This window comes from Callorhinus ursinus, unplaced genomic scaffold, assembly GCF_003265705.2.
Source record: "Callorhinus ursinus isolate GAN/ISIS: 27379988/994484 unplaced genomic scaffold, GSC_fseal_2.0 scaffold45, whole genome shotgun sequence".
Taxonomy (NCBI): domain Eukaryota; kingdom Metazoa; phylum Chordata; class Mammalia; order Carnivora; family Otariidae; genus Callorhinus; species Callorhinus ursinus.
Window position 1 is genome coordinate 6,950,500 of NW_027397107.1, and position 70,222 is coordinate 7,020,721.

The following is a 70,222-nucleotide window of genomic DNA, read 5'->3' on the forward strand; positions in this document are numbered from 1 at the left end:
CCATCTTGAGACAGAGCCCAGTTCTTTATGATGGTACCTAAAATGATGTCCTTTTCCTATATTCAGACTTTGGAGACTAGGGAGGCTAGATGTCCCCAGGATCACAATTCTGCTCCCACAAAAGATAGAAAGGAGCCTCCAGGTCAAGGTATACACATGTGTTTTCCTCCTGCCTTCTCAAAATCCCATGATGAAGGCAGTGATGTACAGAAGGACCCATGGCCCAAATGTATACAGACCCATAATGATGAGGGAAACAGGAAGGGGGTCAACCGTGCATTAAATGATTAGCAAATTTCTAGAGGGGAGAAAGTAATGGATAATACTAAGCAGAAGTAGCTGAAGAGCCTCAGTGCTGCAGAGGACAAGGCTGTCACTTCCCCAGGAAAGCTCCAAATTCAGAGTCGGCTAAAAAGAGTAGCCAGCTGCTTGGCATCTGTTCTGGGAGGAGGTGGGAGAGCTTGTGTGGGGACAGGCCCCTGGGGCTCCTGCCATGTTTGACGGTGCTCTGGAGCAGTGGTCCTCGAACTCCACTATCCTCCAGAATCTTCGGAAAGTTCTGGAATACCCCATGCCCAGGCTGTGCCCCTGGCCAATTAAATCAGAATACCTGGGGATGGGCCGCAGGACTCAGCAGCTGTAAAGCTCCCTAGCAGCATTCATTGGGCACCCATGGCTGAGACCTGCATAAAGGGCTGGTTTTGCTGAGCCGAGCTTTGGCAAAGTGTGGTGTCTCTGGGCTGGAGAATGAAGGAAACCTAATTGGTCCTCGCTGAGCTGCTCTGGCCATGGATGGCCTATTCTGAGGGCAAAAGGGGGATTATAAGCAGCTTGAAAACTCAGCATTTCTTGCAACCTACCATTTTATGTTGTTATTGGTGTTATATTTTGAATACTTTCAGTATAAATATCTGTACTGATGTTGCCAATCATTAAAATAAAACGTGGTCATTACAAATGAAACAAAACAAAACAAAACAAAACGGAGAAATGTATGAAGTAGAAAGTGGATCTCTCCGTGACCCTTCCCAGGAATAGCCGTTGTCAACAGATCAACGTTTAAACTTGCTGACTTTTTTTTACCCGTGGGAACTCTTCTCCCCGTCAAGTGGGTCCACACTCCACACACTGCTTTCTCCGTGAACCGGAGTCATGACTGTGCTCTCCGGTCCACACTGGCTCATATTCTACCTCCATTTGTTGAAGCAGAGTCCCCTCTTGGTAGATGGCTACATCGTTCCCAACTCGCGCTGGAGCATTTTTAGTTTGTGAAAAAGTAAATTATAGAAATAACTCATGAAAAAAAACGGGAACAAAAGAAATAGCCGTCTCTCTCATCCAAGCCCAACCATCTTGCGGTAGTTACTTCGCAGCATTGCTCTTCCCATATGGTTTTGTTAAAACGGTTGAGACTTGGCATGTACACAGTTTGGGTCCTATTCTGACACTTACTTCACCATAAACTTATACAATGTTATAAGTCAGTTGTCCTTCCTGTCGGCTTTGGAAGCTGCAGAGGCTTATCCCTAGTTCTAATGCTTTAGTCGCCTCCTTCAAAACCTGCCTCTCAGAGTGCAATACGTGTTCTAGGAGGTGTCTCTCACTGTGTGCTTGCTCACTGCTCTCCCCTTCTGTGGCTTCCTCTGCCGACCGCTGTGCACCAGACCTAGTGAGAAGTTACTTCTTCTTGAAGACCTTCCCTAATGAAGGAGCACCTGGGCTAGCTGTCAGCCGCTGTGTGTGTGTCCACACGGCCCTGTGCTTCTGTCACCAGCATGTTCCACACCCATTCTGTTTTACAGTGGGAGTTACTCACCACTGGATCCTCTGTGGACGACAGGGAGGACCACAGCGGTTGGGGGGAGGGGGAGGGAAAAAAGGTAATGCCTCGTCCCCCTCCCACAGATGGCCCTTTGGTGGTCCGTGGCTTGGAGGTAGACAGGAGGTCCATTGTAGCTCAGCCACCCCTGTCACTGTCACTCCTGCCCTCAGCACAGGTCCCCGCTCCACAGTGCTTGGGCGGCCAGACCTCCGGAGTTGGGTGGTGGTTGGGAGGCGGCTGGGCCACCCCCACTCTTCCAGCCATCCCAGCTGCCCCCATGACAGGGGTCAGGAAGGACTGTTTGTTCAGTCTTCATAACAGAGGGGCGATTACGGGCGCTGGAGGGGAGGACCGGCTGTTCCATCTCCCCAGCCAGGCCTGTCCCCTCACCTGATAGCCTCCCTAGGTTTTATCAAATCTCTGTGGCTCACAATTACCTGTAATTGCATTGCCTTCATGGGAAGAAGAGTGCTTTTCCCTGCAGCTAAGATTTTTCATGTTCTCTGGACTTGGCCTCCTTGGCCCACAGCCTCTTCTCTTCATTTCCAGCAAGCAACATGAGCAATCCTTTCCCCTGGAGCTCTGCCTGCACCCTTACCCAAGCCACTCACACCTCAGCTGTTCTCCCTTGTCCTGGCCCTGAGAGAGGAGGGTGGAACAGGATGGCCCTCCGGCACTTCCTGGACCCCCAGTTTAAGGGACACCCTCCATGGGGTCCCGCTCTATGGTTGAAACAGCTTCTGCCCCAGGAGAGAAGGTGCTATGGTTTCCTGCTTCTCTTTTCCCCCCAGACACCTTCTTCTGACCCCAGATCTCAGTCACCTCTAGAAGGAGGAGACTTCAGGTTTGGCTTAACCCATTCATTCATTCATTCATTCACTATTTTAACAAATCCTTCTTAGGCCTCTAATAAGTACTAGGCACTAGACGACGAAAAACTACTTATTTAATGCAGGTTTATGAGGTGTGGCCATAGACATAATTTTAAGACATGGTAACTGCCTTTGAGAAGTTTCAAATCTGCCTGGGCATAGAAGTGATCGTTGATTGCATACCTAATCAGATCCAGCATTGTTTGAGGTAATACTGTTATTCGTGTTTTAAAGAGGAGGTAAGCAAACCTCAGAGCCATTAGCCCACTGTGCTGTCCCTGCCTATTTTACCCTTTGTGACTCAGTAATGCCAGACTGCACTTTGTTCTCTGTGGACACTCCGCTGCTTTGCATTTCATACCTCGGCCCGTGTGGTCCCTACTGCCTGGAACAGCATCCCCACCTTCCCTTTGGCATCTTCTGTAGCGTTTGTTCTCAGAGTGCTGAGCTGGGTGCCCATCCACCCACCTTGCCCAGACCTCTAATCAAGTGCTCACCACATCATGTAGAAATTAGCTGTTCCTGAGTGTCTTTCCAACTAGATGGCAGGCTTCTCTGAGGCAGGAATCATGACTTATTCACCTTTGTCCTGCCGCACCCAGCACAGAGCCCCGCGCAGAGCCAGCATTCTAAAAAAAATTGGCCTAAAATAACAGACAGGTGAAGTCACTTGTCCAAAGGTGCACTGAGGGCATAGGGCAAAAATGAGATTGGAACTGTGTTTGCTGCTACCATAAAGCACCTTCGTGTGAATTAGGTCAAAGCTCCATCTCTGAGTGGATTGACTGCAAAAAGAGCAAGTCTTCTGTGTGGACCAGTGAGAAAAAGACACTCCTTCCCTGGCTGATGCGGCGCTGAGCCAGGGTTCCAGTTTGGCGAGCCAGCAAGGACCAGATTTCAGCCGCATGCTTGCTGCCTGGGCATCCCAGCTCAGACGCAGCAAGGGATGGCCTGTTTAAACCCAGGTCAGTCCTCATTCTGAAGCCCATACTCTTTTCCTCTGCCATGTGAACAGGACCAACTCTCCCTAAACATTTCCAAGTCAAAAGAAAACGCTCGTGCGTGTGCGCGTGCATGCGCATGCGTGGGCACGCATTTTTTACCAAGAGCAAACCTCATTCTGTTGCCTAAGCATAGGTACCTGAGGCAGTGGGAAGTTGTGCAAGAAAGGCTGCAGGATCCTGACGAAGAAAAACCACTGCGGGGGCAGGAAGCGTTTAGCCCAGAGCACGGAGGGAAGGTACGTCTTCAAACAGTTGATAAGAATTTGGATTCGGAATCTGAAGGCTGAGGAACCACAAGCAGAAACTGAGCATTTCCTGCAACTAACAACACAGGACTTATTATAAGGAAATGAGCCTTGCAGAATGAGAATAGAGTGGGGGGGACCTAAATGAGGGTTAAGTGAAACTGAGCCTCAGTTTCTGCATCTGTAAAATGGGGATAACAATACCAAACTCACGGGGGATTAAATGACATAATGTAGGTGAAATGATTGGCACGGGGTCTGGTGTACAGTAAATATGTACTAAATGGTGATTGTGATGATTTTCACGAAAGGATTGATGATGATAATGGTGATGATGGTGATGATGGTGATGGTGTTGGTGATGATGGGGATGATGATGTTGGTGCTGGGGATGATGGGGATGATGGGGCGGCGGTGGTGTATTACTTAGGGTAAGAAATGTCTGCCACTGAATATAGAGGTGAAAAGAGCTCAGCCAGCCTCTTCTAGAATGGGAGAAAGAACAAGAGCCTCTCATCCTGCTTTTGTTCCCATAACCTCTTCTCGTGGTTAATGCACATACCGGGCAGAGTTGCTAAAAGCCTTGGCAGAAGAGCCACAGGAGGACGGAGTGAGAGAAGAGAAAGCTCTCAGGGCCTCCAGGCCCCTCTCCCTATCACTCCACCAGCCTACTCACTTGGGGACCCGGTGTGCCCTGGGACTCCTGAGAAGGACAGAGGAGCACGGGCTGAGGTGGGGGCTCAGGACTCAATGTTTTTCCGGGCTGGGAGCACAGTGGGAGGGGGTGGTGGGCACTTAGAAGTTGGAACATCTGGGAGAGGCAGGCTGAAGAGCGGTGGAATCACATGTGTCCTCTGAGGCACGGCCCTGCATCTACAGAAGACTGGTATCAGCATTCAGCAAATCTTTATTGCGTGCCTCTGTGCCTGGCACTGTGTTAGGCCCCGGGGATCAGTAGCTGCAAAACGGAAGTAGCTGCTTTAAATGTTGACCAATTCAAGATACTATTACTTTCTGAGTAAAAGCATTCATAGTTACTTAGGCCAAATACTTTAGAACATGCTTGTCTCTTCTATTTCTCTGTCTCACACTGCTTATGCAAGCCATTGGCAATATACCTTTAATGTATATTTCAAATCTGACCAATTCTTACCACCTTCACCTTTATCACTCAAATCCAGGTGACCATCAGCTCTTGCCTGGACTGTTGCAGTAGCCTCCTGGATGGACTCTCAAGAGTTCCCTCTCCCTGTGACAGCCAGAGTGAACCTTCTAAAACATAACTCTGCTTATGCTATTCCTCTGCTCAGAGCCTTCCTGTGGCTCCTTATTTGATTCTCAATTGAAGGCAAGGTTCTTGCAAAGACCTCCTAGGCAGTCATAGTCTTGCATCTGGTCACCTCTGTAACACCCGACTCTGAGAGCAATGAAATGAAATCCACTTCCTGGAAAAGGCCAGGAGGAAAGACAACCTCAGGCCTCCTCCACTACTAGCAGATTTTCCAGCAAGCACAGCGTGACATAGTGTGACAGGCTCCCCATGATGGACTCTGCATTAAATTGACAAATAGCAAGAACAATAGTGGGAAGTCAGAGGATTTTAAAGACATTCTTGTAAGTAGAAGTTAAATAGAAGTTAAACATTATGGGGGTGCCTGGGTGGCTCAGTCGGTTAAGCCTCCAACTCTTGATCTCATCTCAGGTCTTGATCTCAGGGTCATGAGATTGAGCCCCTGCATCAGCCTCTGCCCAGGGTGTGGAGCCTGCTTAAGATTCTCTCTCTCTCCTTCTGCCCCTCCCTCCTCTCTCTAAAACAAACAAAATCTGCTAAACTATTTTCCACAATGACTGTACCATGTCCACCAGCAATGTAGGAGAATCCCAATTCTCTACATCTTCACTAATATTTATTATTTTCCTTTTTCCCCAAGATTTTATTTATTTATTTTGATAGAGAGAGACAGTGAGAGAGGGAACACAAGCAGGGGGAGTGGGAGAGGGAGAAGCGGGCTTCCAGCTGGGCAGAGAGCCTGACGTGGGGCTCGATCCCAGGACCCTGGGGTCAGGACCTGAGCCGAAGGCAGACGCCTAATGACTGAGCCACTCAGGCGCCCCTATTATTTTCCTTTTTAAAAATCATAGCTGTCCTAGTGGTTGTGAAATGGTATCTCACAATGCTTTTGAATTTGTTTCCCTATTGACTAATGATGCTGAGCACCTTTTCCTGTGTTTATTGACCATTTGTATATATAATCCTTTGCCTATTTTTCAGTTGGTTTGTCTTTCTGTTGTTGAGTTACAAGAGTTAAAAAAAAATTCTTGATACTAGACCCTTATCAGATATACGAATTGCAAATATTTTGTCCCATTCTGTGGGTTGTCTTTTCATTTTCTTGTGTCTTTCGAAGCACAAACATTATTTATTTATTTATTTGAGAGAGAGCCCAAGAGAGAGCACAGTGGGGAGGAGCAGAGGGAGAGGGAGAAGCAGACTCCCTGCTGAGTGGGGAACCCAACTCAGAGCTCGATCCCAGGACCCTGAGATCATGACCTGAGCCAAAGGCAGACGCTTAACTGACTGAGCCACCCAGGCGCCCTAACATTTTTAAATTTTAATGAAATTCAATTTAATCTATTTTTTCCTTTGGTTGCTTGTGCTTCTGGTGTCATATCTAAGAAACTGTTGCCTAATCCAAGATCATAAAGAATTATGCTTATGTTTCTTTCTAAGAGTTTCATAGGTTGGCCTTTACATTTAGGTCTTTGGTCTAGTTTTTTAGAGGGCGGAGGGGCAGAGGGAGAGAGAGAGAGAGAACCTTAAGCAGGCTCCACAGCCATTGCGGAGCCTGAGGTAGGTCTCAGTAGCACACCCCTGAGATTATGACCTGAGCCAAGATTAAGAGTTGGACACTTTTTTTTTTAAGATTTTATTTATTTATTTGACAGAGAGAGACACAGCGAGAGAGGGAACACAAGCAGGGGGAGCGGGAGAGGGAGAAGCAGGCTTCCCGCTGAGCAGGGAGCCCGATGCGGGGCTCCATCCCAGGACCCTGGGATCATGACCTGAGCTGAAGGCAGATGTCTAACGACTTGAGCCACCCAGGGGCCCCAAGAGTTGGACACTTAGCCAAATGGGCCACTCAGGTGCCCCCAGTCTATTTCGAATTGATTTTGTATATGGTGTGAGACTGGGGTACAGTTTCTTTTCAGTTAGTCTTCTGGTACCAGTAAAACTCCCGATTTTAATTACCAGGCTCAGCACAGAGGTAGCAGGCCCCAAACATTTCCACTGGGGTAGCATTTGATAGTTTAAATAACATTCTCTTATGTGATCTCTCCAGTAATCAAGTCAGATAATTACCCAATTTTAGATATAAGAAAACAGACTTGCAGAGGGTGAGTGAGTTGCCTGACATCATGTAGGAACCCAAATGGCAGAGTCAGTGGGAGAGAACCCTGGAAAAGGGAAAAGGAAGTCCTGGGTCACGGTCTCAGTTCTGCCGCTTGTGTTCGTGTGAACTTGTACTAGGCATGTGCCTCTCGGGGTCTCAATTTCATCATGGGTGGGCAAGGGAGTTGATCTTGGGTAACTGCGATAAAACTTTACTGAGCATCTAGGACATTCCAGGCTGTGCCAGGCACTTCAAATATAACACCTCTAATTTTTTCAATAACCTCACTAGGCAGGTAAATCTTCATTTCCCAGAAGAAAAAATGAAGACCTCTGCAGTCAGTACCTGAGAGCACTCAGCCTGCAAATGTCAAGACTGGGCCAAGAACCCAGCCTGTTTCCTCTTAGCCACGTATGCTTCCCAAGTCTCTGTCCTCATCAGTAAATGCTAATTAGTATTCCTTCCTCCTAGGATCGCTGTGAACAATGTGGGCGGAGCCACTCGTTCATGGACTGAATCCTTATTGAGCACCTGCAAGACGCCAAACCCTATTGTAGGCGAGGACTGAAGATAAGACAAAATCCCTGCCCTCACGAAGTTAACGTTCTAGCAGGGAGAAGGGAAACAGAACAAAAAAAGACATTTGTGTGTGTGTGCGCGCGCGCACACACACACACACCCACACACCCACCGGGTAATATCAGATAGTGATGAGTGCTAACAAAAAATAGCGTGAGGGACGCCTGGGTGGCTCAGTCGGTTAAGCGTCTGCCTGCTTTGGCTGGGGTCCGGATCCCAGGATCCCAGGGGCCTGGGATCGAGTACCCCATTGGGCGCCCTGCTCAGCGGGGAGCCTGCTTCTCCCTCTACCTGCTTCTCCCCCTGCTTGTGCTCTGTCTCGCTCTCTTTGACAAGTAGATAGGTAAAATTAAAACAAAACCCACAAAAAATAGCATGAAGTGGCCGTGGAATGAGAGCAATCGGAAGCAGTCACGTGCGCTGAGAACTGAATGATCCGGAGGAGGTCGACGGTGGGAAATTTGGGGGCAGGCTGTCCAAGTAAAGGTTATGGGACTAGGTTAACGCAAGAAGCTTTTCTGTACTTCCACGACGTGCCAGCAACTGTATTGGGCAGAATGTTCGGAGGGGGATACAGTCCTGGTGGTCCAAGCACTCACTGCGCAGGAGCGGACATCACAGAGCGGATCGTTCCTCCGCCGATGAAGGGGCGTATCTAATCAAGAGGTGAAACATTAATTTTTATCCATGTTTTTGCAAATGTGTCCAGCAGGCTCCGAAACATTTCCTTAAGAGATCACTGACATGCCCAGGTTAGGGCTTTCGGTTTTTCCCTTCGCAGCTCCTGGGCCCCTGTTGCTTCGATCCCCCCTCCGGGCACCAGGGAGCGCTGTAATACTCTCAGGGTCCGCTGACGCCTCCGCGCTCTCTTCCCCTTTTCTTCTCGCTGCGCCGCACTTCTGGTGGCAAGCGGAAGCGGGGACTTGCAGCCGCGGGCGCCGGGGCCGGAGGCATGGCGGGGGCGGGGCCGGGGGAGGCTCGCGCCGAGCAGGCCGGGGGGTCTCTCTCCCCGGCCCTTTGAACCAGGACCGTACAGGTGAGGACTTCTCCTTTCTTGGCCCAGCCTCCAAGCTCGTCAGGCTTTCCCCGAGGCCTCCCCGGGTTCCCGCCTGCTCCCCGCAAGACGCCGAGGCCCCGCGGCCCCCGCCCTCCCTGAGCGTTCCCTTCCCATTGAGGCCCCGCCCCGGGCTTCTCTTTCCGGGGGCGCCCCCCTGGGGGTGTATGCCGGTCCCTTGGTATCCCCTTACCGCTTTGGAAGCCCTCACAACGAATTGAGGGGTGTGTGCACCAAACGTCGTGGGGAAGCGGAGACGCAGCAAGGGGGAAAGGACTTGCTTAGTACCACACGACGAGCTAGTGGCCCCATTCAGCCAGGCTTTCTTCTATCATTCATAAATAACGTATCGAACGCATACGAGGGGCCAGCCCCATTGCTAGGCTCTGAGAAAACTGAGGTGACCGAAGTGGGCATGGTTGCTTCCTGTCTAGGGAGTACGGTGTAGTGGGGGAGTCCATCATTAAACACAGCCGTGCAAGTAAAAGTAGGTATGCACACTGTGGCAGTTACTATGAAGAAGACAAACAGAAAGTAGTGGGGAGGCCTGCTTTGGAGAGAATGATCAGGGAAGACTTCCTGGAGGAGATGACACTTAGGCTGCAACTTGAGAAATTATGCAATGGCCTGGGGAAAGACGTCCTAGGCAGAGGGAACAGCCCGTGTGGATACCTGAGTTGGCAAAGAACTTGGAGTGAGGCAGGTCCAGCGTACAGGAAATGAGGTTTAAGATGTTTCCAGTTGGGTGATGGGGCGGACAGACTATGTGTACTGGTCAGGAGCTCACCATCTAGTGCCACAGGTAGCAGTAAAATGCAGAGACAAAGTTGCAAGCATGATACGTGTTGTGAAGGCAAGGTATGGCTCTTAGGTTGGTATTTTAGCTAAGGGGGAGGTGAAAGAAGACTACTCTGAGGAGGAGATAATTAGGTTGATGTCTGAAATTGGAGTTGGCAGAGGAAGAAGAAGAGCTTTTTTAGATTTCAGTTAACAGCAAGTGCCAAGCTTCTGAGGCAGGAGGTAGGATCCCTGTTGAAGAAATGGTTAGAGTTAATGGGAAAAGATGGGGTGGGAGAGGCAGAGCTGAGACCTTTGAGTCCCTGATTGGCATGTTACGGATTTTGATTCTGATCATAAAGAGCAGTGGGAAGATAGTGTCCTGTTCTAATCAGTAGGGGAAAGGACGTGGTCACGAAAGCATTTTGAAAAGATCATTGGCTGTTGGAAGGAGTGGGTTTAGGTAGGAAATTGGTGCATCTTCATCGCAGACATGAAATTATAAAAGTTTGGATAGGGATGCTGGCAGGTTGTGATAGAGATAAGTGAAAGTTTAGAGGGCTATTTAGTAGGAGAGAAAACCTCCAGAGTTTGATGACTGATCAGGGGGCGGAGGGAAAGAGGTATCAAGGAAGACTGTCAGGTTTCTGGTTCCTGATAGCGGGAGAGTAGCTGGGCTACTCACTGGACTAGGGGAGCTGGGAGAGGGCCAGCTTTTGGGAAAATACCAAGTTATTCTGACTTTTTTTTTCATAATAATTCTCACTGTGACTAGAAGGCTCGCCCTTTCTTTCTTTCTCTTTCTTTTCTTTTCTTTCTTTTCTCTTTTCTTTTCTTTCTTTCTTTCTCTCTTTCTCTCTCTCCCTCCCCCCCTTTCTTTCTTTCTTTCTTTCTTTCTTTCTCTTTCACGAAAGATTTTATTTATTTATTAGAGAGAGTGAGTGAACAAGAGATCTCAGGACCCCAGGATCATGCCCTGAGCCAAAGGCAACCGCTTGACCGACTGAGCCACCCAGGCGCACCAAAGGGACTTTCATTTAATACTTTTTTTTTTTTTTAAGATTTTGTTTATTTATTTGACAGCTAGAGAGCACAAGCAGGGGGAACAGCAGAGGGAGAAGGAGAAGCAGGCTCCCCGCCAAGCAGGGAGCCCGATGTGGGGCTCGATCCCAGGACCCCAGGATCATGACCTGAGCCGAAGGCAGACACCCAACCATCTGAGCCACCCAGGCGCCCCCATTTCATACTTTTTCTGTAGTGTTTGAGTTTTTATGAGCATGTATTATTTTTATAATCAGAACAATAAGAGAACAAGTTGAAAAAGTCTCAAATAACTCCACCATGTCTCTAAAAATCACAATTGTGTGATGTAAAAGTGTGTGTGTGTGTGTGTAGGGAGAGGGAGAGAGAGTGCACACACTGAAGGAAGTGTTAGGAAATTCAGTGAGGATTTTCTGTACAATTTGGACCCGAAGCTAACAGGTCTTCAGCTCCGTTTACCCTACACCCTCACACCTTTCACCCCAGTTACTGGTGTCTTTCCCTTAAGACGACAAATCAGAGAATTTAAGATGGGACTATACAAAGTGTACGTCAATTTTCTTAGAATTAAGCATCTATTTTGCTTAGTATGATCAGTGGCTCTTTCTAAGTTGAACCACTGTAGTATACTTGATCCCACTCAGCAGTTTGTCTGCTAGATGGTATCTCATGCCTAGTCCTTCCGTTCCTGGGCCTTATCTGCCTTTGTCTTACCATTCTGGTCACCCTCTCTGACTCTAGCCCCCGTCTTAGGTTGGCAGGGTTGCCCTGGGCAGGGATTGAGTGAAGCAGTTTTTTATGTTATTTGGTATTTTGATTTTGGTATTTTGAAATGCTTAAACCTTAATAGTGTGTTTTTTTAGGCTGTATCAGAATAGCCACAGCAACAATGTTACCGTTACAAGGAGTAGCTGTGTGAAATTCAGTATATTTGTTGTTCAGATATGGAGGATATTGCTCACTTTATCAAGCCAAGGTCCTCTGAGAAAACTTAGGAGAGAGATTGCTTTTAAACTCCCGTGCCGGGAAGAGTTGTGCTTCTTCCAAGCGTCTATTTTCTATCTTATTGGCTGTGCAGATTCTGTAACTGACTGTTTTTTCCTTTTTGCTTTGTCTGCTGAGAAAAATCAGGGCCAAATTAGAAGCTTGGCAGGTCTGCACGTCCACATGGTATGCATTTCTCTGTACATCTGGCTTCATCTTAGACTGTCCTACCTTAGTGTTCTCTTCACGATGATTGTTTTCTAATTAAAAAAAATTTTGAGTAAGTACAAATAATACTTTAAAAGTATATGTAATCTTTAAAGAATGACAGTACAGTGAATGCTGATTTAAGAAAAAATGCAACCTCAGAGCTGCCAGTGTATCCCAGTCCCCGTCCCATTTCTTACTTCTCACAGGTAACCACTGTTCTGAATTTTATGTTTATAAATTCCTTTGCTTTCTGTAATTGTATACCATATATATTGATAGCCTTAAACTAGAAACTGTTTGAAGCTTATATAAGGAGAATCACACAAAAATATTCTGCTGCTTGCTTTCTTCAGTCGTTGTTGTGTTCTGAGATTCATTTAGGTTGTCATATATAATTGTAGTGCATTGATTCATTGCTTCATAAGATTCTACTGCATGAGTATGCCTGGAAGAATTGATCTAGTCTTCTGTTCATGGGCATTTGGAGTGTGGTCAGTTTTTGCTGTTGCTAACAATTCTGCAGATATTCATGTTATTCATGTGCAGACATTTCTGTAGATCAGGGTTTCTCATCCTTAGCACAATTGACATCTTGGTCTAAACGTGGAAGGCTGTTCTGTTTACTGTAGGATGTTTGGCAACACTCCTGGCTTCTATTTGCTGGACACTCATAACATCCCTCCTTCCCAAGTTAGGACAACCAAACATTGTCTCCAGATGTTACACAATTGCCCCAGTTAGGAACCAGTGCTCAAGATCAGCTGTTGACAAATTTTTTCTGCAAGGGCCAAGACAGTAATTATTTCAGGTTTGTGGGCCACGTGGTCTTTGGTCTCAACTAATCATCTGTGCCTTTGTAGGACAAAAGCAGCCATAGGTAACGTGTAAATGAATGGGAATGGCTGTGTTCCAGTAAAAAGTTATTTACAAAAAACAAGCAGACAGACAAGATTTGGCCTGAGGGCAGGCAGTAAGCTCTCTCTTGCTGTAGTCTAGATCAGTAGGAAATATATTTTATATCCTCACCCAGTGCATATAATTCATATATACAATTGAAACAAGTTTCATGAAATAGTATTTACCCTTCCTATGTGTGATACAATGTGGTATTTTCTATTTTATTCCACTTTTTAAAATGTCAGCTATATCCACTAAATTGATTTCAAGGCCTCATTAATGAGTTGTAACTAGCAGTTTGATAAATTTAGTTTGGTCAGTCATAGAGGTATGCACATCTTTAACTTGACTAGATAGCATCTATACTTACATAGAGCATTTCAGATCCCTTTTAAGAGGAAACAGTATAAACAAATACCACATTGTGTGTTATGTTTTTATTTCTAAAATATAGATTGGATCAGTTACTCCCTTGCTTAAAATGTGTAATAGCTGGTGTGGCGTGGAGGGGCCTGTGAAGTGTTTTCCAGCCTGGCTCCAGTCTACTTTTCTGGGTTTCCCTTTTATCACTCACTCTGTGCATCCTGGGCTCTAACCATTTGGGATTACTCTGTTTCCCAAATGTGTCATGCCACACTCCTTCCAAGTGTATTTTTTAGGCTTCCTTCTTTCTGAAATGTTCCTCTTTTACTTTGCCTAGTGAATTCTTGATCCTGCAAGGCCCGTGTTGGAATGTTGCTCCATTCATTCATTTAATATGTTTATGAGCACTTACTGTGCCTCAGGTACTGCTGTAGGTGATGGGATTCACCTAGAATTGGGCAGGGTCCCTGGGGTCGGTGTGTGGTGACAGATACTACAGAGGTAAACAAGATAATTTGAAAATGTGATGAGGGCTGAAGAAAATAAAATAGGGTAGAATGAGAGTTGTTATGGATGGGAAGGTAGGGAAAAATCTGAGGAGTTGCTTTTTTAGCTGAGATTTGACTCTTGACCCAGAGCAGCAATTCAAAAACGTTCTGCTTCCTTTTGGTCTCCACAGTTTCTCAAGAAATCCACAGACATTTGAATTGTTCCCCTCCAGGTAATATATCATCTACCTGGTTGCTTATAAGATTTCTACTTTGTGTTTTAGTTTTTAAGTTTGACTGTAATGTGTCTGGGCATGGATTTCTTTGGGTTTATCACATTTGGGTTCTCTGAACTTCCTGAATCTTGGGTTTTCATCTGTGAGGGTTTGTTTCTGGATTGTCTATTCTATTCCATTGTTGTATTTGTTTTTATGCCAGTACCACACTTTTTTTTTTAAATTACTTTCGCTTTGTAATATGTTTTGAAATCAGGAAGTCTGAGTCTTCCAACTTTGTTTTTTTACGAAATTGTTTTAGCTGTTTGGGGTTCCTTGAGATTACTTGTGCGTTTCAGGATGAATTTTTCTATTCTTTCAAAAAACAAAATTTTTAGAAAAATTTAGATTGGGGTTTTGTTAGGGATTGCATTGAGTTTATAGATTGCTTTGAGTAGTATGGACATTTTTTTTTTAAGATTTTATTTATTTGAGAGAGATCACAGAGGGAGAGGGAGAAGCAGACTCACTGCTGACTGATCAGAGAGCACGATGCGGGGCTTGACCCCAGGACCCTGAGATCATGACCTGAGCCAAAGGCAGCCACTTAACTGATTGAGCCACCCAGGCATCCTGGGTAGTATGGACATCCTAACAGCCAGTAAATACATTTCTTTAATGAACGTGCACTAAATGTTACTCTTACACTGAAGAAATTTGATGTAATTCTACATTTATTCTGTTGAATATTCCCAACAGCTAAGAGTGCTTTGAAGGTGTTCCTAGTGAATTAGGTCCTTCCCGCAAACCTGTTTTTAGAATCAGAAATGTCAGGACCATTTTCTGACTATAATCTAGGAAGGAGAAGTGCTGATCACTGTCACCCTGCGAGTTCTTAGGTCCAGGGTATAAGGAGGAAAATCTCTTTGACTTGTGTATATTTATGTTTTGGTCAATTTTGTTTTGCTTTCTTGACTTCTTCACTTTTCCACGCAGAGATGTGATAATGGATCATCATGTTTCCACCATCAAACCTCGAAGAATCCAGAACCAAAATGTCATTCACCGCTTGGAACAGCGACGAATCAGCTCAGGCAAGGCAGGTACCCACTGGCATCAGGTCCGAGTATTCCACCAGAATGTCTTCCCCAACTTCACAGTTGTCAATGTTGAAAAGCCTCCTTGTTTCTTGCGTAAATTCTCGCCTGATGGGCGCTACTTTATTGCTTTCTCTTCAGACCAGACCTCTCTTGAAATCTATGAGTACCAGGGCTGCCAGGCAGCTGAGGACTTACTGCAGGGCTATGAGGGGGAGATCCTGTCCAATGGCAATGACCAGCGGTCAGTCAACATCCGCGGCCGGCTCTTTGAACGCTTTTTTGTCTTGCTGCATATTACCAACGTAGCCGCCAACGGGGAGCACCTGAACCGGGAGTGTAGCCTCTTCACCGACGACTGCCGATGTGTCATCGTGGGCTCAGCTGCCTACCTCCCGGATGAGCCGCACCCTCCTTTTTACGAGGTGTATCGGAACAGTGAATCTGTGACCCCCAACCCACGGTCCCCTCTGGAGGACTATTCCCTTCACATCATTGACCTTCACACTGGCCGCTTATGTGATACCCGCACTTTCAAGTGTGATAAGGTGGTCCTGTCGCACAACCAAGGGCTGTACTTGTACAAAAACATCCTGGCCATCTTGTCAGTGCAGCAGCAGACGATCCACGTCTTCCAGGTGACCCCTGAAGGCACTTTCATTGATGTGAGGACCATCGGCCGCTTCTGCTACGAGGATGACCTCCTCACCGTGTCAGCCGTTTGCCCGGAGGTGCAACGGGACAGTCAGACAGGCATGGCCAACCCTTTCAGAGACCCCTTTATCAACTCCCTGAAACACCGGCTGCTCGTGTACTTGTGGCGCCGGGCAGAGCAGGATGGTAGTGCGATGGCCAAGAGGCGCTTCTTTCAGTATTTTGACCAGCTGCGGCAGCTGCGCATGTGGAAAATGCAGCTTCTGGACGAAAACCATCTGTTTATCAAGTACACCAGTGAGGACGTGGTAACCCTGCGGGTCACAGATCCATCACAGGTATGAAGTGCTCTCCTCCCATCCCCTTGGTAAAATGGGAAGGTTTCTCTCTTTGTCTATAGCCAGCCTCTCAGGAATTCGCGTTTTCCACGCTCTTGAATTTTTGTTATCTTGGGCCTCAAACTTAAAATAGCTCCATTTTTCTCTGGCCACATGTCTTTATTTGGACAAATGGAAGCTAAAACTCAAGTCATTGATATGTGGGTGGTCAGCTCGGTGATTATTACCCTAATTCTTCTGCAGAGCATTTTCAGTTCCCTTAAGAAAGAAGCCCAAGTGCTGCAGGGTCAAAGTTTGGACTACCCAGTGGATAATCCTGCCTTGACTTTGTGAGACTGTGCTTGTTGGTCTGACTGCTTTAGATCTAGGAGTGAGAATGAGCGCACCATACTGAAAAATTTTTCTAAAAATTTGGCCTTTTCTGCTTAAGTGGTTAATGTCAGTATCCTTCTTCATAAAATCCTTAGGAGGTAAATAAAGGGAAGTTAATCTGGCAGTTAAGTTTTATGATTTTACCCTGACCTTGCCCATGTGCTGGACCATAGGCTGTAGAGCAGTGAAAAGATTAAAAGGAAGCCAAAACTTCTGCTCCCCCAAGTGAATCATCAGGACTGTAGGTCCTAGGGTATTTCAGTTTGGATGAAAGGTCTTGGAGGGGAGAGAGCTGTTTCTCAAATGGGAATCAGGTGGTGGTAAGGGCACAGAAACCTCCCAAGACTCTTGGGTTGAAACACCATGTTGTAATTCAGGCTATTTTGGGACATTTCTCTTTGAGAAGCTCTCCACTTTAGTGTTGGTCGAGAAAGAGACCTACCTTTCTGTACCTTTGCTCCCTATTCTCCTGTTTACAGAATGTCTCCTTAGATAACAAGTTTGGGGATTCAGAGTAGAGAACAAACCAGTCAGCCACAAAGAAGGCTGAGTCTCGTATCTCCCACTGACTTGCAGTTGGTTCTGTCATAGGAGGCTGTGCAGGACACTATTTCCTAAGACCTTACCAGCCATCCATGGTAAAATGCTTTCCAGTATTTTTCTTTTGAATCATAGCTTGTATATTCTAAAAAAAGGTGGGTGGTGGGGAGTAATATGGTTGGAGATTAGTTTTCTGGATTCTTTTCTTCCCTATTAATGATGAAGTTGCCCATTGAACCATCACAAATGAACGTCTGGTCCATCTTTTGTGTCATGGGAGATTGGTAGTGACACCCTTGACTTCTGTCCCCTTCTGTATTTCGCATCTGCCCTGGAGGGAAGGCTAGTAAGGTTTGTGTAATTTTATATTCACATATGTGTGATGGGTCCTGGTGGAGCCCTGATAGGGTCAAAGTGTCCAGGTCTATAGAAAGGACATGAGTCAATCTTTTTTTTTTTTTTTTTAAGATTTTATTTATTTATTTGACAGAGACACAGTGAGAGAAGGAACACAAGCAGGGAGAGTGGGAGAGGGAGAAGCAGGCTTCCCGCTGAGCAAGGAGCCCGATGTGGGGCTTGATCCCAGGACCCTGGGATCACGACCTGAGCCGAAGGCAGACGCTTAATGACTGAGCCACCCAGGCGCCCCATGAGTCAATCTTTTATTTAGGTTTGAGCTATAATTACCTTTGTCATTTGGAGGGAATAAGTTGTCTCTGATAGCTGCATTTGAGATTATCCTTCTTCCCTTTGCTAAAACATGACCCACTTATTTCTGGTAGCTGTAATAAATTTTGGCTAGACTCAGTACTAGTGCTCAAGTGTTTTGCTTACAGAGCTTGTAACTTTAAACCCAATTTGCCCTAGTTGTCCTCCTACCCCCTTCCCCAGTTTAATTTGATAGGTTCCAATAAGGTTAATGAGAAAAAGTGCATCTACACACAAAGTCCTGCTAATATTATGGGTATTATTCTCAGATTACTCTCCAGCCTCTTTAATTTACAGCCATATTTAATTTCCAGGTGACCGCAAAAGTCATGTAATAAAAGCTCTGGAAGGACTAATGACTGGTAAAACAGGTGGGCCCTGTGGCTCCAGGAATTGATGATGAAGACTTAAACTCCGTCGTAGGAGGGGGAGTACTAATCTTAACGTTCTGAAAACTTCACGTTCTGAAAACTTCTAGAGTCCTGTTGAAAGCTTGTAGATTGATTCACATTGCCACATTCATTGGGACAAAAACCAGGGGTTCCTGGAGCTTCCTTGTTAGGCAGAGCAGAGCACTGGTGGTTTAGAGGGCTAGTCACCCAGGGGCCCATTCAGAGAAGGTAGTAACTCTGCCACCTATGGCATTTGAATGCTTTTCAGGTTCCCCCTCTGATCTTAATTGCTACAAGTCTCAAATGTATCTTCCAAATGCTCCTGGCTGAAAGAACATTTATGAAGAAAGAAAGGAAAATGCTTCCCTGATTTTTCATTTGTTCAGCAGCAGTTCCCTGCTTGGTTACAACTTGCCTGGGCAGTTTTAGGACACAGTGTACTTCAGGTGTCTCTCTGCATGTTAGAAATCTTAAGAGGGAAAATAAATGTCCCTAAATTGAACTTTCAACTGTACATATACAAGGGAAAATAATTTGCCAACAGGCAGCCACAGGCGACCAATCACTTTCTCAGCAGGGGAAAATTAAATCTGGCATTTTAAAAAAGTGCTTTTTATCTCAGGCTGGGTTGGGAAGCAAGTAGGGAATAAATACTAGGAAGGAAAAATGTTGAATTTGCAGAGTCAGAAATGAAAGATTGGAACCCTTTCTACACATATACGCAGGCCCGCTCAGTAATTCCAGCAGCACAGATATGGTGGTAAATCCAGCAGTACTGGCCATGACTGATGGCCCTTGAATGATAAAGTGCACTGAGGCCTCCTCCTCTCCTAGAACCACCTGGAGCCATGTTTTTATGCTAGTGTGGGAGCAGAAGTGTTTGCTTGTATCATTTATTTGAATTCTTAACCAAGTGGTAAGTTTCCAAGGCATGGCAGTATACCTAGCTGTCTCATAGCTCTCTCTGTTCTTCTGCAGGCATCTTTCTTTGTGGTATACAATATGGTGACAACAGAGGTGATTGCCGTGTTTGAGAATACGTCAGATGAGCTTCTAGAACTCTTTGAGAACTTCTGTGACCTCTTCCGTAACGCTACCCTACACAGTGAAGTCCAGTTTCCCTGCTCAGCTTCCAGCAACAATTTTGCAAGGCAGATCCAGCGCCGGTAAGCTCTTCCACCGGGCTTAACAGGCTTAATTTTTCTTTAGACAATCCATGTCCTCCAAAAAACCCTCCTGTATTCTCTCTGCCCACCTCGCTTTGGTTTGGTCTGCCTGTTGTAACCCCTTGGGTCATCCTGAACCTCTTTCTGTCTCTCAGCACCGGTGGAATTACTTGTGCATTATCTATGATTCATCCTAGAGGAAGGAGAGCTGTATGAGAGCTGCAGAAAGATAGAGACCGTGTCTTTATTATTTATTGCTGTATTTTCATGATGTCCTATCAAGCATTTAAGTATTTTTTGAGTGAATGACTAAGGAAATAATTTTAGAACTTTTGGTTAAACATGATGTGTTGAACATATGTGTTTGTTTCTGCTCCACCCCTAAGCCCCACCAAAATGACAATAAAGGAGTAAGAGGTGTAAATATAACAAGAGCAAAGAGAATGGGAGAGGAGAGACATTGGAGACAGAGATGATTGGCGACAGGAGAGAGATCTGAATAGTGTTTGGAGCTGAGAAGCTAACCGATCATCGGTAACCAACTTGGCACACTTCAGAGAACAAAAACTTAAGACTGCAGAGCTTAGCCATCAAGAAACAAGTTGCCTTGCTCCGGAGAACTCTGGAAAGAGTTGGGGAATTGGAGGCCCTAGGTACCTCTGAAGATACCTAAGATGTAATCTTAAATAGGAGGATTGGGTGAAGGTCTGGAAAGGACCAATCAGGCCCTCTAGCCCCCTTCTCTAAGCCTACTCTGCTGAGTGACTGTCTCTTCCTCACTTCCGCAGAAGGCTGGAGGTTTAGTCTCTGGAGACACTGAACCATGTAGGCTCTGGTTTCACGTTCATGAGGAACAGCTGAGGTAGGGGTGAGATTTGTCATGCTAAAAACAAGAATTAAGTGAAAACCAACAAACTGAAGGTAAAATTCCTGTCACCTTTATCAGAATAGGCAGCCAGGCTCATGCTCCTCCTGGAGGAGGTTAGAGATTTTTCCTTAGGGAAATGGACCAACCCAAAGAAGAGACCTTCAGATGTTCATACTTGGAGTCCCTCCACAAACACCTGGGTCATTCTAAATTAATACCCCCCATCAGCCAGGTCTTCCTATGAACCAGAGTTTCAGATATAATTATCTGAGTATATTATTGTGAAATGAATGGTTACTTTGGGCCATTGGCCCAAGCTGAATCCTACTCTAGTCAGTCAGTGCCTTATTGGATGCCACAAACTAAATCGCTTCCCCAGCTCTAGCCAGTTAGGGAAAATATCTGCTTTAGATTTCAAGATAGGTCAGACCAGAGTGAACAGATAACTCAGAATGAGCATCACTGCCACTGGAAAAAATGAACTGCAGATACATTAATGCAGTGGCATCATCTTTATATAAAAGGGTAGTACTCAGAAATAGATGGATATTGGTTTTCAGACAGGTTACTTGCCTTTTCCTTTTTCTCTGGTTCACACAAATTTTCTGCCTTATATGCGTTTCTGTTCGGTATAGAGGATTTTTGGAGGCAGAACATGGATCAGAATTTGCTTTTTTCGGGCGCCTGGGTGGCTCAGTCGTTAAGCGTCTGCCTTCAGCTCAGGTCATGATCCCAGAGTCCTGGGATCGAGTCCCACATCGGGCTCCCCGCTCAGTGGGAAGCCTGCTTCTCCCTCTCCCACTCCCCCTGCTTGTGTTCCCTCTCTCACTGTGTCTCTATCTGTCAAATAAATAAATAAAATCTTTAAAAAAAAAAAAAAAAGAATTTGCTTTTTTCATTTTGGAATGAATTTTCTTCTTTTATTTTTATTATTTTTTTTAAAGATTTATTTATTTATTTTGAGAGTAGGGGGAGGGGCAAAGGGAGAGGGAGAGAGACACTCTTAAGCAGACTTTGCACTGAGTGTGGAGCCCAGTGAGGGGCTGGATCCCACAACCCTGAGATCAGGACCTGAGCCAAAACCAAGAGTTGGACACTTAACCAACTGTGCCACCCAGGTGCCCCTGAATATTCTACTACTACTTTTTTTTTTTTTTGTAAGATTTTATTTATTTTTCGGAGAGCACAAGCAGGGGGAGCGGCAGTCAGAGGGAGAAGCAGGCTCCCCACCGAGCAAGGAGCCCAACATGGGACTCGATCCCAGGACCTTGAGATCATGACCTGGGCTGAAGGCAGATGCTTAACTGACTGAGCCACCCAGGCGTCCCTGAACTTTCTTCTTTTAAGATAGCTTTAAAATCAGGCAGATCATTATCAACTAATTACAAAGCTGGGTACAGCTGGCTGAGACAAAATATCAGAGAAGTCATTAGGAGTGAACTCCCGTGAGGGCAGATTCTAGTCTGTTATATTCACTGCTCTACCCATAGCACCTAGGCCAGTGTCTTTCATGTGGGAGAAGCTCATTATGTGTTTGTTGAATGAATAAAATCACCCAGTTTAGAAGAAGCTGTTTTTTGAGAGTTATTTCAGAATGCATCTGGAATTATGTGAAATTGTAGGAACTCAGGAGGAGAAAATAAAGGTTGAGAAGAAAGATGGACGTCCAGCTTTGTGATCCTCAGACTTTTGTATCATACCACCAAAAGATTTTGATCAACTGTAGATATCCTCATACATTAATTTTTACGTTGATCTTAAAATTTTTTTGCTGTTAAATTTGAATAATTGCAGAAAATGCAATGTTCAGTGTATATTTAATACTGATTTTTAAAAATAAAATTATTACAAGCCTTTTTTTCCCCAGCTTTATTGAGATATAATTGGCATATAACATTGTATAAGTTTACGGTGTATAACCCAACACTTTTATTTTTTATTATTTATTTATTTTTTGAAGATTTTATTTATTTATTTATTTATTTTTAAAGATTTTGTTTATTTGACAGAGACACAGCGAGAGAGGGAACACAAGCAGGGGGAGTGGGAGAGGGAGAAGCAGGCTTCCCGCCGAGCAGGGAGCCCGATGTGGGGCTCGATTCCAGGACCCTGGGACCATGACCTGAGCCAGAGGCAGATGCTTCACGACTGAGCCACCCAGGCACCCAGATTTTGCTTATTTGACAGAGAGAGAGCAAGCACAAGCAGGAGGAGTGGTAGGCAGAGGGAGACGGAGAAGCATACTCCCTGCTGAGCAAGGAGCCTGATTTGGGGCTCAATCCCAGGACCCTGGGATCATGACCTGAACCAAAGGCAGACGCTTAACCAACTGAGCCACCCAGGTGCCCCAACTCAACACTTTAAAACATAACCCTGGGGAATCTAGATGCCATAGGAATTTGGTATTCAGTATTTGATATAAAAAGGAGAGAGCTTCGTGCTCAGCCGGAAGCCTGCTTCTCCCTCTCCCACTCCCCCTGCTTGTGTTCCCTCGCTGGCTGTCTCTCTGTCAAATAAGTAAACAAACAAATAAGTAAGTAATGGAGAGCGCAAATTGTGCCAATACTATTTGAAATTTTACATTGTTTTTTATGTTTGAATTCATACATCTATTTTATTTCCCCCACAGAACTGTATCATAATGTAACATTGCATTAACCATCTTGTCATGCTTTGCTGCATTGAAAATGCAATGTGTCTATAAGTTGGAATTATTTTTTATTTCTTGTGAGCACATGGTTCTAAAATGCGCAATTTTGCAGTCTCCAGTAATCTTTTAGTAAACATAAGTGAAGGTGGTCCAGTATAGGTTAGAGTAAATGTTCAAGAAAAACAGAAGGGGGACACCAAAGATCATGAGTTACTTAAGGAAAATCTTCATTTTGAAAGAGACCAAAATAAAACAAACAGTAGAAAGAATAAAGGAACAACATTGCAATCAGTGAAATAATTTAAGCTTTAAAAAGAAACATTCCTAGAAGAGAAATTTAAACTTTGTTAGGTATAGTTGAGGAATTCTCCAAGAAAATAGAATAATAAACAGATAAAAGTAGGAAAGTGGGAGAGAAAAGATGAAAAGAAATTAGAGAATTTGTCCAGGATGTCCAGTATCTGGTTATTTCCACAAGGCGCAGTAGAGAGAATGACAGGGAGGAAATAACGTAAATAGTTTTCCGGTCGTGAAGAACATAAATTTCGAGATTGGCAGGGCCTTTCAGTGGTGTGCTAGAACTGACTCCTACTGGCTCATGAGAGCCAGTTTATTAAGCTTTCAGGGATTTTTGCAAGCTATTGCTAAATGCGGTCATTATTAAAAATTAATTATTTCGGGGGCGCCTGGGTGGCTCAGTTGGTTAAAGGTCTGCCTTCGGCTCAGGTCATCATCCCAGAGTCCTGGGATTGAGCCCCATGTTGGGCTCCCAGCTCAGTGGGGACTCTGCTTCTCCCTCTCCCTCTCCTCCTCCCCCGCTCGTGTTCTCGCTCTCTCTCTCTCAAATAAATAAATAAAATCTTTTAAAAAAAATCATGTCCTTAATTAAAAAAATTATTTTGTAGTTACTTTACTATTGTTTATGCTTTTGAGTGTATTTGTATCTATTTTATCTTCATGGTGAAAATACTATCTAGTTAAGCATTACTGCTCATCTTTCGATAGCCCCACATTCAGCGATGTCACGTTGGTACCTTGAAATTGACCATAGCAGTAGGATTTACAGCACAGAAAGTGGCAAGTGCTGCAAATCATGGCTTTTGCCCCCAGATAAATAATTATTAAATTTTTATTAGCTCCATCAACTACCTAATGAAAAAAAAACCCATACTGAAGCACATCATCATGAAGTTTTGGAACATTGAGGGGCACCTGGGTGGCTCAGTCGATTGGGTGTTCGACTCTTGATTTTGGCTCAGGTCATGGTCTTGGGGTCATGGGATCAAGCCCCATGTTGGGCTCCATGTGGAACCTCTTTAGGATTCTCTTTCTCCCTCTCTTTGCCCCTCTCCCCCCACGGTCTCTCTCTCTTTCTCTAAAATAAATAAATCTTTTAAAAATGAAGTTTTGGAACAATGGGGATAAAGAGAAAATTGTAAAAACTTGTATAAAGAACATATTTCACATGTTAAAAAATAAGCCATCAGCTTCCCAGGGGAATTCTGTCAGACATTTAAAGAAGAATTAATACCTATTCTCCTGAAACTGTTCCAAAAAATAGAAATGGAAGGAAAACTTCCGAACTCATTTTATGAGGCCAGCATTACCTTGATCCCAAAACCAGACAAAGACCCCATCAAAAAGGAATTACAGACCAATATCCTTGATGAACATGGATGCAAAAATTCTCACCAAAATACTAGCCAATAGGATCCAACAGTACATTAAAAGGATTATTCACCACGACCAAATGGGATTTATCCCTGGGCTGCAAGGCTGGTTCAACATCCGCAAATATATCAACGTGATACAATACATTAACAAAAGAAAGAACAAGAATCATATGAACCTCTCAATAGATGCAGAAAAAGCATTTGACAAAGTACAGCATCCTTTCTTGATCAAAACTCTTCAGAGTAGAGGGATAGAGGGTACATACCTCAATATCATAAAAGCCATCTATGAAAAACCTACAGCGAATATCATTCTCAATGGGGAAAGGCTGAGAGCTTTTCCCCTAAGGTCAGGAACGCGGCAGGGATGTCCACTCTCACCACTGCTATTCAACATAGTATTAGAAGTCCTAGCCACAGCAATCAGACAACAAAAAGAAATCAAAGGCATCCAAATCGGCAAAGAGGAAGTCAAACTCTCACTCTTTGCAGATGATATGATACTGTATGTGGAAAACCCAAAAGACTCCACCCCAAAACTGCTAGAACTCATACAAGAATTCAGTAAAGTAGCAGGATATAAAATCAATGCACAGAAATCAGTGGCATTCCTATACACCAACAACAAGACAGAAGAGAGACAAATCCAGGAGTCGATCCCATTTACAATTGCACCCAAAACCATTAGATACCTAGGAATAAATCTAACCAAAGAGGCAAAGGATCTGTACTCAGAAAACTATAAAATACTCATGAAAGAAATTGAAGAAGACACAAAGAAATGGAAAAACGTTCCATGCTCATGGATTGGGAGAACGAACATTGTGAAGATGTCAATGCTACCTAGAGCAATCTACACATTCAGTGCAATCCCCATCAAAATACCATCCACCTTTTTCAAAGAAATGGAACAAATAATCCTAAAATTTGTATGGAACCAGAAGAGACCCCGAATCGCCAGAGGAATATTGAAAAAGAAAAGCAAAGCTGACAGCATCACAATTCCGGACGTCCAGCTCTATTACAAAGCTGTCATCATCAAGACAGTATGGTACTGGCACAAAAACAGACACATAGATCAATGGAACAGAATCGAGAGCCCAGAAATGGACCCTCAACTCTATGGTCAACTTATCTTTAACAAAGCAGGAAAGAATGTCCAGTGGAAAAAAGACAGTCTCTTCAACAAATGGTGTTGGGAAAATTGGACAGCCACATGCAGAAGAATGAAACTGGACCATTTCCTTACACCACACACAAAAATAGACTCCAAATGGTTGAAAGACCTAAACGTGAGACAGGAGTCCATCAAAATCCTAAAGGAGAACACAGGTAGCAACCTCTTCGACTTCAGCCACAGCAACTTCTTCCTAGAAACATCGCCAAAGGCACGGGAAGCCAGGGCAAAAATGAACTATTGGGATTTCATCAAGATAAAAAGCTTTTGCACAGCAAAAGAAACAGTCCACAAAACCAAAAGACAACCGACAGAATGGGAGAAAATATTTGCAAATGACAGATCAGATAAAGGGCTAGTATCCAAAATCTATAAAGAACTTACCAAACTCAACACCCTAAGAACAAATAATCCAATCAAGAAATGGGCAGAAGACATGAACAGACATTTTTCCAAAGAAGACATCCAAATGGCCAACAGGCACATGAAAAAGTGCTCAACATCGCTCGGCATCAGGGAAATCGAAATCAAAACCTCAATGAGATACCACCTCACACCCGTCAGAATGGCTAAAATTAACAAGTCAGGGAACGACAGATGTTGGCGGGGATGTGGAGAAAGGGGAGCCCTCCTACACTGTTGGTGGGAATGCAAGCTGGTGCAACCACTGCTGGAAAACAGTATGGAGGTTCCTCAAACAGTTGAAATTAGAGCTACCATTCGATCCAGCAATTGCACTACTGGGTATTTACCCCAAAGATACAAATGTAGGGACCTGAAGGGGTACGTGCACCCCAATGTTTATAGCAGCAATGTCCACAATAGCCAAACTGTGGAAAGAGCCAAGATGTCCATCGACAGATGAATGGATAAAGAAGAGGTGGTATATATACACAATGGAATATTATGCAGCCATCAAAAGGAATGAGATCTTGCCATTTGCAACGACACGGATGGAACTGGAGGGTGTTGTGCTTAGTGAAATAAGTCAATCAGAGAAAGACATGTATCATATGACCTCACTGATATGAGGAATTCTTAATCTCAGGAAACAAACAGAGTGTTACTGGAGTGGTTGGGGGTGGGAGGGATGGGGTGGCTGGGTGATAGACACTGGGGAGGGTATGTGCTACGGTGAGCGCTGTGAATTGTGCAAGACTGTTGAATCACAGATCTGTACTTCTGAAACAAATAACGCAACATATTTTAAGAAAAGAGAAAAAGAAGAAGATAACAGGAGAGGAAGAATGAAGGGGAGTAAGTCAGAGGGGGAGAGGAACCATGAGAGATGATGGACTCTGAAAAACAAACTGAGGGTTCTAGAGGGGAGGAGGGCAGGGGGATGGGTTAGCCTGGTGATGGGTATTAAAGGGGGCACATTCTGCATGGAGCACTGGGTGTTATGCACAAACAATGAATCATGGAACACTACATCAAAAACTAATGATGTAATATATGGTGATTAACATAACAATAAAAAATAAAAAAAAATAAGCCATCAGATAGCTTGAAGCCAATAAAATCATGCCTTCGGGATTCTGTGAAAAAAATGATTTCCAGTCTAGATATTTTATATCCAATAGGGTGGAACAAAGACATTTTCAGACATGAAAGTTCTCAAAAAATTACCTCTCCTGTACCTTTTCTAGGGAAGCCTCTGGAAAATGTATTTTCCACATAAACCAACAATTATCATTTTGATATATTTCTTCATCTTTTTTTAGGCCTGAAAAAAATTTTTTTTTTAAGCTTTTATTTATTTGACAGAGAGCGAGCCAGAGAGCACAAACTGGGGGTGCGGCAGAGGCAGAGGGAGAGGGTGAAGCAGGTTCTCCACTGAGCAGGGAGCCCGATGCAGGGCTCTATCCTAGGGATCATGGGATCATGCCCTGAGCTGAAGGCAGACGCTTAACCAACTGAGCCACCCAGGCACCCCTTTTTCTTTGTTTTTTAATCATACTGTGTAGACAGAATGTAGCCTGTTTCTTTTACTTACCATTATGATAAACATTGCCTCTGTGACTGTGTAATCTTTGAAAATTAGTTTTCCAGTAGGTTTTTAATTTTCCGTCCCTTTATCATTATCATAAACAGTGCTGTATTGAATGTGCACAGAGATTTTTCTGCATGTGGGATTGCTTCCTTCAGGTAAATTTCTAGAAGAGTAGAAATACTTGGTCAAAGGGTATTAAATTTAGTATTCATGCCAGTTGTGAGAAATAATTGCTCTGTTGTTATTACTAAAAGTAAGTGAGATACGTGACTCTGTGTCCATGTTTCTGGTCTTTAGATACTGATGTTTCCGTGGGAGTACAGGCAGCTAGCTCCCAGACTTGAAATGAGGGATGAAGAATTTGTTGAAAGTTTTGATGAAAGTTGGCTTATAACTGATCCCAAGAAGAGTCAGAGAGAGGCTGCTCTTCTCCTCGGGATTCTCTGCTCTCTACAACTCCTTTCTAATGCAAGCTGAGGCTGTTATTTGGGGGAAGTAGATTTGAGTAGAAGTGTTGTCATAGAATAGTTACACTCATTTTAAACTTACTTGGAGAGTCTTTGTTAACTTTTCTAAAGTAATTTAATGTTCCCACTTCAAATTCTATTTTCTGGTTTTTGAGAATATTTGTAGCCAGGCAGACTTGGGATGTATGAAAGTTCTGACTTCCTTCACTATCTAGATTTCTATTTACAGAATGAGTTGTTTTTAGACATGTTTTATCAATTTAAAATCCAAGGCAGCTTTGCGTGCCTGCTAACGCAGCCTTCCTCACTGGTGCTTTATTTTAGGTTTAAAGACACTATTGTAAATGCCAAGTATGGAGGGCACACAGAGGCAGTGCGCCGGCTGCTGGGCCAGCTCCCCATCAGTGCACAGTCTTACAGCGGTAGCCCCTACCTTGATTTGTCTCTCTTCAGCTACGATGACAAGTGGGTGTCTGTCATGGAGCGACCCAAGACTTGTGGAGATCACCCTATCAGGTACACCATCACTGCTTCAGCTGCTAACTGCCTAAGGGCTAAAGATGGCCTGCTTTCTCTCTCTCTCTCCTTGGACCTCATTCCACTGTGACTGTGCCCACTTGTACTCATGGGTTGAATTGGAAGGACAGGCTGTTTCTATAATGTGGTGAGTGCTTTTGATCATGTAGGCACTGGTCTCATAAATTAAGTAGTTCTGCTCTTTGCAAAACATCCAATTTCAGATAAGTGTTGTTCCCTTTTAAAGGTATCCAGGGTAGGAAACCACACACCATTTCGTAATAGTGTTTATAGTTGAGACTTTCTAATTTTATTTCACTCAAATTCTTTTATCCCCTCATGTTATTTAGTAGAAAAGATAGCAGAGATAATTTGGGGGAACAGGCAGGTTTTGGAGAAACTCATGCTTCCTCACTTGAGAAATTTTGGAATGTAGACTACTGTGTTATTGCTAGAACCTTGAAAACTAAGCAGTCCTTCCCTCACAAATGTCCACTCCACAGACCCCCCCGCCTCCGTTTTGGGAGCTTGTGTTGTTCTGTGTGCTGTGTTAGGTCCTAGGGAGAGGAACTGGTACCACCACCACCCGTGGGGTGATTTCAGGGGAGGTGTGTTCCTCGAACCCTTAGCTGGAGAGTGGAAGGCCTTTTCATATGGAAACAGTGGTGGGTAGTGTTTCATGATCCAGCTTCATTGTATATTAAATAGGCTTGTGTAACACATTCTAAACAGTTAATCACCTCTGATGGTATTTCCTTTGGAAAATTGCAGTCATGTTCCAAAAACCAGTTAACTTTTTTTTTAAATTACAGAATTTATTTATAAATTATAAATATATAAATTTATTTTTTTAAACATATAAAACGTGGAAGAGTATAATGAACCTGCATGTACCCATCACCCAATTTTAACAGTTACCAGCTCATGGTCAATGTTGTCATCTCTTTCCACCCACTCCCCACCCCCCCCAACTGCCACCCTTGATTATTCTGAAGCAAATCCCAGATTTTATAGCATTTTACTCATAGATATTTTGGCATGAATTTCTAAAAGATAAGAACTTAGAAAAATATAACCTCCATACCATTATTCTATCTTAAGAAAACTATCAGAACTTTATGACGACCACCAAGTACCTAGTTTTCACATTTTCCTGCTGTCTTGTAAATATTCTTTTTATGGTTCCATTTGTTCCCATCAGGATCATACATTGCGTTTGGTCGCCACTCCCTTAAGTCCATTTTATCCTATAGGTTCTGCTTCCCTCTTATTTTCCTGGCAGTGAAATTGTCCTGTAGTGTTGCCCACATTCTGGAGTCTGCTCACTGCATCCCTGGGGGAGTATTTACGATTTCTCTCATCCTCGCACATTTCCTGTGAACTGGTAGTTAGATTTAGAAGCTCAAACGACTCACTTTACCTTACAAGCCCTTTGTGTGTTGGGGACTGTGTGGGTAAGGTGACTGGTTTTCACACATAAAAGGATATCACGGGCCTCATTTGATATTGTCAAGGTAGCATGAGATACATTCCTCTCCTTTCTAACCTGCCTTTCTAGTTTGAAAAGAGAGTAACCTAAGTAACAAATTTGGAAATGCCTATTGCTGCTGACTAAAGGGGTTTTTCACTTATTTTTAATTTAAAATGAGAAATGTGAGGATACTAAAGGCTTTGGAAGAGGAAATGCCATGACTTGAACACCTGTATCGTATGTTCCATTCTAGTCCTTGTCACTATGCATGTTCACATGGACATTGTTGTAATCCTGGTTGGCGTCGTTCTTTGTAGCCTGCTTTTTGTGTGTGTTACATAGTCCTCAGAGTTACAGTCCTAATGACAGCACATTATTCCCTCGGTTAGATGTACTGCAGTTGATTGAACTAGTCCCCTGTCACGGAGCCTTTATTCTCCTGCATTTTTACATGGGAGCTGTGCTAGAGTCACTGTCTTTATCCATATCACTATGTCCTCCATTTAAATTAAATTCTGAGGATATAAATTCATGGAAATGGGATTATTGAGTCAGAGGCCATGAATATCTTTATATCTGCCATACGTTTGCTTTCCGAAAGGGAAGTTATAGACCTCTGTAATTCAGAGCTCTTCATTTTCTGGACTTCCCTTAATTCAGCCCCAACCCCTAAACATCTCTAGTTCCTGATAGCCAAGGACACTTATTTTGCTTATGGGAAAATGTCTTTAAGCATGGGGATGAATGGAAGTATTAGATGAAAAATGAACAACTACTTAGTATTTTGTTTTTGTGTGTGAAAAAGAAGGACCTTCCGAAAGAATATATTCTTAAAAATGAAAAACTCACATATGGGCCCAGATCTGCACTGTCCTGGATAGTAACCACTCACCACATGTGGTTGTTAAGTGCTTAAAATGTGACTAGTCCATATTGAGACATGCTCACGTGTCACACATCAGATTTCAAAGGCTTAATACAAAAAACCGAATGTGAAATATCTCATTAATTTTTTTTTACCTGGATTATAGGTTGAAACAATAATATTTTGATACCAGTATTGGCTTAAATAAAATATATTACTAAAATTAATTTCACCTTTCTCTTTTTACCTTTTTTAATGTGGCTACCTAGAAATTTAAAAGTATACATGTGGCTTGCATTTCATTTCTAGCCTGACCTAGACAGTCTTGGGGCAGCTTTTCTGGAAACGGGGAGGCCGTAGTTAAGGCTATGACTAAGGGTCATCTTGGGAAAGAGAAATGACCCAGTGATTCAGGACAGCACGGTAAAATTCATAATGCCCTTGTGCATAAAATGAGCTCCTCAGACAAAGATGGTTTTGCATTTCTGGTAACCTGGGGCCGATGTAAGAGGAGATACTGTAAGATTAAATAACGAGTTGCCGCATTCCTGTGCTGTGCAGGTTTCAAGATGGTGGTGACTATCTATACCGTCTTCTCTTTCTCTTCTTGTTCTGTTCAGGTTCTATGCCCGGGACTCTGGTCTGCTCAAGTTTGAGATCCAGGCAGGCTTACTGGGCCGCCCCATCAACCACACAGTGCGACGCCTTGTTGCCTTCACCTTTCACCCGTTTGAGCCTTTTGCTATTTCAGTGCAGAGGACTAATGCTGAGTATGTTGTCAACTTCCATATGCGACACTGCTGCACGTAGGTGCCTCGCCAAAGCCCAATTATCTGGTCTTCCAAGACATTGCCCCCTGTTTATCTCGGTGGACTCTGAAGCAAGAGCTCCTGGCTGCCAGCTTTGTCGGTTCCAGACTGTGGTACCTCACATGGGGAGAGCCAGAGAGAGGAGCGAGGTGGCTCAGCCTAATGGAATCGTTATCGTCTCCGACTACTGATTGACTGAAAGTCCTCTGGTCTTTTCCCTGTGGGAATGTCCAGCATTAATTAAGTCCATTTAATTTTTGTCTTATTTTGCATTTTATTGCAAAGGGACAGCCCCTTGGCGTCCGTGCTTTGGCATTATGGTATACGCAGTCTGAAGCGGGGATGTCTTGTTGACTCATGGGAACTGTGCACATCCTTCCATGTGGCCGACAACAGGGCTGTCTTTATAAAAAAAAAGAATAATAAAGCCTTGGTATTTTCTTACTTAGATATATCCCGTTTGATGATTGCCTTATGTCCTGATCTCACCAAAAGCTTTTCACCTCCATGGGTTCCGGGAAGGCCTGTGAAAGGGGCCAGAGGCCGTGGCTCCAGCAGGCACCCTGGGGAGAACTTAGTGGTGTGTGCCAGTGTGGAAGAGCGTTCTCGGCCAGGACTGTTTCCTTCCCTGGGGTTTTCTCCTGGTAATTGTTACAGCTGGAGGAACTGGGCATAATTGCACATTGTCATGAGGAAGCATGCTCCCATCTGTACCGTCTGTGTCATGCGGGTGGAGGAGTGAGCGGTTCTCTTTGGCCACAGCAGAGACAGACGCTGTGTAGCATGTACAGCGACTGGGGAGAGAGCTGGCAGGCTCCTGGCGTCACGGAAGACATCAGACCAGTTGTTCCTGGACGACTGAGCCATCACAGCTCCTACAGACACCTGCTGGGCCCCAGCCCACCTCCTTCTGTACAGTCTTGGCTGGTGTCCTCCAGCGGCCTGGTCAGGCTGTTTATGTTTCATGTGCGTAACGTATCCACCATTTATGTAGTAAGCTTGTTCAGTACCTCTGACTTTGAAAGCAGCCTCAAAATGTTGGGTTTCAGAGCAGGTTGTGAAAGGTGCTATGGATGCAGATGGATTCTGTATCCCTCTGACATCCCTTGGGAACGTGACAAATGTGAGAGACACTGAGCCCCACTAAAAGCAGTTCAGCTCATTTCATCATCTTCGGTATCGAACAGCTAAATTCACTCTCATTCAGCATTCAACGCAGGATTTGAGCACCGAGTATGAGGCAGGTAGGTGCTATGCTCTGATGTGGGGGTTGAGGAGAGACAGAGAGAATTTTAATGCAGAACCGCCAAAGCCCCTATAGCGGTTGTCTGGGAATGGTGGAGGAGGGTGAAGGAGAGGTGGAGAAGGAAAGCTCTGCTGGTGAAGGGACACTGGAACTGGATAAATGGGAGTGTGTTGTGTGAACCAGGGCCGAGGACAAACGTTTCAAGGAGAGCTCCAGCATGCCCAGAGGCGTAGAAGCACGAAAAGGCCCGTCAGGGCTGTGGAATGGTAAATAACAGGGCTGCGGCACCAGCTGTGGGGGAATCCAGGGGAATGTGGCCGAATCGTGAAGAAGAGTCTTGTGCGTGGTGCTAGGGTTTTGTGCAGTGGAAGAACTAATCCGAATTTCACAAAGACCATGTTTAGCAGTCCGGAAGTCAGGGGCACTAGAGACTGGAAATAAGCCGACAAGCCTGTAGGTGGTAATCCAAAGGAGAACGGGAGGGTTAGGATGACATCCCTGGGCGGCATCGGGAAGGGTGAAATACTGAGGCATCCTCCTAGATTCTTTGTAGGTCATAACAAAATCAGGGTTCCACAGCAGTCACGTTTGTGGGGCCCAAGGAATCTTTCCTTGTAGACGCACTTTACCTGCAGCTTTGTCTTGGACTGGGTCGATCAGTTGTGCCTGAGTGACTCGCAGCGTGGAAAGAGCACGGAGTGTGAAGTCACTTGGGCCTCATTGTGAATCCCCTCCTTCCTGCCCATTGGCTCTGTGACCCTGGGCCCATTTCCTAGCCTTTTTGAAGCTCAGTTTGTACTCCCCTCCACCTTACTCATCCACTCTCCTGGTCGTATCTTTCATTACCTCTGAATACTGAGCAGTCCTCATATACCTTCCTCATCTGTTTACTCTCCCACTATCTGGAATTGCTGCTGGACACCTTCATTTCTCTTCACAACTCCTCCTCCCATTTCTCATGAACACCTTGCCCCCCACTCCGTGACAGAAATAGAAACAAGTGGGAATTCCCTTATCTTTCACCATATCAACCACGTGACTTGGCGTGTGTGCTCCTTCCCTGCCTTTCCTCCCGAGTGAAGTAGCCCTGCTTCTATAGCAGGCCAACCCCTCCACCTGCTCACTGAATCTTATCTCTTCTTGACTCTTCCATGTCTTCGCTCCCACGATGATTCTTTCCTGCGTCTTCCTCTTGCTAGGTCATTCCTGTCAGCACGTTAGATACCCTCTAGGATCTTCTTTCCTTAAAACCTCCTGCTTTGGCCTCTTTTCCCACGTTAGTTACCGCCCATCTCTCTGTTACCCCTCTCAGAAAAACTCAGGAGAGTTGTCCAAATTAAACGCTGTCACCCCACCACGTTCCATTTTTCCTCTGCCTGCTCCACATAGGCCTCAGTCCTCCCGCTCTACTGAAACTTGTGTCCAGGTGACTCCATGGTGCCAATTCTGCGCTCACCCCTTTTCCTCTCCTACTCAGCCTCCCGACATTGGTCATAACTCATTTCTCTATCAAGAACCACTCGCTTCTCTTGGTTTCCAGGACAGTATGTGTTCCGGTTTTCTTCCTGCCTTGCTCATTGTTGCTTTTTAGTTCCTGTGCCGGCTTCTTCTTTTCGGTTCTACGTGTAGATACCAAGTGCCCCAACCCTTGGCCTTGGATCCTCACTTCATTTCCTCTGTATGTAATTTCTTTAATTGATTTCTTCCATTCCCCAGGTCTTAAATTCTAGCTATATGCTGATGTGTCTCAAAATTGTAATTCCAGCCCTGACCCCTCCCTTGATCTCCAAATTCCTATACCCCGTGGCTTACATGGCATCTTCATTTGAATGTCTAATAGGTGTTTCAAAACCAGCACATCCAAAACAGTGCTCTTGATTCCCACCGCCACCCCCCAACCTGTTTTTCCTTCAAGAACTACCATATGGCCTCAGTGTCTACCCATTTACTTCAGGCAATAACTTAGGAACTGTTTTCAGTTTTCCTTTTTTCCATCCGCTTCCTCTCCCCACACCACCCACACCTCTGACTTCACTCTGGGGATATGCATGCCCTGAGCAGTCTGAACTAATCATGGTAATCCTATACTCCTTGTTAGTGACCAGCACTAGAACTAGGTCCAGAGCAGTTGGCAGAAGGGATGAGTTTACAGATGTCATGTGACTTAGGTCAATGATACTGTGAGGTAAAGGTTTCTGGAATCGCTGGGGGAACATTTCTCTTTTGAAAATGTCAGTGGGGAACCGTGTAGCCTCTAGTTCCACTATCCACCACCCATGATCCTGTCCAAAAAGAATCAGCCTGAGGAGGAAGCTGACCTGGAGGGCAGAATGGAGAGAGGAAAGAACCTGGATCATAGAGGAGACGGTTGACTGGATCACACAACCTTGAAACCCACCTTACAGCTGGATTTCCAGTTCTGTGAGACAATAAGTTTCCATTCTGTTTAAGGCACTTCGAATTGGGTTTTTTGTTTCTTATAATTGAAAGCAAATTAATGGATGCAAAGAGGAAGACTGGTCCCCTGTGGAAAGAGTCATGAAATTCCAGCTGGCTGGGTACCTTCTTAGATTGGGTTTGAAAAGGCCCAATTATGATTCCTGTTCTTGGATTTATGTAAGATTCCTGGCTTGCCTGTAGCCCCCTGCATCCATACCTCAGATGGCCTCTTGTACCTGAAAGGATGTAACTAAAATGAGAAAGCATTCAGCTCATGGAGCACTTGACCCATATGAAGTTCACAACCCCTACGTGTTCATATTAACTTTGTTTCTAAAGGATTTAAGGCTGCTCTCAGTAAATTCTAGTACCTTCTCTCTACAGATGTCCAGTGAATCTCAAGAATCTTTGGAGAAACAAGTTCTTTGGAACCAAAATGTTTAAGGAAAGCAGAGACTTCCAGGGATATCTCTTTCAGATCTCAGTTCTTCCCTGAAACTCTCTCCTCTCATCCCTACTCTGCAGGGGCCGGCATGTCAATGATCAGTGCCAAGTCGCTCTGGACCTTTGAGAGAAAGGCTCCATTTAAATTCAGCAAAACCTCTTTCATTCAGAGTCCTTGTAGAGAAGCACAGTGTACATCAGTGAAAAGCCTAAATTAGATAATTTTTAAAAGAACAGTAGCTTCATTATTTTCAAGTACACCGAGTAACTCCATCTCAGCCATGAAGTGTTCCTTTGTAGAAGCCCTTAGAGACTTTTCCTTAATGAATGGATTATAATTATTGGTAATCAGCATAACAGTTCTCTGCACTACGTGCTTCGAAAGGAATTGAGTATATTAAGTGATTTTGATGTTCCAGAGGGCAATTTTATTTACAACATTCATCTGCTCAGTGTATACCCTTTATAGTTGTAACCCTCTGTTGTTTAAAAAGAAAAAAAGAAAAATTCTGAAGACTCTCTCCATCACACGACATTTGATTATCAGAAGCAGAAATAGTGCAGGAGGAGAGAGATACATAGTAGGACTCGTTCTTTACCTGTGGTGTCCCGACAGAACTGCGGGAACAGCTCAGGCTTGCGAGTGGGGCCAGGTGCAAACCCTGGGCTTCATAAAATAATTTGAGTTCTAGTTTTTCTGTAAAATGGGCTGACGTCTACTTTGCAGGGCTGATGTGAGCACTAAATGAGTATTAAAGCTCTAAATACAGTAAGTACTTAATAAATGCTAGCTGCCTTTCTCTAGATTCCTTGGTCTGTGTGGGAGGCTCATGCCTCTTTCATGTCAGAGAGACTATGCTCAGCCCTGATGGTGCCTCTTCATTCCTTGCTGATCGAGAAGCATGAGCTTGCCCCTTCTCCAGGCCCAACCCTTGCACAGGAGACCAGGGGCTTTTGAGGTGGGGTCTTTCTGCTGCTGCGGTCTCTGTCCCCGGCAGACCCATGTCTGAGAAGACCAGAACATCCCTGACCCTCTTTGCAGCCAAACACATTGGATGAAAAGGAGCCTTGTTTGCTGAGAGTTTGTTGTTGTTGATTGTGAACGTGTATTAAGCATTTACTGTGGGGCCAGAAGCTAGGTAAGCACCTTACATCGGAAGGTGTTCCTTTATTTCATCAATTTGGGGATGCATTTTTCAGGATTGGAGTGTATCTAATATCAGTGTCTTATCAGTGATGCTAGACAGTGACTGTGACGTCACTGTTGTCACATGTTCATGTGACACACTTGTCGTCAGCCCTGTTGAGTAATATGCACTGGGGATACCGTGTGCATGCTATTTAAAATGTCTTCAAAAAGATTACACTGTGATTTGGTGCTGAAATGAAAGGTTATTTTGTATACAGAAAGGTACAGATGCAGAGTAGCGTGGTTAATTTTGGTATTAGTGAAGCAAAGGTTTGCCACTGAAGGAATGAACGTGACGCCATATATTTTTGCAAAGCAGCAACCAGGGGCTTTTTGGAACTGAGAAAGAAAGCAAGATAACTACTGGCAAATGAGGTTTTATTGGCATGCTGATATTAGTGCACAAGGATTGCCTATCAAACACCAAACAGGGCACATGAATGAAGGGGAAGTTATCACATGCCTTGGAATAAATGGAAGAAGTTTTAATGCAGTGAGAGGCCTGGTGTGACCAATTCATGCAAAGCACAGGACTAATCACTAAGGTGTGAACCAAAATTGTCGGAAACTTCATGCTGATTTTGAACAGAAGCTGATTAACTTCCAGGGGCCATGTGATTCCAAATAGGAAGAAGATGACACTAGAGCTGAAGTCAGGTGAAAAATGCTGACACTGGCTGTTCTTCAGCATGCCCCTCCTGCCTCTAACTCCAAAAAAGGCCTAAAATGCTCTTTGCATAAGTATATATTTTAAGGCTCCTAGGACTTGTTTTAATTCAACACACAGACATGGAAATGACTGTCATGAAGGAAGAAGTCTGTTTTCCTTACAGGTCTCTAGACACAGGAGGCATGGCGTGCCTTGCTTCCGTGGGGAAGCACCTGGGTCACTCAGGAGGTAGGGGAGCCAGGGGAAATGTAGGTGAGAGCCTTTATTGTGGTTTCTTTTTCTTTTTCTTTTTTTTTTTATAACTTTTTTTAAAGATTTTGTTAGAGAGCATGAGCGGGGGGAGAGGGGACAGAGGCAGAGGGAGAAGCAGGCTCCCCACTCAGCAAGGAGCCCGATGCGGGACTTGATCCCAGGACCCTTGGGATCATGACCTGAGCCAAAGGCAGATGCTTAACCGACTGAGCCACCCAGGCTCCCTTTATTGTGGTTTCTATAAGAAGGAACAGGGCAAGGTTGGCTAGTGGGAATAATTTTGGTGGGCTCTGGAACATAGGGACTGTTCCTAGTTGTCTGATACCTGGCTCTGAGGTATTAGGGCAGCCAGACAGTGGCCCAGAGTGTAAGATTACAATAAAGGAGGTGGTTGGGGGTATTGGCTCTGGATTGGTTGGTGTGCAAATAAAGGCACACTCCCAGGTGAGTCGTTTGCTATCTCTAGGAATTAGCTAACCCTGGGAGGGCCAGTCCCTATAGGGTCAGTGAGGTCCTAACATGTCAAAGCATCAAAAAATAAAAGGCATGGTTAGTACAGTATAAAATAGCAGTTCCAAGTAATAAGAAAGCCTTGTCATGGTATTATTATCTGGGTTCTTTTTTGTTAGTGACACATTGTTGGTAGCCAGCCTCCAAGAGGGCCCATCATGTTTCCATCTCCTAGATTTATTCTCTTGTGTCGTTCCCTCCCACATTGGATCTGGGTTGGTCTGTCTGTGTAACTAAGACAAAACAGCAGAAGTGTGAGCTGGTTACTTTCAAGCCCAGGTTATAAAAGGCATTTCAGGGCTAGGCTTCTGCGTCTACTCTACTCCCAGCCCTCCACCCCTCCTTGAATCACTCACTCAGGGAAACCAGCTGTCATGAGGACATTCAGGCAACCTTCTGGAGAGACCCACTTGGCTTCTTGCTAATAGCCATGTGAGAGAGACCTTTTGGAAGTGGATCCTTCAGCCTCAATCAAGCCAATGGATGACTGCTGCCTCAGGGGAAACCCTGAAGAGGAACCACCCAGCCAAGCCACACTCAGCACAGAGTCCGCTTGGGATTCTCTCCCTCTGCCCTTGCCCCACGCCCCCGTCTCTCTAAAATAAATAAATAAATAAATATTAAAAAAAAATTCTCCCTCTGCCCCTCCCACTCGTGTGCACATTCTCTCTAAAATAAATAAATAAATCTTAAAAAAAAAAAAAAGCCACCTAGCCAAGCCACTTACAGATTCTTGACTCTCAGAGATTGTGTGAGATAAACGTTTTATGCTGCTGAATTTGGGGGGTAATTTGTCATATAACAATATATAATTAACACACAAATTATGGTATGTTTTGCAATATAACACCTTGTATTTGAAAAATGCTGAGACTAAGTGATTTGCTCATCATTACGTAGGTGAAACTGTAATCCAGCCCGTGTCAGAATCCATTCAAATCCTGGATTTATATAGGTCTAAACTGGTATTTTACTGATTACCAATAACATTAGTAGTGAATTCTGATGTTTTTGTGCTTCTGTATCCACTCCTTCCCTTACAGGGGGCACGACCAACAAAGGTATCTTTTATTTGAGGTTGAAAATATATTCCACATATTTCTCCCTCTTCACTCTAGTGTGTAGGTTGGCTTATTTGTTCACTTATGTATTTCAATTTTATTGAGGACCTACAAAGTGCCAGGAACTAAGAACATAAGAATTTGTAAGTTCTAGACCCCAACCTTTGAGTTTCTGAAAATGTTTCCAAATACAGCTACACGTCCGAGATACCGCAGGTTCCTTCCACGGCACTGAAAGAAAAGGAGTATCCCGATAAAACGAGTCGAATGTTTTTGTTTGCCTGTGCATATACAAGCTAGGTTTGCATTATGCTACAGTCTGTTAAATGTGCAAAGTATGGCTAAATAATGCTGTCGTCTGTGCTTTCGGTGAGTTGTAATGTTTTTGCTGGTGGAGGGTCTTGCCTTGGACTGGTGGGTGCTGAAGGTTGGGGCGGTTTCTTACAATAAGGCAACAGTGAAGTTTGCTGCATCGATTTGACTCTTCCTGTCATGAACGATTTCTCTGTAGCAGGCAATGCCGTTTGATAGCCTCTTTCCCACAGTCCAACTTCTTTTCAGAATTGGAGTCTGTCCTCTCAAACCCTGCTGCTGCTTTTTCAACTAAGTGTGTGTAATATTCTAAATCCTTTGTTGTCATCCCACAGCCTCTCCACCAGGAGTCGATCCCATCTCAGGAAACCACTTTCTTTGCTCTTCCACAAGAAGCAGCTTCTCCTCCGTTCGAGTTTGACCGTGAGATCACAGCAGTTCAGTCCCACCTTGAGGCTCCACTAGTAATTCTAGTTCTCTTGCTGTTTCCACCACATCTGCAGTGACTTCCTCCACAGACGTCATGAACCCCTCAAAGTCATCCACGAGGGTTGGAATCAGCTTCTTCCAAACTCTGTTAATATTGATATATTGATATTTTGACCTCTTTCTATAAATCACGAATGTTCTTAATGGCATCCAGAATGGTGAATCCCTTCCAGAAGGTCTTCAGTTTACTCTGTCCAGATCCAGCAGAGGAATCACTATCTATGGCAGCTATAGTCTTATGAAATTTATTCAGTAATAAGACTTGAAAGTCGAAATTACTTCTAGACCCATGGGCTACAGAATGAATGTTGTATCAGCAGGTGTGCAAAGAACATCAGTCTCCTCGTACATCTCCGTCAGAGCTCCTGGGGGAGCAGGTGCATTGTCAATGAGCAGTAATATCTTGACAGGAATCTTCTGAGCAGTAGGCCTCAACAGTGAGCTTGAAATATTTAGTGTACCACGTTGTAAACATACGTACTGTCCGGGTTTTGTTGTTCCATTGACAGAGCCCAGGCACAGTGGATTTAGCATAATTCTTTGGGTCCCCAGGATTTTCAGAACGGTACATGAGCACAGGCTTCAGCTTAAAGTCAGCGTCTGCATTAGCCCCTAACGATAGAGTCAGCCCAACCTTTGAAGCTTTGTAGCCACGCCCTGACCCTCCCTCTCGGGCTGTGGAAGTCCTAGATGGTATCATCTTCTGACAGAAGGCTGGTTGGTCCACACTGAAAATCCGTTGTGTAGTGGAACCACCTTCATGAATGATCTCCGCTAGAGCTTCCGGAGACCTCGCTGCTGCTTCTCCATCAGCCCTTGCTGCTTCACCTTGCAGTTTGATGTTGTGGAGACGGCGTCTTTCCTCAAACCTCACGAACCAACTCTGCTAGCTTCAGACTTGTCTTCTGCAGCTTCGTCCCCTCTCTCTGCCTTCACAGAACTGAAGAGAGTGAGGCCTTGCTCCGGATTAGGCTTTGGCTTAAGGGGATGTTGTGGCTGTTGGAGCTTCTGTCCAGACCACTAAGACTTTGTCCATATCAGCAGTAAGGCTGTTTCACTTTGTTATCATTTGTGGGTTCACTGGCATAGCACTTGTAATGTCCTTCCAGAACTCTTCCTTTGCATTCACAACTTGTCTGTTTGGGGCGAGCGGCCTGGCTTTCGGCTTATCTAGACTTTCAACACACCTTCCTCTCACTGAGCCTAATCATTTCTAGCTTTTGAAATGAGAGATGTGTGACTCTTCCTTTCACTTGGACACTTAGAGGCTATCGTCGGGTTGTTAATTGGCCTACTTTCAAGTAGGAATCAGGGACGCCCGAGGAGAGGGAGAGAGAGGGGTGAACAGCTGGTGGACGGAGCAGTCCGAACACACACAAAACCATTACATAACATCGAAGATCATGGATCACAGATCGTCCTAAAATAACAATAATGAAAAACTCTGAACTATTGCGCAAATTACCAAATGTGACACAGAGGCTCAAAGTGAGCAAATGCTATTAGAACAATGGCGCCAATAAACTTGCTAGGCTTGGGGTTGCCCTGTGAAACTGCGGTGTCTGAGGAATACCATAATATGACGTATGTCTGAGCCTTTCTCCCTATCTGTGAAAGTGGGAGGTGCCCTGGCGTTGCTCTGGCTCTCTCATCGCACCATCAGTGAAGCTGCCAGGTAACCAGAGTCTGAGCACGGAGTTGGAAAGGAGCCACGGGGTGGATGGCCCACGTGGGTTGTGGGAGCCCACGGCTTCTCTGTGTCTTGTTTTACTAACTCTGATGATGAAGGCCTGGCTGCCACCAGAAGCGGGGTTCCCGGGCCCCGTGATGCACGTCCTGTTCATCTTCCTCCGACCAGAGATGTCCTCGTCGTCAGCTACTGTTTCTCTTCCAAACTTAGTAATTAACTTGCCAGGGTTAGGAGAGGAGACTGTCACTTAGCTTCAGTTAATTGTTGAAAGAACAGAGAGGGGTCTGTGTTTCTACTAAAAGGGGAAAAAAAAAGGGAGGGATTGGAAATATTCTGAATGGGGGAACGCAGAAGGAAAATAAAGGTGATTTTCAAACTCAGTTTCTTCTCCCTTGTCTTTAAAGGTTTTTTTTTTGGCGGGGGGTGTTAGGAGGTTTTAAATCTGTCCTTAAGGAAGGATGTATTACTCAGAATAAATTGCCTCTAGATTGTTTTCCAAAGTCAGTTGTTAAAAAAAAAATTTTTAAATGTCAATCTGGTTAAAATTTTTTTTAAGAATAAAGCTTATCTGATTGTCAACCCAGGGTAGGTTACAGATAAAATCGAGGTAGTGGGCATGTTAGAATCTTGAGGGAAGTTTCTTTTGAAAAAACAAGTAGATATTTTTATTGGGAGAATGAAAAAAATGTGTTAAGTTTTCACATTACAAATTGCAGAGAGTTAAGAAAAATCTCTGATGAGGCTATGCAGAAGACAGGGATTCATAATTGAGACACATCTCCTCAAAATCTTCGAGGGACATGAGATCGTCCTGGTTGTCAAATAGGGGGATGAGTTTTAGAAGGTTGAAAAGTGTTGTATTAGGAAAATAGTGATTTTTTGAAAAGGCAGAATGGAAAGAGCTGGAGTGGAACTCAGGTACATTTCTGTGGGTCTTGCAAAGAGTGGGTTCCGGGAAGGGCAGGCAGAATGCTGAGGTCAGAGAAAGACTCGCAAAGTGGACTGGTGATTGCCCAGGTGCTCTTGTCTTCCCAATTTCGGTTTATGATTGTGCAGTGAGTAAGCCCCTTTTCAGAAGGGGGGATAAAAGCCAATGAAGTTGAATACATACAAATGGAAACTTATGGGTGGCTCAGTCAATTATGCATCTGCCTTCAGCTCAGGTCATGATCCCAGGGTTCTGGGATCGAGCCCCACATTAGGCTCCCTGCTCAGTGGGGAGCCTGCTTCTCCCTCTCCCTCTGTGCTCTCTGTTTCTCTCTTAAATAAATACATAAATAAATCTTTAAAAACAAAAACAAATGGAAACTTATAACAAAAATTATCAAAAATCAAACCACAAATGACAACACATTTATCAAAGGATTGATTTCCTTAGTATAAAACATTTTTAAAAATATATAATGAAAAGATGAACAATCCCAAGCGAAAAATGGGCAAGGAACCTTATTAGCAGGGTGTTCACAGAAAAAATAAATACACATGATCCAGAGCTATATGAAAATGTTTGTGATATTTATTTTTGACCCATCGGATTAGCGAAGGTTAAATGTTTGATGACCCCATGTTGTCAAGAACGTAGTGTGCTCTCCCCACGCTGTTGGTGGGGGAGTAAGCTGACTCAGACTTCCTGAAGGACAAAAGAGCAGTGTCTTTATAAAGGCTCGTTTTTAAAACCCAGTTAAATTCTATGTATTAAGCATACGTGAGCAAGACTATGTGCAAGGCTATTTCTTTGCAGCTTTTTCATTATGAGAAAGTAGAAACTACTAACTGCGCATCAGTAGAGGACAGACAAAATAAATGATAAGATGTCCATAAAATCGGATCTGATACAGCTGTTAAAAATAACAGGGCAGCTCCCTACATACTGATTTGGAAAGCTCTGTGAGCCATTACTAGTAATTGAGCAACTGTGTTTAGTGTGATGCCATTTTTTGTAAAAGAAAAAAAAACCCAAAAAACCTAAAATATGTACTGAAATTGAAGTCAGTATAGATAGAAATATACACATGCTCATCGAGTCGTAGAAGACTTTGGAAAGCATACTGAAGATGCTGTTAACAATAGTTAATAGTTACCTCTGGAGAGCAGACCTGGGAGCAGGGGAAGGTGGGCATTTACTTTTTAGCTTATTTCCTTTATCTTTGTAATTCTTTAATGTCAGCACGTATTACTTAACATTTTTAATGAGTTTTTCTTTTCAAATTTTTTAGAAATTTTATTTTATTATGTTAATCACCATACATTACATCATTAGTTTTTGATGTAGTGTTCCATGATTCATTGTTTGCGTATAACACCCAGTGCTCCATTGAATATGTGCCCTCTTTGCTATAAAGCACAAACCATAAAATGTACCAGCCAATCTCTTGGCGTATAGTTCAGTATTGTTAAATATATTCCCATTGCTGTGCAGCCAATTTCTGCAGCTTTGTCATCTTGCAGATCCGAAACTCTGTACCCATTAAACAATAATGCCCCATTTCCCCCTCACCCGGCCCCTGGCAACCGCCACTGTGCTTTCTATGAGTTTGACTACTTTAGTGACATCATGTAAGTGGGATCATACAGTATTTGTCCTTTTCTGGGTCTTTTTGTGACTGGCTGATTTCACTTAGCATAATGTCCTCAAGGTTTGTCCATGTGGTAGCTGTGTCAGAATTTCCATCATTTTCAAGGCTGAATAATATTCCATTATATGGTATACCACACTTTGTTGATCCATTCATCCATCAGTGGACACTTGGCTGCTTCCACCTCTCGGCTATCACGAATAGTGCTTCTGTGACCATGAGTATGCAAATATATCTTGGAGATCCTGCTTTCAGTTCTCTTGGATATAGACCCAGAAGTGGGATTTAATGAGTTTTTTAAAAAGCAGTTAGCCAATGAATTGCCCTGGAGCAGCTGAGGTGGTGTTAGGTGGGCACCCGGTGGGCTAGTTGAGCTGCAGCATCTGAGGCTGGCGTTTTGTTTACTAGCCCCCGGGGGGCTGAGCAGTTTTCATTCCTGCCCCATGAGTCTCTCCTTTGTACAGACAGGAGGGGCCTTCGCGGGCTGGTGCACCCGCTGCACCTGCTGCGTCCTGCTTGCTCCTGCCTGCATTAATTGAGCGCATTTCTGTGGCTCCCTGAAGGAGGAGATGCTGCAGCAGCATTTAATTAGCGGCCAGGAACATGCTTTCCCAAGGACGTGACTTATTTCGCAGCCAGCTGTTGCCAGTGGCTCCCTAGCAACAGGCAGCCCTCACATCTGATTGCTTGTCTCCAGACAAGGGGGTGGCCGGTCCACCCGCTGTCACAGCCTGGCGTGGGAGCGCGGGCAAGGGGTCCCTGGGTCGAGGGCTAATTCCCTAAAAGAAGTAGATGATCTGAACCTGGTATTCCTGCAAAGCCAGATGTGGTGCCTAAACCTCTTGACCCTTGAACTACCCATTCCACCCCTCCTCCAAGTTCATGATTAGAACAGACAGGAAGAACCTCACCAGTTATAACACAGATAGAGCGACATGGTCTAGAGAGGCCCGCTGGGATTGTGAAGTGCAGTGGGGAGACTTTGGGGAAGAGCGAACGATCGCCCCCATAGGAGGCCGAGTCTGCCTTTCAGAATGGACTTGGGGGTGCTCTGGGAGCACCCCGTCTTGGACAAGGGGAAAAGAAAAGCCTCCTCCTTGGGTTTCCTGAGGCTCTGGAAAGAGGGCGTGGGGAGGTAGATGTCAGTGGCAGGCACCACCCTGAACCTGAATTTGCCATTCCTCACGGCATCTAAGAGATGGCAGCTCAGGGGCCTGACTTCAGGCCCCGATTCCTTCCAGATGATTCTTCCATGGAGGCTGCAACTGGATGTTGTGAGGCAAGGTGCTGCTCAATGACATGCTTTATTTGGCATATGTGGTGATTTTACAATTTTGAGGATTTGTAAAATATCCTGCTTTTTCATGCTGCCGTCAGGAGACCCACAGCCCTGTGATTGGGGCCCCTCTAGACTAGCTTGTGTAACCCCACTTCACACCCGTTGCACGCCCATCTGCAGCCACAGTGGTGAGGGAGGCTGCGCCTGCAGAGGTCCCCTTGTATTTATTCATTCGTTTCGCAAACGTTTCTGGAGCTGCTTTGGCGTGTCAGAGCCTGAGCTAGGCCCTGGGCTGAAAGGACCAGAAGGTGTGACCTTGGCAGTCCTGCATTTCCGGACCCAATGGGGAGTTAGACAAGGAGATGGGCTGGGGATTCACCGAAAGCAGCTGAGAGACAGGTGCACAAAGGGTCCCGGGAGCAGAAACCCGGGGTGACTGACCCACACCAGTGGGGTCAGGGCCAACTTCCGGCACAGATGCCACCTAAGGCCAACCCCGAAGGATGACGGGGGTTAGCCTGGTGAGGAGCGGGGGCGGGGGGTGGCAGGGAAGAGAAGGAAACCCCAGCCAGAGGGGCCCGTTAGGGGCCTGGCATACAAGACCAGAGACCAAGGTTCTCCCTGAGGCCAAGAGCACCCAAGGGGGTGGCCTGCTGAGGGCTTGCAGTTAGAGAGCCCTGCAGAGTGTCATCCGAGAAATTTTGTGTCAGATTTGTGTTTTCAGACCGCTCCAGCTCCAGAGTGGATTTGACATGATAAAATCCAAGACTTGGGACCCAGGAGGAGGCTGTCGTGGAAGGGACAGTATCAGACATGGCTGGTTTTCCGTGGGACACCCAGTGAGGCATCCCCAGGAGGCTGGGTAATGAGCCTGGAGAGCCAGAGTTCTGGACTGGAGGTCAGGATGGAAGGGCCAAGATCACCCCAGGCAATGTTGTGTTGAGAAGAAAACATAACAACAATAGCTAAAGTCAATCGATCAGTTACTGTGTGCCAAGCATGGTATTTTGAACCGCATGCTCATTAGCGCCTTAAATCCTCCCCACAACCTCACGAAGCAGACACTGTTGCAGTCAGCACCTGGAAGACCAGGAAGGATTGATGAGGAGACATTTCTGGGTCACTCAGCCACTGGCCCGCCCTTGGTCACTGGGCGGAAGAGTCGAGGTGTGAGCCCGAGTGGCCCGGATCCAAAGCTTCTGTTGAGAGCTGTCCTGCCTTGCCGTGCATCTCCACCTTTCTGAACGGCTCTGTGAAGGAAGTAACCATATCCTTGTTTTCAGATGAGCCCATCAAGGCCCGGAGACGTAACTTGCTCCAAATAACACACGCCGTGAGTGGCATCGTCAGGGAGTGAATCCAGTTCTCTCGGATTCTGATGCTCCTGCTGCTTTCATGCAGGGCCGGGCCAGCTGGCGAAGGAGAAGGCAGTGGGGACCCCACATGCAAGAGCCTGAGGTGGGAGTGGAGCGCAGAGCTGGAGGGCACATTCGCTCACCTCTCACTGAGGGAGGGCGTCTCGTGAGGCCTGCGCGTTTGGCCTTCTAGAATTCTGACGCCACCCCTTCCCAGTCTCTGGCCCCCTGGTGTCACCTCGTTCAGCCTCAGTTTCCTCACCAGTAAATAGACACAAGAATACTGACTTCAGGGTCGTGAGGATGAAATGAGGGGCCACACGCCCGACACAGTCCGTGCCCAACACAGGCGGCAGAAAGCACCCTCTCAGGGAGCGGACAGCCTCTCCGAGGGCCTGGGTGGGTGGAGCGAGCGAGTGTTGGAAGGGTTAACCAGGCATTTTCCTGTCCTCCTTCCCATGAAATGAAAGGCCGAAGCTTTTCCCATTTCTGGAGAGACCACGGGGGACGACAACCTTTGGTTCTGGCTTCCCTTCCAGCTGCTTCTTATTGATGAGGTGAAAATAGGAAGCCACCACCTCAAGGCTCCCCCGCTGTGTAGATGAAGGCTGGCTTGCCTCGGCCTGCAGGCACCTTCTAGGTGCATGCTTTATGTCGTGGGAGCCACAGGACAACAGAAAGCCTGGCCCGACGGGGAGGGGGTGGCGGTGCAGAGGAAGGCCATGGAAGGTTGTCTTCTCCAGAAAATACGAAGCTGTGGCTGGACTCCAGTGTCACAGAACTGAGGGCCATCTCACACGGCGCCTAATTCAGAGCCTCCCAGCAGTTTTAAGTCAAGGCCTCCTTTCACTCTTGAGTGATGTTAGTGGGCTCAGCCTGCAGCTCTGCTTTTCATACCGTCAAGTGACATTGGTGTTTGTTTGGTTCCCCCAGCATTCGAACCTCTTTTTGGGTTTGAGGGATCCTCCATTTTATGAGCTCCGAGAGGGAGCCAGGAGCAGCTCCTGTGAAGGGGCATCGCAGCCGAGGCTCTGCCAGCCACCCGCCCTCCCACCAGCTCTGCAAGAGGACCGCGTGGGCAGCTCCCTTCCTAGGGCAGTCCTGAGTCCCAGCTACTGAAGTCTTCACGCCAAAACTGCCTCTTCTAAATCCAGTTCACATCTGGAAGTAGCATACAGTTGTCGAGAACCTACTGCTGGAGTCAGGAGGATGAGGCAAAATAATTCCCAATTTTTAGAATGGGAAGGCAACTCAGAACAACATGGGGGTCTCCGGCAGGGCCAAAACTCACGGGCAGGCCTTTCGCTTTATAGTCTTCCCACTGGATTCTTAAGGTCCCTTCCTAGGTTTCAGGACACGTACTGTAGAGGGTTATAAAGCTGTTGCTTTGGCTCTCCTCACCGCAGTGCAGACACACAGACACTGAAGGCCCTGCTTGAGTTAGAGGGGATGTCTGCTGCCCAAGGTGCCTTCTGGAAGGTCAGCTGGCATTTTCTTGGGCACTTGAGCCAGACACTGTGCAAACTTCTCTGTGCTAATCCTCTCAGCTCTCTGGAGTGCCTCCTATTGTCTCCATCTTCTGTCAGGAACTAGGCCACAGAGAGGCTAAGTAATTTGCCGAAGGTCACACAGCTGGAACCAGAGTTCAAATTGGACTTCAGAGTCTGCTGCGCTGTCACTCCCTGTCCCCTGTGTGCGGTGAGGGGCCCCGGGGAGGGACGTGGGATACGGGAGGGCAGATGGCGTATCAGGGACTCACTGGCGGCAGAAAGCTCTGTGGGAAGGATGGAAAATCCCCAGCTGAGCCATAGATCCAAGCCAGGGGGAACAAGGGGAGATGCTCCAAGGGATAAGGGCCTTTAAAGACACCCGTGAATCTCCAGCCGGGGAGGGCGGGTGGCAGATGGGCAGCCGTGGAGCCCAGCCCGGACCAGCTGTTGTTTGCAGAGCAGGGTGAGTGCGTGCTGACAGCTGGATTAGGTGTACCCGACAACCTCAGTGACCATCGGGGGGGACGCACAGTGGGCCCTTCTGGCTGGTCCTGCCGGCACCTCCCAGCCCTGGGAGCTTAGTACTTGCTAATCTCTGTCCCCATGGCAGCAGGAGGTGACAGGGCCAGGGCTCAGGCCATGGAATCTCCCACCTCTTGCTGGCCGGGTGCTTTTTGATCAGAGAATCTTCTCCCTTCCAGAAAGGAAGATGTAAAGCTAGAATGATGGGCCCAGAATCTGTAACTGGGATGGACAGTCTCTCCTGACCTACTCTCAATTCCCCTCTCTTCCCGGGCCTCTTTGTCACCTCTGATTTGGGTCTACTGGTTTCATTTGTTTTGTCTGCCCTTCTGTTTCCTGTCTCATTTTATAAAGGGCTTGAAGCAGCTATCAGAAATACATTCCAAACAGGAGAACAATAAAATAAATATTTGCATAACCTGGGGCCAGAGAGTACATGGGTGAGCCCCCAGAGGTGAATGTGGAGTGCTAGGGTTCCTTAATGACCCCTTTCCAGAATACGGCTTCTGCAGCCATTCTAGTCCGTCTCACACCGCAAAGCTTAGAACAACATTTGGGCATACCTTCTTTTTCTTCTTACACAAGCAGTTGATTCATTCGGTAAATACTTATTAAGTACCTAATAAAAGAAAAAGAAAAATATCTCCCACCTTCATTTCTAAATTCTTTTGCCACATTTTGGAAACACTGCTGTGGGGGTCTCTTCAGAACCAGACACTGGCTAATGTTTTGAATTCCGGGTAACACTCTAGAATCAACCCCTACATATCATTTTAGCCATTCACCTTATTGGTAATCCAGAGCCCTTCTACTTATCGTTTTGGAATGTTTCTCCAGAAATGTTCTAGAAAACCATTGTAAAAATCACTTTACATAATGCCCTCCAACACTCTTATGGTATTTTTCTGCAGCTGGGGAGTGTTCCTCTGCAGTGTGGAGCTGGTGGGGGCAGCTCTGAGTAACTGAGGCTGGAGGTGAGCCCCGCCCCGCCATTTGCTGAGCACTCATTACATGCCTGATCTCTCTTCCACACTGGGCCCCCCAAATCCACAAGCCCCCGCCTTTGTGGAGTTACATTCCTGCCAACAAGCAGAAGCTAAACAAGAAAAGCACCAAACGAGTGACATCCCCTGGTTTACGTTTTAAAAAGGACCCCCCTGGCTGCTGGGTGGGACATGGGTCGGTCTGAGGTAAGGCATGTCAGGACAGCACACAGGGAGGCCAGGCAGCAGACCAGGCAAGACTAGGGGGTTATCGGACACGGTGAGGAGTCAGAATGGGATCTAATTTGGAGGTGAGGCCTACTGACCAGCTGAGGAATTTGGCACAGGCGTAAAGAGCAGGAATCAAGGATGTGTCCAAAAGTTTCTCGGCCTGAACTGGGCAAGCGGTTCCATTAGCTGCCTTGGGTAAGACAGGGAGAGGGAAAGGGTTTTATGTTGGCCATGTTAGGTCAAGATATCTGTTAGACCTTTCAGGGAGAAGATCTGCAATTTCCTAGTGATCAGTCGCCACTTTGCTGACTCGGGGCTCTGGATGCAGGAACAGAGAGGATGGTCCCAAAGGGATAGGCTGCACAGCCTTGATCGGGGCAACCCGGACTTCTGCGGGACACCCCGCACCCAGGCGTCTTGCTCTGGCCTCACACGCTCATTCACCTGACACACGCAACCCATGTTTATTGAGTGCTGTGCTCAGTGTTTTCCGCCTGCCCCTCGGAGGCACATGTTTACGAGGCCATCTAAATGGACAACATGTCCTTTTCTGTTGTTCCATTGAGTGCTCTAACTTTTGAAGAAACATGAAAGCCACCTGAATGAATAGACTGTTCATAAAATAGAAATAATGAGGCCTACGCGGCCGGGTTCATGTAACCTGGGCCAGTGGGAGGACATGTGAACTCAGACCCTTTTTATCCTGCGTCCTGGCTCCTCAGGCCACCACCTCCCTCTGCTCGGGGACGTTGTCCTGCCTCTGACAGAGCTCTGCTCAGGAGCCTTAGGCGCACCCCAGACGCCTTTGTACGGCTTTCCCAGCGTGGCCTCAGCCCCCCTTCAGTGCTTCCTCTCAGCATTCCCGGCCTGCCCCTGCCCCCACTGCACCCCACCCGGTCCCACCCTGTCTCAGGGCTGTTTCCAGAGCGTGTGGCTGGCCAGCCCCCTCTCCCTGCCTCTCAGTAGTGATTCTGCTGTTCCTTGCCTCCTCCCCAATGATGCTCTCCGCGCTGTCACTGGTGCCAAGACCCAGCTCAGAGCCACAGCCTACTCCCCGTCCCAGCCCCAGCCAGAGTGTCTGCCTTGCTCCCCTGTGCTTCTACAGTGCTGGTCCCCAAAACCCGAGTCCAACCAGGAAGCACTGCTGACCTATGTCTGGGAAGTGAGACTTCTTCATTCACAAGGTGTGGGGGAGGCAGGCAGCTCTGTCCCCCTTGCCCACCAGTCTCTGTGCGCAGTGCGAGCCACTCGCTGTGATTCTAGAGGGCCCCGAGTGCATCTAACTCACCTTTGTGCCCCCCACTCACCTGGCCCAGCCCTGCTTGTGCAGTATGGTAAAGGGGCCACTTCCTGCCACCTTGGTTTTGCGGCTAAAGGCCCACAGCCGAGGGCAATAGATGCTAAGTACTCAGCGGGCCCGTAGTAGCGTTAGTGCAAAGGCACTACCAGGAACTTGTTAGAAATGCAGATTCTTGGGGCGCCTGGGTGGCTCCGTCGTTAAGCGTCTGCCTTCGGCTCAGGTCATGATCCCAGGGTCCTGGGATCCAGCCCTGAATAGGGCTCCCTGCTCCGCGGGAGGCCTGCTTCTCCCTCTCCCACTCCCCCTGCTTGTGTTCCCTCTCTCTCTCTGTGTCTCTGTCCAAAAAAAAAAAAAGAAAGAAATGCAGATTCTTGAGTCTTATCCAAGACCCACAGAATCAGACACCTGCATTTTAACAAGGGTCTTCTGGGGATTCGCGAGCACAGTCAAGGATGAGGACTAGTCGCATCCATGCGGGATGTAATAAAAGGTATCAAAACAGATCCAGCGACTGCCACCCCATCCAGGCAAAGGAAGAGACTGGAAATTTGGAAAGGCGTACAGTTAACAGGAAACAGAAACTACGCTGGCTGTTTTTGGTTAAAAAGGATTTGTTACGGGAAATTAGGTGTTTACTATGCTGTCGGAAGGGCGCAGAACATCCCTGCAGACCCTCCGGGGAGCTGCTGCCCCTGTCCCCTCAGGAAGGCTGGGCTTTCAGAGCGAGTGTGGGTGTGAGTGACCTCAGACCCCTGCCTCTCCTTGACCCCAGGGTGGGGGCACTGCTGTCCCCACCACAACCGCCTCAACACCTACAGAGCTGGAGAAACTCTAACATCTCCCCGGCCAAAGCTGTGGGGTGGGGATGGTCTCTTCTTCCTTCCCAGTCTACTTGGTGAGACCTTATATAGGGCCGGGAATGCTTTGGGCTTTGAGGTCAAGTGATGGGGGGAGGGCTGGCAGAGTTCGGGGTGCCCATCGGAAGAGGAGAGTGCCCGGCTGCAGGAAAGGCGTGAACTTGCTCCAAGCCACCTCTCAGGCCGGGTTCTACAGGAGAGTTCTTGGGAGCGAAGTATTTACAGCGTCTCCGGGAGCTAGGGTAGAATATCCGTGGACAGACGGTGGTGGTACCTGCTTCTGCTTCCTGCCAGGAGAAGCTGGGAGGAGGGAGGCTGGTGGAGGAGGGCAGGGGCAGAGTCAGGGTTGGGTAAGCCATGCTGCTGGCGTCCGGTGGGGGGTCAGTGGGGCATCCCCAAGGTTCCTGTGGCTCAGTGGGCACTGGGAAGGAGCCCCATCCTATCCCCCCGCCTTCCTGCCGTGCTTGAGAGAGGCTGCAGACGGGCAGGGAGAAGTGCAGGACAGCCAGATTGAAGTTTTGTTATGGGTTTGGCTGGACTTTGGATCCCTGAAAGAGAGTGCTAACTATCCGAATGGGACTTATTCTTACAAGTCAATAGGGGATGGGGATGAAGGAGGGCACTTGTCAGTAATGAGCACCGGGTGATGGATGGGAGTGTTGAATCACTATATTGTACACCTGACAGTAATATTACACTATATGTTACCTAAAAAAAAAATCCGAAAAAAATTTATATTTATTTATTTATTAAGATTTTATTTATTTATTTGACAGAGAGAGACACAGCGAGAGAGGGAACACAAGCAGGGGGAGTGGGAGAGGGAGAGGCAGGCTTCCCGCGGAGCAGGGAGCCCGATGCGGGGCTCGATCCCAGGACCCTGGGACCATGACCTGAGCCGAAGGCAGACGCTTAACAACTGAGCCACCCAGGCGCCCAAAAAAAACTTTTAAAAAAAGTAACCACAAAGCCATGGTGTCTTCCTGGGCTGGAGGTTCATCGGTGTAGAAAGGGAGGCCTGACATCGTTGATTTGAGGCAGTGATGAGAGGCAAATAAACCCAGATTCTGTCAGACTCCATCCAAGTTCAGCCTGTTCCTGAGACTTGTCCCTCACCGAGGGGGCTGTGCAGACCCGGCTATGTCCTTGGGGGGCCTGTGAGGGGGGTGGGCCTGCACTCCGCTGGTTGTGTCCTGGGAGGCCCTGGGCCCACGTGGTGACCCAGTTTCCTGCCTCCGTCAGAGCGATGTGAGCTCTGATTATAGGGGGTGTGAGGGCTCTAAATGACTGCAAAGTACTTTTCAATCAGACAGAAAATAGGTGAGAAATGCATTTCCGTTAATGCTCCAATTATCCCGATCCCGACAGGACCAAAAAAAAAAAAAAAAAAAGTGCCTGCTCCCAGGGACGGGCTGTCAGGATCCCCTGATGGTCCTCTGCCGGAAGCAGCTTTGTCCTCGGCACACAGGGCTCAGGGGCTGGAGAGCTCCATCTTCAGGGGGCCCGGGAAGCAGAGCCCAAGAAGGGGACCCCTTCTGCCCGTCCATGCAGGGCCCACCCAGGGCGCACCTGCAGTCCCCCAGGCCCCTGCTGTGAGACCATCAGCAGCCTTGGTGCTTCTCGGCTCTCTTCCACCCAGAAATAGCAGTTTGCCTCCTGCGCCCCGAAGACACACACGGGTGCCCCTGTTCTGTGGTAGTACCGCTGGTATTGCAATGGACTTTTCCAGAATTTGTCTCTCCCGCGAGCCTCTAAGCGGCTTAGGGCAGCGACCAGGTTTCACGCATATTGTATCTGAGTGTTGATAGATTTTCGGGGAAGGAGAGAGGGAAGCGAGACCCCGGAGGGATAGACTCTTGAGTCATTTGGCTTTTTAATTTAATTTTTGGCTGCACATTTTTTAACAATCTGGCTTCATCTACAGGTGAGTGGGTTTAAGGAGGTAGGAGGACAGGTGATTGGCTCCTACAGAACATTTTCTGATTAAAATCACAGGGGAAAAAAAAGCTTTTGGAAAAGGAATGCTGATGGTGGCGGTAAGATGGGCCCGCACCTGCATTCACCCCTGTGTTCCTGGCCGGGTCCCCACAGCCCGGAGCCTGAGGGAGCAGTGTGAGGGGAGGAGGCCACGCCCCCCCCCCGCCGCCCCGCCCCGCCCCCTCCCCGCGCGAGCACCCGCTGTGCAGAGCTCAGTACCTGAGGGAGCAGTGTGAGGGGAGGAGGCCGCGCCCCCCCCCGCCGCCCCGCCCCCCCTCCCCGCGCGAGCACCCGCTGTGCAGAGCTCAGTACCCGCTCATCTTAGCACATGCCCTACCGGCCCTCAGAGGGGGAGAAGCAGAGGTTTCAGACGGATGCAGAGCTGGTCTCCAAAGACCAAGCTCGTCCCCCCTCAGCAGGCTAGAAGGGATGGGCGGCCGGAGGAGCCCTGGGGAAGGCACAGGGCTGGGGGAGAAGAGCCCATTGCATTTCTGGGATACCCCTGAGGCTCTCCCCCAACGCGGTCACCCGTGTCTCAGGACCTGGGCTTTCCTCCCAGCCATACAAGGCCCGCAGGCTCCTGGGAGGCCAGAGCCGCATCCCGCTCAACCCCCTCTTTGACCTGAGGGGGAAACTGACGTCTGATGGGGGAAGGGGAGTGTGACCTGGCAGCCTGTGTGCGGAGTCTTTGCTCAACTGGGTCTCGTCGACATTTGTTCTGCTGGCCAGGGCCCCCTGGACACTCTGTTGCCCCTTAGTTGACATTTCGTTTCCGCTCAAGGGGATTACGCAAATCCAAGGTGGTTAAGCGGCCTCGGGGCACTATGGAAACAGAGCACAGCGCTCTGTCTGCCCCCTCCTTCCAGCCAAGCAATAAAGACACGGAGGCCAGCTTCTCCGGCAAGGCTTGTTATGCTAAATCGCAGAGCATGTGCACAATTTAATTTGAACCCGGGCAGGCAGAGGGGAGAAGCCACATTAATTACTGGAACAAATTTCCGAGCCAAGTCAGATGTCTTCCCCCAAATACCGGACCACCAGCAGGATTGGGGGTGGGGGGGGCATTTACAGGGTCTTTTAAAATATCTGTTAAAAATGTTACGTGCAGGGGCGCCTGGGTGGCTCAGTCGTTAAAGCGTCTGCCTTCGGTTCAGGTCATGATCCCAGGGTCCTGGGATCGAGCCCCGCATCGGGCTCCGCGGGAAGCCTCCTTCTCCCTCTCCCACTCCCCCTGCTTGTGTTCCCCCTCTCGCTGTGTCTCTCTCTGTGTCAAATAAATAAATAAAATCTTTAAAAACAAATGTTACGTGCATACTTTAGCAGATAATTTATAGAATGTCCAACTCTGCAGCTTCTATACATTTTTTAAAACAAACCAGTCCTTCATTTCTATTTTTATTTTATTTTAGTTGGTTCATTCATTCATCTGAATAAGCACCAATGTGTACATGGCACCCTACTGTAAGGATGGAAAAGGTAAAAAGTGAAGTCTTCTCTCCGCCTCTTTCCCAGTTACTGTTTCCCTCCCCGCAGAGATGCTACCATTTGGAGGTATGTCTTTTCAGGTACTCAATGCATATATATTTACGGACATGTATCTTGTCCTTTGTACAAAAATTAATGGCTGTACTATGCACATTGTCCCCCCACAACCCCTTTCTTTTTCACTTAGCAGTACCTGTTGGTCTGTTTCAGGGCTGACATTCCATTACATGGATGCACTAATGTCTTTAGCTGGCCCGCTGTCGATGGACATTGAGGTTGCAGTCTTTGGCCATTACTCACAGGGCCACAGGCAACATACATCTTTGCATACTTGCTCCACACCTGAAGCGGCTCTCAGCTGCACTGTCCAATATAGTAGCCACCAGGAACGTGTTACTAGCCACGTTTCAATTAGCTTGAATGGAAGAAAACTTAAACTTCAGCTCCTCAGTCATGCTAGCCACATCTCAGGGCTCCAGAGCCCCTCGAGGCTGGTGGCTAATGAGGCAGCAGTGGGGAGATGGAGCATTTCTATGGTGCAAGGAGTTCTCTGGAAGCGCTGCCCCGCAGGATAAATTCCTAGAGGGGAATTCTGCAGCCAGAGCTCCGTTGTCTGCCGTGGTGACAGACACTGCCGAACCTCCCTCTGAAGAGGCTCTCGCTATTTCTCTTCCCTGCGATCAGAGCTCAGAGAGGAACAGCCCTTTTCTTTGCAAACAACTGTATGCAATGTGGAGGGGAAGCAAGGTCCCCTGAGTGCTGCTTGCAAGGATGTTCTGTTTCTGCTGTTGGGGGCCAGTCGAACCCCCTGCTGTCCCCAGCTTCCAGCCACACGTCTGTCACCCGGAGTCTCCCCGCTGAGGCCTGGCTTCCTGCCCCCTTGCTGAGGGCTGCGTCTCCCCAGATCTAAGCCACCTCCCTCTCCTCCCTGAGGCCAGGGCGCCTCCACACCCTGAGTCCCGGTCCACCACATCTCAGGTGACAGTGCTGGTGTCCTGGCCCGTTCCCTGTCGCCATGACACAGCCTTTACCGGAAGGAAGACTCGCTTGGCCTCCTTCCTCACCTCCCACTCTCTCCCAGCCGCTCTCCCTTTGGCGGGTGGTGAACTCCGAGTTGCCAGATGCAGGTGGCCTTGCCCGGTCCTCATCTTGCTAGAACTCTTAGCCACAGCCGGCACTTTGCCCCTCGGCTTCCGAGACACCACCGCCGCCTCCTTTGCAGCCTCCTCCTCCTCCAGCATTTATAACTTGGCCTCTTGTCTTCCTCCTTCTCTACTGTTTTCCTGGGCAGTCTCACCCCCACCATGGCTTTGATTCGCATCATTTGGGGAATGACGGTCATGCATCTTAATTCCCATTTCCTGGTTACTAGTAAGAACAGCATCTTTTTTTAAAAAAGATTTTATTTATTTGACAGAGAGAGTGAGACAGAGAGAGAGAGAGCACAAGCAGGGGGAGAGGCAGGCAGAGGGGGAGGGAGAAGCAGGCTCTGCGCTGAGCAGGGAGCCCGATGTGGGGCTGGATCCCAGGACCCTGGGATCATGACCTGAGCCGAAGGCAGACGCTTACCTGACCAAGCCACCCAGCCCCAAGACTGAGCATGTTTTCATGGTTTCTGATCTTTGTGTTCCTTACAAAAGCAGGTTAGAAGCAGAGCAGGTTCCTGTGGGGACCAGGGACCCAGGTTCCTGTGCCGACGGGGCTACGGCAGGTGTCTGTCGCTGCCCCCTTCAGGCACTACCGGGCCCTTGTGTGTGTACCCCCTTCGCAGTCGGGCACCACCGCCCCAGCCCGCAGCCTGCGTCCACCCTGGGATTCTAGCCCCCCCCGGCCCCTAGAGCTCGGTTCCCCCAACTCTGCACCACACACACGTGGTGGCCGTGGGTTGGGGTCATGCCGTCCTCTTCTCTGGGCCACTCCGCTTTGTTTGGGTCCTTCAGCCTCACAGCCTTCTTCTCTGTCCCCTTCCCCAACTTCCCTTTGTGGCTTCAGCAGTAAGACTGACAGCTTTCTATCCCACAGCTCAGAGTTTCTTGCCTTAAACCTCTGGGATTCTTATTCCCACTCGGTTTTAGACGCCTACATACCTAACTTCATCACCTGTAAAGGAGCGAGCTTGAAAGTCCCTAACACTCAGTTTCCTTCTTGTCTAGAAACTTCCACACGCCCACCTCCCCTTTTCCACATCTGCCGAACCTGCTCTTTATTCTTCGTGTTTGACCCCTTTCTCTTCTCTCATCCTTTGGTCAGCTTTTCCCTCTATTTGTCTTCCTATCCAGTCTGAACCCCAGGACCCTCCATGCCAACCAAGCCATACCCCATAACCCGATAACCCCTAGCTCGTCACCTGGGTCTTGATGCTTTGCCAGCTTCCGATCCTAAGGGCGCCTGCTGATCCAGCTGCTTCTTTTGCCTGCCATCTCCAGAAAGCCTTCCCTAGCATCCCTTAAGCTGAGGGGGCCATTCGTGCTTCTTTTCTGGAACTTCTGACTAATTCGGCCCCATGTCTGTCTAGCTTCCTTAGACTGTGAGCTGCATACAGGACAGTCACGGCCGTGCCCGACCTGTTTGTGCAAAACAACCTATGTTTGCTTAATTCGGTTGAGTGGACAATTTCTGCCTTGGCAGTGACTGCTCTCGATCACTTGGCGCTGGTACTACTGAGATTTAAAAGCAATGTGTCTATCCAGTACTGGGAGAAAGGAATTGAGAGAAAGGATAAAGGAGCCCAGGGGGAAGGTATATATGCATTTTTTTGAATGGACACGTCAGAGTGAGGTCGCAAGGCGGAGGCGACTGGAGAATGGCTTCCCCTCAAGCGCAGTGATACTCTGCCAGCATCCAGGGACTCTAGTGTTAGGCAGGCTTATTTTGGTGGTGACGGTACATCTCGGTGTCAGGTGATGACCTTGGCTCAAAGAAGGGAAAACATTGCATCTATGCGGAAAGGAAAGAAGTCGTATTTGTCCTTTTGCCTGTGTAGAGGCTTCCAGTCCTGGGCCACCAGCTCTGAGCCGGTAGGAGCAAAGCTGAGGATGCACTCGTGGAAATGATCCGAGGCCCTGATGCCAGGGAGGGAGGGAATGTGTCACACAAGCTGATGCCAACGCTCTGTGCAAACTCGGGCCACACTGCCCAGCTCTGCCTCTTCTCTGCCCCAGGGAGGTGCGAGCACACGGCCCACCTGTTCTCAGGACTATGGCAGCAGGGGGCGGGGCGGCCAGCATTTTAAGTCAATGATGACTGCCTTAATCGGTCAGGCTTCTGTGACTGCGCTTTAGTCTTCCGGAGGAGAGGCCAAGACCAACGAAGAGGTAATAGTTTCAGAGAGTACGGCTTCACTGGCCCCTCGGAGCCTGGACACAGCACCGAGAGCTCATGATAAGGCAGCGCGCGTTCTCCAGCACACCTTGACCGTGGGATCTGGCGGTGGTGCCGGGCACCTGATTCTGGGCCCAAGGCCATTGATCTTGTACGGCTCCCAAGTGTCCTGTCCGTGCTTGAGCACTCCCTTCCATTTCAAAGCCCTCCTGTAAATAAAAGAACGTTTTCTAACATGACAGTGTATGGAGGGTTTCAGGAATGACCGAGGCCACCATTCTGTGGCCTAGGAGGCCGACCCTCTAGGACCACACCAGCCTGCTCCCCTCCCTTCTTGCTTCTGGTTGGGTTCAGCCACCGGGATGCCTGCAGGTGATCGGAGGGGGGGAGCAGTGAGGGCATTTCCTTCCTTTCTCGGCCAGGCCAGGGTTGGGCAGAGGCTGTGTTCCTCCTGTTCCTGCCCCTGCCCGCTGCTGGGGTGGGGTGGGGGGAACACACGGCTTCCTGCTCTGGCTAGTCCTTGAGTGCTCCGGGGTGTTTATTCCCTCAAGCCTGCCCACACCTCTGTAAAGAGCCCTCATTAACCTTCTTGCTTGGGCCCTGCCTGATAAAACTGTCCGACCGTCCTCTGTCCACCCGAATGAAGGCTAACCCGTATCAAATCCCAGAGCGGTTCTCAGGAGCTGTAGGAGCGAGCGCTCATGTTTTTTCACGAATCATGTTTACGGGTAGTTTGACGGTGAGATGGCGGAACTCCTTCCGGCAATGGCCTTAACCCGACAGGCCTCTACTTGTGTTTCTTTAGTCAAGGGTCACAAGTGAACCTTCACAGATCCTGCTGAGCACAGAAGAGAAAGCAGTAGGGAGACATTTTTCCTTTTAAATTCATGCCCAAGCTGTGGTCTCTGCCCCCCCGACCTTCTGTAACACAGTCACTTTCATAAGAGGACACCTGTGGATGAAGTCGCTGGAGTCCAGGCCGATCGCACTGCCTCTCTGTGCTCAGCCAGTCCATCCCCGGTCCCTGCTCACCTGGGAGGAACCGCGCTCCTGAGGACGCGCCTTGCTCCTTCCTGTCTGTGATGCTCTCCACCATGGCCCTCTCTGTGCCCGGAGAGGCGGGGTCCCTTCTGTCGGGTCTCTAGACCCCTCGCCTTGGGCTCCCGTGTGGTGTCTGGGAGCTCAGAGGCAATCCCTGAGCAGCTAGTCCGGACTGGGGCTCCCCACCGTCCACTGCTCCTGCGCATCCCTCCATCCAGCCAGTTTTCGAGAGAATCCCGTCTCATACCCCTCTCCCTCCTCCCTTCGGGGTCCCTGGATCTTGGGCCATCTCGGGCGCTGGGACTGCTGAAAGCCCCAGTGCGTGCGCAGGAGACGTCACCGTGGGGGAGCTCAGGCAGTCCTCCCACACCGCTGGCGCTAACTTTAAATATGCCCGTTATGGGTGGGATTTCTACCACCAGAATACTCCAGAGGGAGGAGGCAAGCAGCTCTCCATTTGGGGCCCAAAAGGAAACATCTGGGAGCAGGGAGGAGGCTGCCGGGTAAGCAGCGGCTCATGCGTACGTTTCCCCCTCCGCCTGAGGTCTCCCCTCCCCATTCACAGTCACCTCCTCACTTTCATTTTTTTTTTAAAAGATTTTATTTATTTATTAGAGGAAGAGAGTGCACGAGCAGGGGGAGCGGCAGCAGAGTGAGAGGGAGAAGCAGGCTCCCCGCCGAGCAGGGAGCTTGACGTGGGGCTCGATCCCAGGACCCCGAGACCACAACCCGAGCGGAAGGTAGACGCTCAACAGACTGCGGCACCCAGGCGCCCGGCGCCCTCACTCTTGGAAGGCCACAGGGCTCACTGCCCGCAACTCGGCAAGCCAAAGCTCACACATTAGGACAGGCGGCAGAGGTGCGTCTAGCTCTGCAGAGCAGCGCTTCCGGGTGGTGGAGTCTGTGCCGCAGCTGCCCTGGGGCTCCTCTCGAGTCCCTTCTGCACCCTGGTCTCCAGTCGAAGGGACAAGCGAGGCCGCCACGCAAGGGGGTCTCCAGCAAGCCCTGCTCTGGGGAGAGCTTGGACAGTGTGTCTTCTACGAGGTCTAGTTGGAGGTGGGACTTGCCAGGTTCAGGGACACGCTTCCTTTCGTCACAGCCTCCGAGCCTTCCTGGGGCGGCAGCCGTTGTGCGGGATGGGGGTGTTGTCTGTGATTGAGATCACTTCCACGCCGCCCATGGTCAGTCCCTTGATGGCAGACTGGAAGGAGCAGAAGGAACAGCAGAAATGCCATGGTCCCAGACACGATGACCCAGCACATCCACACAGGGCTTGGAGACGGACGGGGTGGGGGCTTTGATCCCTACAATCCTGACTCTGTTCTCTCCCCAGGACTCCCAACAAAACCCCTTCACCGCGTCCTCGCCACTGTCCATTTCTTTAGGAGCACCTGCCACTTCCCACCTTGTGCTTTACGATCTGAAAACCAAGACTACCTGTAAACCCCAACCCACCTTAAGCACTACCCTTTTGTAGTGTCCTGTGCCTGGAATGTCCCCTCCCTCCTCACACACCTGGCTAATGCCTTGCTCTTCTTGAAAAGTTAGTACAGATGTCACCTCTTTGGGGATATACCCAGTGGGCTCCCAGCATTCTGGGTATGAGCTTTACTGCTGCACCCACCAGTCTGTACTGGGGGGCCCACTTGTGACAGTCCCCCATGGAGCACCTTCCTATGCCCAGTGCCTGGCACACAGCAGGTGCTCCGTAAGTGTCTGATGAATTAAGCTCAGTGACCTGGGCTTGCTATTGAGAAGCACAGTAGGTTAGAAGACCAGAAAGAAACTTAAGCCGTCCTGGAAATCCAGGAGAGGGTTTGTCTACTCTCCTGACTCTGTGCTCAAGCCCCGTTTCTCTCACAAAGGAAGCACACACGCTGCAGAGCCTCCTGGCCACTTACCAAGCGCCCTGGGCCCAGGCCCTTCACCACCACTCGGACATGGGTCACGCCCTTGCCTGCAGCTTTCTGGAGAGGAGAGCAGGGGTTAGTGCTCCGGGGAGAAGGCACCCACCGATGTAAACGGGCAGAAAACAGGAACGGCAGTAAAGGACAGATGGTCACGGTGCTAGGCTGACCAGAGCAGAGAGCACCGAACATGTCTGATTCTGGATTTACAGCCAACTGTGATCCCTGTTAACCCGGGGCAGCACTGCCACCTGATGGAGATTTCCGAACATGGCTCACATTTTTCTCAGTAAAGGCAGAATTTTAAGGCCTCGCTTAAATAACCCACTTAAAAAGCGTTATCATTTTAAATCATTGAAAATTTTAAGTGTTATCACTTAAAATTTTCTTTCTTGATTATAAAAGCAGTTATTCATTATAGAAAGTCTGGAAAACACACGGAAGTCACTCAACCTACCATGCAGAAGCCACTATGAACACTGACATTTCAAGTGTATAAAATCTGTATTGTAATTTGATGATCATTAATACACAGCAAATAATATTTTGGGGCATCAAGCTTTGTTTGAAGGCCGAGGTTTTTCCTCAGGAAATACTTCCTGTTTGGCAGAACGTGAACCCCTGTAAGGCCAGCGCTATGGTAGAGCTTGCATCGGCCGGGGCCCCAGACCAATGACTCAAAGCAAGCAGCGCTCTGGATCCTCACTGGCTCTCAAAAACAGGGCTAATACTGAGCGTCTTCTGAGGATTTAAGGTAATGAATGTAAAGTGTCTGGCGTACAGTACATGGTCAATAAATATAGGAGCATACTGCCAATTTGCTTCTAGAAAGGTCTGCAACAGCTCACAATGAAATTGGTATTGCATGAGAGAAACAGACAGACCTCTTCAGATTGCCACCAAGGTTGGGGCATCGAACAAGAGTTGTGGGACACCACTGCTTTGAGAAGAAGCTTCCTCACAGCAGTCAGCCATGCGGAAACCGGGACACACCACAGAAGGAGCCAGAAAGAACACACACTTACCATGGCAGCGGCTATGCCTGCTGTTTGTGCGGCGATGCCTGTGCCCTTCTTGGCATTCCGGAACCCCTCCGTGCCACAGGAAGTGCGGGCAAGGGGCTGGTGAGTGGCAGAGACCACCTGGATCTGTGTGCTGGGGAAGCAGGGAGGCACGCAGGACATAATGACTGGTCAGGGAAGTAACAGCACTAAAGCCAGGCCCTTGCAAGCCCACGTGAGAAATAAAAAGGCACTCAGCTGCTTCCCCTTTGAGCTTCTCCGATGAATGCTTTTCGAACTCCTACAGGAGGTGTCAAGAAAGGCCAGAATCACCCCCTAAACCTCATCAAAAACAGACACGTCATATCATCTAAGGACTGCTCTGTATGGACTGTATGCTTGTTTCCCCCCAAAATTCATGTTGAAATCTTAACCCAAAACCTGATGGTATTTGGAGGAGGGGTCTCTGGGAGGTGAGGAAGTCATCAGGGTGGAGGTGGAGCCCTCATGAACGGGGCCCCAGAAAGCTCCCTCGCTCCTTCCATCATGAGAGGACACAATGCAAAACCGGCCACCTGAGACTCAGAGGAAGTCTCACCAGAACCCCCCAACGCTGGCTCCCTGCTCCTGGACCTCCAGAACTCTGAGGAATCCACGTCCGTTGTTTAAGCTCCCCCGTTTGTGGTATTTTGTTTTAGGAGTCTGACTAAGACAAGCTGCAGAATCCGGGGTGGTTAAATGTCATCCAGAAGAAATATCTAAGATGTGATACCCTTGTCGGGCTTTTTTTCTAAGAAGTTAGGTGTTTCACATCAGGTAATTAAAAAAAAAAAAAAAAAAAGGCTTTCGTTAGGGAAAGTTTCAAATATACCCAAAAGTGAACAGAAGAGTATATGAACACCCATGGACCCACCGCCCAGCTTCAGGAATTAACTCCTATCCAATTTAGTCTTGTCTATAAACTCTTGTTTCTACTCCCTTCTTCCCCCACAATGGGTTATTTTGAAGCAAATCCCAGACCCATCATTTCATCAGTAAATATTTCAGTATATATTTCTAAAAGATAATGACTTAAAAAAAATCCCATAAAACCATTATTATACCTAAAAAAGTGAGCAATATTCCCATACTGGATCATTTTAATGCTAATGACACTCTGTTCCATGATCACAAAACTTTTTTTAAGTGAAACTTTTCTAGTCATCTCTGACTTCAAGAAATACTTAGACATGCTTTTTATTTCCCCTTGGCCAACATCTCTGAATCTTTTGGTCTGAGGAGCTCCCTGAGGACTCTGGTCAAGAGGGAGGTAGAGGAGCCGTGCCAGGGAGGCTGGTGGGCGGACCCGGGTCCGGACCGTCTGCTTGTTGGCCTGGCTACCACTGCCCTCTCCCCCTGGCAGGGCTCCCCGGGTTTTCTGTGCTGAACAGAAGCGCAGGAGAACTGCTTGTCCCTGACACAACTTCAGCAGAGGTGCTTATACAGAGAGCGCTAACCTATGTCCTTATTGGCCTGAGAAGGGGAGAAAAAGAAACCCAGCTGCTCTCACTTCGAGCTTGTCACATGAATGCTGGATGAATCCTCTGGCATCTCAGCTGTGCTCCACACGCCATCCCTGACCACCGACAGTCCCTTGTACAGTTCTCTGAATCGCTTCCTGGGCAGGCTGTGACTAAGCAATGAGCCCAGCTCCCAGTGGGGGCCGGCCTGCAAAGCTGTCCCTGAGGTCAGCAAGGTTTCTGTTGCCAACATGCACCTGGGAAGGCCCCGACACTCATCTGGAAGTCACGCACTGAATCACGACTCTGTGTAGCCTTATGAGGTTGGAGGTCAGTGCACAGTGGCCCAAGGTGAGTGCTTCAAAGGGACAATACTTACAGATTTATATTTTGGTTAGTTTGTCAATAAATCATAGACTCTTAAGCCACCTCTCTCCTGTATATCTCGTCCATCCTCTGTTCCCCAGTACCCAGTAACACATAACACATGCACCCTAATAAACACTCTCTCCAACTTTTGAGCAGAACTAGGAAATACTAGTCCTAAGGCAGGCAGAGACATTTTCATGAAATCTGAAGAAACTTTATAAAGACAGAGGTGGTTTCCCAAAACGAGGAGGGGCGCCAGGGGACCCCTGTATCAACAATACTGTGTGGAACGCAGGCCCCTGGGCTTGCTCTCCCCCATGAAGGAGAAAGAAGCCCCCCACCCTGAGATCTGCCCAGGTGCTCCTTCCACTTACTTGTTGTAGGACGCTTTAATGTGTGCGATTGGGATCTCCTCAAATTTCTTTCCTGCCCACCTCAGAGGGCTCTCCTGTCCTGGAACTGGAGGGTAAATGCTGTAATTAAAGAAACACTTTAGGTAAATCCCGATTTTTTTTGTTTTAAGTCAATGAAAACCAGCAGCCCTGCACCCCGGACCAGTTCCTGGGGTAGCTACCCCCAGTCGGTCTGGTGCCACTGCTGTACCCACGAACACTGGGCCGAGGCGGTCTTTTCTCGAGTGTCAACTCTGGACACGCCTAGTGACTTTCCACTAGGAGAAAAAGAGGATCTAATCCACTCTCCCTATCTTCCTGTGTCCCTTCTAGTACATTCAGATCAGTATTTTCAATTCTCTATGGGACACTCTGCGAAAGAAAGAAAAAGAAAAAGAAAAGAAAGAAGAAAGAAAGAAAAGAAAGAAAGAAAGAAAGAAAGAAAGAGAAAGAAAGTCAAATCTCTATTTCTGGTTTCAGATGTATCCTGACTCTTTTATAAAAAAGGACAAAATAATTTTAATAATACTTACAGTATCATTACTATAAAAAAAAAAATCCAGTATCCCCCATGATAGAAGTCAGCAAGCCTTTTCCGTAAAGGGCCAGACAGTAAATACTTTAGGGTTTGCTGGCCACGGAGTCTCCGTTCCACTACTCAGCTTCGCCTCTTGAGTGCAAAAGCGGCCGTAGACAACAGTAAGTTAACACGTGTGACTATGCTTCAGTAAAACGGTATTTACAAAAAACCAGGCACATGGCCAGATTTGGGTAGCACCCAGTTTGCCAACCTCTAGCCTAGACCAGTAGCATTCCGTGCTGGCTGAATGGCAGAATCTCGTGATTCTGATGCTTAATCCCCACCCCTCACTTCTGGATGGGGCCTGAGAATCTATTCCTAATCTATCCCTGGTGAACCAGATGCGAACCCGGGGTTGAGAACATCGATGTAGGCATTGTGCTGAGTTCAAGATCTTTCTCTATCTCGGTGTAATCTGTCCTCTGGCTACCTCTAGGTCAGGACTCTTTGTGTGCAGGTGGAGAAACTGAGATGCAAATAGGAGAACAGGGTCAGCAAGGGAAGCCAGGCTTTGGGCCTACGAGACCTGCCTCAATTCAAAGCCCAGTCTGCCACGCTGTCCTTCCTTTTATTCAAACACACAGTTGTCCTTCAGCATTCCAGACGTGAGTAAGCCTGCTGTTGCGTCCTGCCTACACGCACCAGACCCGTGTTTATACCTTCTCATGCCTCTTGAAATTCAATGGACTGCGGTTTAGAAAATACTCTATTAGAAGAGAGGCATCCTGCCACCAAGCCCCACCTGCTTTCCTAGGGATATTTTTTAAAAAACAAAACAGAAAATAACACAATGGTCTTCAAGAGTTACAAGTGTGTTCCTCCCTGCTAGGCCTGGTCTGGAGATGATTCGGCCCCGCAGCAGGCTGCCGGCTTTTCAACCTACAAACCAAGACGGAAAGTAGAGGCTCTGAGTGGACATCGTCATTTCCCCGGGGGTCATTTCCCCTACTGACCCAGGGAGGGGGGGCGGTCCAAAAACTAAGCCGACGAAAGTCTGACCATGCTAGTTAATGCCTTCATGTACAGCAAGGGTTCCGAACTCGGGAGGATTTGGACCTTGAACCATTTAATTAAAGGCACAGACAAGATCAGGCCTCTAAACTGACCAGGTCCAATGTACAAACGAACGAGTGGTTCACCAGGGGGAAGCTCAGACAAAGGAAAGACAAAGCCCTCCGCCCACTGGTCTGCTGCCTCTTCATACCCGTGCTCACAATCAGGAAAACGGAGGGGCCAGGACACATGGTGTCTCTTCGGAAGGGCTGAGGACTGAAAACAGCCTCTGCTCTCTCCCGCTGAAGGTCTGGAAGGGAGGGCTGACTTCCACCACAAGCAGCTCAGGTATGGGAGGGAGGGCAACCACCCCAAACGGACCCTGATAGTGCGCCAGACGCTGGGACCTGGGCCGGGTCCGCTGTAGTTCCATCTCCAGATAAAGAAAGCCTGGCCTCGCGGTCTGCAACCCACTTTCTAATTGTGGCTAGAGATGATTTTTTAAAAATGCAAATAAATGTAGAAAAATGCAGTGTTGATAGTCCTGGCTCACCACTCCTGTCATAATTATACGCATAGCTTCCGTAAGATCCTTCCAACTGTATGGCTTCTGTTTCTTGCCTCCTTTTCTGCAATGATCCTGTGTCCTCTATCCTAGCCTGGCTACTTCCTCCTGTGGTCATACCTGGCTTTTGTCATTGCCATGTCTGCAACCTCATCATGACCTTGGTTTCAAGCAGCACCTCCAGGCACACCCATGCGACCCCCACTCCAGGAACCCTTCTAAGCGCTCTGATTCTCCCACTGGTTCACTTTCCCTCACCACCCCCAGGCCTTCTCTTCTCTCCTGGCCTCCAGTAAGTTTCATGACCAAATCACTATCATCGCTCCCTTGCATACCCCCTCAGTCCTCCGCCTCCTCTTACTTCATCATACCTTCCTGGCACACCCCAGCTCTGGCTGAATCCATCTCTCCAGCCACTCTGAGCCTGGGCATGCCTCTGCACAGCTGGCTAGAGAAAAGGCCACACCAATGGTGACTGGTCTCTCTATCTAGCATGGTTTCTCAACTTCAGCACTACTGACATTTTGGGCACGATAATTCTTGGTGGTGAGGGGCTGGCCTGTGTGTTGTGGGGTGTTCAGCAGCATCCTTGGCCTCGACCCACTAGTTGTCCCTCCACTGTCCTGAGTTGTAACAACCCCCAAATGCCTGCAGATCTTGTTGAAAGTCCTCTTGGAGGCCAAATTGCCCCAGTTGAGAACTACTGCTTTATTTTGATGACTTCTAACATCAAGTGGGCCCTCGGCACTGGATGCATGTCCCCAATTCAATTATCCTTCCACTCTCCTGGATGACTACTTTATACCTTCCTTTGTCTACTGAAGCCTCCACCTCCCTCCTGTCTCCTCACGGCCAGCTGATGACCTCCGTAGAGAAATACAAGCAATCAGAGTTTCTCCCAGCTTCCACTACCAGACATCTGTGCCCACAATCTTTGCCTTCTCTCCTCTTATGATGCTCCACTTGTCAAGGACATCATTCCAGCAATGTTTCTACCCCGTATCATCCCATCAGCAAAACATGCTGTCATTTCCCCAACCTAAAAACAAACAAAAACCTCTTTATCTCAAAGCCTTCCTGAGCTATTGCCCATTTCTCTACTCCCTCTCAAAGAACTGACTACACTTGACGTTTCTTTCTGTCTTCTATTCTCCTTGAACTCACTCCAATCAGACTTTAGCCCTATTATTCCGCCAAAAATGCTCTAGGCAAGGTCACCAACCAACTCACCATGTTAAATCCAATGAGCAGTTCTGTCAACAGCACAGTGACTTATCATAACAACATCTGACACAGCTGATCTCTCCAGCTTTGAGCTACATTAAAAAAAAAAAAAATCCCTCTATGTTTTATTACTACCTCTCAGGAGTTTCCGTCTTTGTTTTTTTGCTGATTTTTCCTCATCTCCTAAATTTCTAAACGTTAGAGGGCTCTAGGGGTCAGTCCTTGGACCTCTTCTCTTTATCTCCATTTACTCTCTTGATGATCTTGTACAGTCTTGTGGTTTTAAACATCATCGATATGATGAATCTTCCAAATATGTGTCTCTAGCCCCGATCAGTCCCCTGAACCCCATTTCTAAAAGCCTACACTGTGTCTCCATTGGATGTTAATTTTAAGCAAAGCCAACCTCCTGCAGCCTCCCCCATCTTAAGAAATGATGACTCCACCTTTCCAGCTGCTTAGGCCGAACATTTTACTGTTCCTTCCTTCCTCTCCTTTTCTCACACCTTACATGAACACATCCTGTTGGCCCCACTTTCTGTATGTCTTCCTCCAAAAGCTGTCATCCTGGTCCAGGCCACCATCATTTCCTGCCTGGATTATTTCAGAAATCTTCTAACCTCTTAGAAGACGTCTCCCAGCTTCCATCCTTACTTCTCTACAGTTCAATATTGACACGGCAGCCAAAGGGACTCTTTAAAATGAAGCAACGTCATTTCAACCCTCTATTCAAAATTCTCCAGCGGCTTCCCATCTCACTCTGAGTCAAAGCTGAAGTCCTCACGAAGTTCTACAGGCTGGAACAGAGCAGCCCCGCGTGTCTGCTGCACCACTCATCCCCTTCCCCCCATCTCCTGTTTTACTCCTCACTCCACACTCACCTCCTTGCTATTCCTCCCAAACACTAGACACTCCCTCACCATCTGTCATACCCGCATGTTTTATGTGTTTTCTATTTGCTGCCCCCTATCCGCTAGAATTTAAGTTCTACGGGGGCAGGGTGTTTTGGGTGTTTGGTCACTGATGTGTCCCTAATGCCTTAAAACAGGGCCTGACGTTGTTGAATGACTCCAACAGGATCTTGGCTTAAATTCCTTTAGGAGCTCCCCACTGTCTACAGTGGGAAGAGTGTGAAAGTCGCACTGTTACAGATAAGACCTTCAGCTTTCTGATTCCTTCTCTTGCTGGCCTCATCTGCCATCACACACACAGCTGAATATACCATATGCTTTCATACTGCATGCCTTTACACAGAATATTAGCTTTGCCTAAAA

General features: G+C 47.3%; 2 protein-coding genes across 5 annotated transcripts in view; one reads left to right on the forward strand and one right to left on the reverse strand.

Annotated features, from left to right (window-relative positions):
• The first annotated feature begins 8,803 nt into the window (after positions 1–8,803).
• On the forward strand, positions 8,804–39,097 carry DET1 (DET1 partner of COP1 E3 ubiquitin ligase). Of its 4 annotated transcripts, XM_025893153.2 has the most exons (6): positions 8,840–8,950; positions 13,920–13,961; positions 14,940–16,032; positions 19,023–19,210; positions 28,363–28,554; positions 31,511–32,153. In XM_025893153.2, the coding sequence occupies exons 3-6, from the start codon at positions 14,950–14,952 to the stop codon at positions 31,698–31,700; spliced, it is 1,653 nt and encodes a 550-aa protein (XP_025748938.1). In that variant the 5' UTR covers positions 8,840–8,950; positions 13,920–13,961; positions 14,940–14,949; the 3' UTR covers positions 31,701–32,153. The 4 variants fall into 4 exon arrangements, with proteins under 4 accessions (XP_025748935.1, XP_025748937.1, XP_073738369.1 ...); XM_025893150.2 differs by lacking the exon at positions 13,920–13,961 and having other exon boundaries at positions 8,804–8,950; XM_025893152.2 differs by lacking the exons at positions 13,920–13,961; positions 28,363–28,554; positions 31,511–32,153 and adding an exon at positions 35,769–39,097 and having other exon boundaries at positions 8,804–8,950.
• Positions 39,098–61,006: 21,909 nt separating this feature from the next.
• Positions 61,007–70,222, reverse strand: part of MRPS11 (mitochondrial ribosomal protein S11) — a 10,558-nt gene continuing 1,342 nt past the window's right edge. The window contains exons 3-6 of the mRNA XM_025893243.2: positions 65,569–65,667; positions 63,351–63,480; positions 62,320–62,385; positions 61,007–61,619 (exon numbers count right to left, since the gene is read on the reverse strand). Of these exons, the coding sequence (XP_025749028.1) occupies positions 61,512–61,619; positions 62,320–62,385; positions 63,351–63,480; positions 65,569–65,667 (403 nt within the window). The 3' untranslated portion in view covers positions 61,007–61,511. The remainder of the gene's footprint in view (positions 61,620–62,319; positions 62,386–63,350; positions 63,481–65,568; positions 65,668–70,222) is intronic.

Coding starts and splice junctions, on each gene's coding strand:
- DET1 (XM_025893150.2), top strand. CDS start 14,950: ATGGATCATCATGTTTCCACCATCAAACCTCGAAGAATCCAGAACCAA. Junction 16,033..19,022: donor GGGTCACAGATCCATCACAG/GTATGAAGTGCT, acceptor GTTCTTCTGCAG/GCATCTTTCTTTGTGGTATA. Junction 19,211..28,362: donor GCAAGGCAGATCCAGCGCCG/GTAAGCTCTTCC, acceptor GCTTTATTTTAG/GTTTAAAGACACTATTGTAA.